Source organism: Amblyomma maculatum, chromosome 1 (assembly GCF_055883805.1).
Source record: "Amblyomma maculatum isolate TAMU_Amacu chromosome 1, ASM5588380v1, whole genome shotgun sequence".
NCBI lineage: Eukaryota > Metazoa > Arthropoda > Arachnida > Ixodida > Ixodidae > Amblyomma > Amblyomma maculatum.
Genome location: NC_139344.1, coordinates 32,049,603 through 32,121,691, shown reverse-complemented (window position 1 = coordinate 32,121,691; position 72,089 = coordinate 32,049,603). Strand labels below are relative to the sequence as shown.

The window sequence follows — 72,089 nt, the reverse complement described above, 5'->3', positions numbered from 1 at the left end:
GCGGTATTCCTTAGACAAAGTACATTGCGGTCTGGAGGTAGTCAAGCACTTTGACGGCTTCCACGTATTGGCTGGTGGACACCGAGTGCCCGCTGCTACCGGACGAGTCGCTGCTCGAGCTGGACACGTCCACCTTGCTCATCACGTGGTTCTTGGCGCGGTACGCGGCTAGGTGAGCTTAGTATACCGGCGCCGGGATGCTCACGCTTCGTGCGCAGCGGGCGTAGGTGTGACAAAGTAAATAGGTCAACTTCTGCACTTCATCCGCACTGAAGTTGGAATCGTCCCAGAGGATGTGGTAGTGCGACGGCTTGCTGGTGCCCTGCGCCCCCACAAAATGCCGCGGTCAGGCGATAGGAAAAGCACGATCAATCCGGATCATATGATGTCTTATGTCAGGTCATTTCGAGTCACAACGCCCACAATTCATGCAGTAGAGCAAAGGCCTAAGGTAGCTGCGTCTGAAGTTAATTTCAGACCATTGAGATCCTTTATAAACACATCGCATGCAGCGGGGCAGCTTTAATGGCTCTTGCGGCACGAAGTACCGAAAAAAAGCGCAACATGTTAAGACCTATGACGTCAGCAAAATACAGTGGAGCTGCTGCCACGAGGCTGGCCCTACTGGTGTTAAAAGGCTCAGATCCGATTGGAATACATAGAACCATATATTTTTAATGCAGTTTTCTCACTTCCTATTGCGCTAGTGATGTCACTCGTGGTAGAGTAACCAAGAATATTCAAGAACCGATTGTGAAAGTATTTATAAAAGCATAGCGTGTTTAGAAGACCCGGAAATGTATAGGGGTACGGGTCGGGAGTGCACCCCTTTAAAACACATGTAATGAGAAGAAAACAATGTTCCCCTTTCCGAGAGCACCAGCAAAGGCGGGGGCAATATAAAGTTAACGTAGGTTCTATGTGGGAAAAATGCGACACAGTAGAGCGAAAATGGATAGAGAATGGTCAATTAATGCAGAGGAAGAAGAGGTGTCTGGCCCCCTCATCCATGGTTTTTCCCACAACTTGATGAAGGTTGGTAAAAAAAACATGTCATTCAAATTATTCCTATTTCTTCCCACAAATCTAGATGTATGTGTGCGCGAGTGAAGGAGAGCGAGAATTTAAGATGTAAAACAGCCCACCAAAACAGATATTCAGAATGTATCCAGGGGATAGTATGTCAGGTTCCCCTGTTCTGTGAGAAGAAATACATAGGCCAGACTAGCAGCTAGATGTATCAACGACAGGATAAGAGAATAAGCCACTGCAATATTGGACAAGTCTGGTACTAGCCTAGCGTTGCTCTGCAAAGAATGTACTGTATGTAAAAAGTGCCCAGCAGACCTCAATAACGTAGCACTTTTTAGACAGAATAAGGATAAGTTGACGAGGAAGCTATTGGAAGCCTTGACGATATCTGTGGCTCGTGAGGAGTGTGTTAGAACGCCTTCCCTTCTCTTATTGAAAAAATAAAGAATGTTTAGATCACCGGGGAGACAGTGAAAGATGAAGTGAGGGGAAGAAGTGAACAAAGAATGTGAGCGGGTGTAAATAATAAGTTGTAAGTGCAGCAGCGTCCTTGTGTGTGTGTGTGTGTGTGTGTGTGTGTGTGTGTGTGTGCGTGTGTGTGTGTGTGTGCGTGTGTGTGTGCGTGTGTGCGTGTGTGTGTGCGTGTGTGCGTGTGTGTGTGTGTGTGTGGTTGGTTGGTTGGTTTGTGGGGTTTAACGTCCCAAAGCAACTCAGGCTATGAGAGACGCCGTAGTGGAGGACTCCGGAAATTTCGACCACCTGGGGTTCTTTAACGTGCACTGACATCGCACAGCACACGGGCGCCTTGCTTTTCGCCTCCATCGAAAAGCGGCCGCCGAGGCCGGGATTCGATCCCGCGTCCTTGGGAACAGTAGTCGAGCGCCGTAACCACTGCGCCACCCCGGCGGGGTATGTGTGTGTGTGTGTGTGTGTGTGTGTGTGTGTGTGTGTGTGTGTGTGTGTGTGTGTGTGTGTGTGTGTGTGTGTGTGTGTGTGTGTGTGTGTGTGTGTGTGTGTGTGTGTGTGTGTGTGTGTGTGTGTGTGTGTGTGTGTGTGTGTGTGTGTGTGTGTGTGTGTGTGTGTGTGTGTGTGTGTGTGTGTGTGTGTGTGTGTGTGTGTGTGTGTGTGTGTGTGTGTGTGTGTGTGTGTGTGTGTGTGTGTGTGTGTGTGTGTGTGTGTGTGTGTGTGTGTGTGTGTGTGTGTGTGTATTTTCTACTCAGCTGAATGTTTCGCTATGTCGGAAAACCAACTAGCTTACCGTTCTACTGTATTATTCATCCGATAATTTTAGTGAACCCTAACCAATCCTGGTAAGATTCATAAACTGAGTGATTCTCTCAGTCGCGTAAGCCAAGCAAGCTACCTTCTCTCTTGAATATCCTGCCGCTAAAATATTACTAACGTGTACGTTGACGGCCGTATTCATAAAACATGGGCAAATCAACCGCGCGCAGTTGTAGTAGACAACCCAAACCTGTCTGGAAAGAAAGGTCGCATTCACGGACGCCGTAGCCATCGGCCCTCGAATCGAGCAGCATTTTCTGCCCCGCGGTCTGCGGCCGCCGTACACTTGTTTCCTTGCCATAACTTTGCAGGTCCTTTTATTGCAGTTCTGACTTTGCTACGTAATTTGAACTGAAGTATTATTGAGGAAATTTAATGCACGCGGAAGCGTGTCAGGTACGAGAAACATGATCAATTCAGGGAAACACCCGGAGTAAATGGAGACATTTCGGGGTACATCTGGCTTCACAAACGTTTATACCAACGTTTTAAAAACAGGCTTCGGTATGACGTAGCACACTGTGTGAAACATTTCTGCAAATCACTCGCCAACTTTAAACAATCGGCTACCTCTACCGGTGCTTTGGGAAACGAGAAAGATGCGGGGAGTTCTGCTTAGACGTATTTCTCTACATGGGTCGCGCTCTCGACTCGTGCCCGTATACGGTGCGCTGTATTTGGAAATAGTGGCGTTGAATAAATGATCACAATCTCTCCAAGGATGTTTGTGGTTCTACGGCAAAGAACATCGCACGCGCCCTGTGAAAACAAAATCCTCCTCTGAAATCATTCGGTTTCGTGAATTCCTATGAGCGGTATTTTCATGACCACCCCAGTGTGTCGCAGCGTCTGCGAACGCCCCTTCGTTTTTAAACAGGGTATTTTAAATTGGCGTTCAAAGAAAAAAAAAAAGCACCCTGAGCTCCGTTTTTAGGCAGCCCGTGGCCAAGGCATAATTTCACGTGATGCAGCGTAGTGGCACGAGGCTTGTCGAGAGGAGAGGACAAGCACATCGCTGAATTGACAAAATAAGTTTGTCGGCCTCATGCCGTTATGCTGCATTACCTGACAATGCCACGAACGCACAGATTCTAAGCTATCCCGATTCGTTTTTCTACGTTAGAGCGTTCAAGCGACCCGGTTTTCCTCTCTGTACACAGCTACAAAAAATTATTGCGTTCCATTATCGCCACACCGCCTACCTTAGTGACGTAGTGACCACCGCTAATTCGCAATAAAATTACTTTCAGCGTTCCGATCAGCTTCTACACAGCTGCAAGCAAATACAGACTAGTGGCATTTTGAATGCCACGATACTGCCCACCTGAATGCCCAAATGGCTGCAGAGTTAGAAGTCAAATTCAAGCGGGTGCGTCACCACGGAGTCGACGACGGTGCCGGGTTGCACGTTGCGGCACTTGCCCACCCCGTCCCGGTCGCTGGCGGGCATGAAACGTGTATGGTGGTGCTTTTGGACCACGATGAACGTTAGCGCCGGTTCGTACGTCTCGTTCGGGGACAGCTCCTGGCACGCCAGTCGGATTGCGCTGACCTGGCGCAAGCAAGACTCAGGGAAGAGTTGTGGCATCCAAGTTAAGAACCATAAGATACCGCACTAGATATGTTCGATGAACAACCGAGCAAATAAGATGCCGGCTTAACTACCAGTGCGCCCAGGCCCCAGAAATATCGGGGCAATATTCGGTGGAATGATTTCGCTTTTCAGACTAACCTCGCGGTTGCGGACCTCCATGAACTGCCCCTCGCTCACACATCCCGGTAGAAGATGATGCGTTCTGGCTTGTGTCTTGTGGCTCTGTAGAATTCCTTCAAGAGGTATTTTATGATTTCCAGTTGAAGTTTCGTGCTGGAATACTCCATTTGCACGCGAATGGAGGCGTGAAACGTGGACGGTATGGAGTCGAGGCTGCCGACGTAGGCCGCAATCGAGGGCCTCAGCTTATCTCCGGGCGCCGGGTGAGTCACGTCCGCTTCGATGATGATCACCGGCTTCTTGAAGATGGCAGGCTTTTCCATGGCAATTAGGCTGTTGTTGATGCCGCCAAGCTTGGTGTTGATCTTCTGGGACAGGTTGGTGATGAGCGCCGTGTTGCACTTCCTGATCACGTTCGGCGTAGTTTGAGTTCTTGGTGAGAACGATTATGACCATCTCCAGGTTGGCAGTCTTGCTCTGTTCCTGGAGCAGAATGTTCCTGGGATGTTCCTGGAGCAACTGGATCAGCTGGCCAAGTTTGGCCTGAGCAGGCCGGCGCGGAAAGTGGGACGGCAGGGTGCGCTCGATTTCCTGGAGACAGCGCGGGAACAGATCGCAGTAATCAAGCAGTACTTTTCGGACTGTTGCATTGTTTGATTCCATGTTTGCGGGACTAAGTGCACAAGGACGAAGCATAACAATATGGGCACCAGGACGAAGCGTTTCGTCCTTGTTGGTCTGCGTGCGCCGAGTCCCACAAGCGCAGCAGTCCCTCAGAATCCAGTTCCTTCACTACATTACTGCTGCCGATTGCTCACAACGCTTTCTAAAGAATATCAGGAAACCGAGTTGGTGCAAATTCAAGAGAATGCGCTGACAATGTTCTACTCAGCGTAATGGCGTTCATGATTCCGCTGGCAATTCGATGCGAGGCATGCATATTTAGCCAAGGGGCTTATCGGCTAGCACGGAACTCATCTAAAAGCCCTCGAGAGCTCAATCGACCATATAACAGCTGCTGAGGAGCTCAGTAGCACAGGCGAGCAAACCGTATCGACAGGTCGGCTCCTCTGTTTTAATTTTTACTTTTGGATACCGTCCATTTTGAATGAAACTCGACCGAGACGTCGCTCTCTTAGGGAAAGCAACAGCTATAGACAGCCCGATGATGTTTGCCATGTCAATCGCAGCGAAGTCATCCCAGTCCAATAAGATATGCAAGCAGACTTCAGGAGCATCCACTTTATTTTTCGACACCGCCTGCCAGATTTCGCACTTTTTCGAAGCCATATGCGAGGCCTTGCGCCAGCTAGCACGTAAGCAAATAATGCTATCTCGTGTTTGTAGCAGTCTTAAGCGCGCATGACAACACTCGCAGCGCCGCTTGGGCAGTACACGTTTCTGGGGTAGTGCCTATGTCACCCTTTCCCGTCTCACTCTACTGAAACCTTATTACCACAACTGCTGCATTCCCCAAAGCGCCTATGCCCCGGCACATGCTATGTGACTTGCGCCTCAAATATTTACACCTTTCGGCAGCTATCTAGCTCGGCAGTTTTAGATACGACATATAACACCGATGGGAACCTTCATCCCATGCCGGTAGTGGCAGGACAAACCATTAGTCTAATATTGGAGTTTGTTGGCAGTCCTATGTAGGGCCGTACACACTTCCAGCACACTCCCAATATTGTTTCCGATGGTTATGCTACCGGGAGGTTGGGGGGAGGGTGATTCAGGTGCGCGCAGCAGCAACCGTCGTCGCTCACCTGGATTTTGAGGTCTTCCTTGTGTGAATATATGTTGCCAATGCCATTGCAGGCCCGCATGGGCGTGGCCATTGGCGACTGCGAGCGGGAGGGCGAGCCTTCCGTGGGAGCTACGGAGGGTGCCCCGTTGCCCAGGTTGACGCCTACGCCGCGGGGTATGGCAGAACACAATTGGGGAAGGGCCGCTGTGAGCACGAGCTGCTGCACGTCATGCGCGAATGAACTTTGCGAGGCGCCGTTAGAAGGGAGCGCCCAGGGGGAGACCTGTGTGCATACGATCGGTCCGCCTGGAAAAAGGGGAAAGCATCACTGACGTTCACAAGACGTACCAATGTGTAAGCTCTGTAGAAGGCTTTGCGACACATGACTGGACCAAAACCCTCACTTCACAAACGAGTGTTTCAGCATTCCGCCAGCTTGATTGAATCAAGCTAGGTACCCGCGATGTGGAAACCACTGGTGAACCTAACCATTTGATGATTAATACCCGCCGTAGAAAGACCAATGCACGTCATCATCAGAAAGGCGAACGCTCAGTAGTAGTGCAGAGGTAAAGATACCTGTTACTCATTGAACGCATCGCAGCAGGGCGTGATGAAACAGCGGTCGGGGCGCGAATTGCAACGAACAAGGGGCATGGCAATACTCGTCGTTTACGCAAAACAGACGATTGGTGCTTTTCGGCAAGCTGCAGTCCGGTGCTCTCCCATGGCAGGTCAGTTGCAAAGCCTGACATTAAGCCAAGCAGGCTCACGCAAGTGGTAACATTTTTTAGGACCACTGATCAAAACTCGTGGAAGCTAGGGCATCAGGGTTGGAAAAAGTACGACGAAATAATCTTTAGCCGAGATCAAGAGGCATCACGCTGAACACGGGGTGAAGTGCAGGATCCCCATATTTTTGCCACGCCTTCCAAACGGAGGGGAGCTGCGGCGGCCGTGTACACTCCTGTGTCATCCTCGACTACACGGTTACGGGATGGGCTGATGGCAAGGGATTCGCAGAAAAAATTGCGGACCGTAAAAAGTGCTCACCTTTCTCGCAGCCTCGCTATCGGTCTCCACTGGGGACAGGGAATGTTTGTGGGGGCCCAGATTTGCGACGACGAGGGGGACCCCTCAAGGCAGTTGGATGAGAGGACAAAGTGCATCAGCAGCGAAGTCACGCGACCGTCCGGCAGATGAACGAGCTGCTTCTGAAGCGAGCTAGGCGGAACGTGCCTCGCGCCTAGCCTCTGCCCCGTATTGGCAAGGCACCCGGGCTGGGCCAATGGGAGCGCTAGCCAGTGTTGAACTCGCGCTGTGACGCCAGATACGAAAGATGGGGTTGCGCACGCGCGGTAACACTCACCTACTCGTGGCATGTGCTACCTCGTTCTCTTCGCCTCAGAAGTATAATTGGGCAAAGTTATTTGTCGTAGTCGACACGGTCAAGTGTGGCGCCGCCTCTTCCTTCATGGCGTCACGTTGTAGGTGGTCGAGAGAAAAGATGAATAGAAACTCCGTGGTGATGGTTATTGGCGCAAGGGCATCTGGGACCAAAGAGTGCCAGAGACTGACACTGAATTGTTACTATGTGAAATGGCAAAAAGTCATGAGATGCTGTTAATGTAGAAAAATGAATTAGTCTACTGTAAATTGGTAAAAATATAATCGGAAAACTTATGACATAAATTGTGATCTCCCGGTAAAAAAAAGGGGTAATATATTTAATTGAAGGAAGAGTCAGGGCTTCAATTCCGCAATAAGGCGTAGGGATTCTCACCGTGCATGGCATATAGAGAATAGATGAAAGTGGACGCTTACACATCTTTTTTATGAGCCTTTATCTTTTCTCTATAAAGAACACGGTACGGGAGACAGTGCTTTCAAACCTGCAATGAATTTTTAGTGAACGTAAGGCGCGTTTCAATTCACAGTAAACACTTGAACCGTGTCTTAGGGAAAGTAGTGGAGTGACAGAAAAATGCCGCAGTCCCAGGGGCGCTTAAAAAACCAGGCTTAAAAATTACTGATCAAGCAACACACGTGTAATAAAAGTATATGAGTAAGAGCGAACGAAACGAGCTCAATACAAAAACTAAACTCTGCCTACAAAGGTTTTGTTCGATGAAGTAGAAACAAAAGCAGCAAATTCGCTAGAAGCCGAATCAAACACGCGAGAGTAGAATTTATATTAAGATCGCGAGTAGAAACAAGTAAGAGAGGATGAAAGGGAAGCGATTTCCCGATAGGTACCATTCCATATATCCTTGAAGAAACTGTTCCAATACACCAGAATAGCGATGTGGCAAATCGAACAATAAATCTGCGATTGCGATGAGAAACTACATGTCGACGAATAAACGCAAGTCGCCACCATAGCGTGAACCGAAGTAACGGAGCCCCTCTTGATACCGCGACACGATTAAACGTACGCGCGACGTGTATCGCTGTTGCTAATGTTAAAGTCCGCCTAGGTAACAGAAACCACCAAAAGTATATCCGTAGCTAGTTTAACAAACGCCTTTAAGTCACTACTCGTTACTAAACCTACTCGTCTCCTCGTTAAAGGAATAATTTTAAATCAAGAGAGAATCGAAAGAAAAAGCGTAAACCGCGAGAAGCTGTTCCTAGGGTGGAACATTATACTGCCACGTCAGAGGATTCTGAGGCCCGACTACTGTGTCGAAGAGCCCGGGTTCGATCCCGACCGCGGCTGCTGCATTTCGATGGAGGCGAATCTAAGAGGCGTCCTTGTGCTGTGCGATGTCAGCGCATTTTAAAGATCCCTAGGTGATCGAAATTAATCTGTAGCCCTCCACAGCGGCTCCTCTTTATCTTTCCCCTTTCACTCCCACCTTCCTCTCTTCCCTTACGGCGCGGTTAAGGTGTCCACATAAACAAGTGACAGATACTGCGCCTTTCCCTTAAGCAATTGAAAAATAAAAAAGATTCTGAGAGAGTGTTCTATCAAACGTAAGCGCGTTCGCACCACGAAAACTTCAAAAGAGCAATCCCACGGAAGTTTCCCTCATTTGCTCTCGTTAAGTTGAATAATTTCGAACAACCTGCCAAAGCCCGCAATCATATTGACTGACTCGCCACCGCGCTATGTCAAGACAATGCAAGAAAGTACGTAATTTTAGCCCTCACGACCGTACGGCTCCTAATTATGCGAAAGAAGGTACAGCGGGTGGCGCTGTTGTACTGCGAGCTCCGGCTTCGGAGGAGCCCCGAGGTGAACCACCAGGGAAAGCTCGGATGAAATAAAAATAAATTACTCACTGCGAGCTCGCACGACATCTGTCGACATCTTGCCTGCTTCGAGTCGAAGCCTGCGACTGCTGCGGCTCGCAGGTTTCATCGTCCCTGCTCCGAGGAGTGGTGGTGCCCTGCGTGAAATAAAAAAACGATGTCAGGAGAGCACAGTTGTTTGCCGCAGTTGTCGGAGCATACGCTATAAACAGGAGATTGTGTAGGCTGGGAACCAGACGATTACGTCGATATGGACGAGCACAGAACGAATTTGGTTGGCCGCCGACGAGAAGTAGAGTCAATTCGAATGACTCTAGGAAGCCTGAAGGTATTGCGCCGCCCTCAGCCGAGCGCGAGCCTAGTGACGCAAAAATAACCCTCGGTCTCGTCATCTTCTAATGGCGCGGCATATCGTAGTCTCGTGACCTACATATGTCGCCGCGCTACTGGCTCAATCCTCGCGACACGGCCGTTCTTTCCAGTTTTACTACTGTCAAGTAGTCAAGACGAAGCCGTGCACGCTTGTGCGTGCCCTTGGCGCCCTTGTTTGTATGCATGCACACTGTATGATGATGATTATGATGTGGCCGTCCCTTTGAAGTAGGTGGGAGTCAAGAAATGAAAAGAACCCTGGCCGATAAAAAAAGAAAATGTCGGATACCACACACACACACACACACACACACACACACACACACACACACACACACACACACACACACACACACACACACACACACACACACACACACACACACACACACACACACACACACACACACACACACACACACACACACACACACACACACACACACACACACACACACACACACACACACACACACACACACACACACACACACACACACACACACACACACACACACACACACACACACGCACACACACACACACACACACACACACACACACACACACACACACACACACACACACACACACACACACACACACACACACACACACACACACACACACACACACACACACACACACACACACACACACGCGCACACGCACACGCACACGCACACGCACACGCACACACACACACACACACACACACACACACACACACACACACACACACACACACACACACACACACACACACACACACACACACACACACACACACACACACACACACACACACACACACACACACACACACACACACACACACACACACACAACACACACACACCATACAGGGCGCGGGGGAAACAGAAAAGGAAAAAAGCCAGCGTCGCACTAGCGACCACCACTCCGCCAAACGGCTCCTCTCCACTGTCACCGCTTGTATTATAGTGAACTAGAATTCTGGTTCACTATAGCGCGCATGTTTGTTGCCCCGTCCTCGTCGGGTGGAGTTATGTGTTTTTATAGCGACGCCACCTGCGAACAAACGTTCTAACTATTCATACGACTCTCACTAGAGTTGCAAAAGTTTTTAGTTTACTATACTGCCACGGGAGACGGTATAACCTGCAAATTGTTGGTGGTTAAAGTGTACGAAGTGCAAAGCATGTTGAGAACTCAGACTTCAGGGTCACTCGGCGAGGAGGGCATCTACGGAGTAGCGCTTGAAGAGCCTCCTCACTCTTGGAGTCCAAGAGGAATGTGCGAGGAGAAAGGCACTCCTTCCTCTATGTCACTTGCTAAGTATCTCTTTCCCATATCCTTTCTGTCTATCCCTTTTGATTTCTCGACTGACGCGCCGCTCGTCGCCGCTATCTCGCGACTGTTACTGGAACGCCGTTGCGTTGTCTGAATGCTTGGCTTGATTCAAAAGTTGCGCCAGCCATATTGCCGATGTTGCCTTGGGCGCAAAAGACTGCAGCGCCACTGATTTTGCTGTGTTGCTGTTCACGTGCTCGTAATGTCATCACGTCAGTGCGGCCATGCGCAGCTAGGACAGTGTTTGGGTTAGTGCTCGTAGCCTTCGAAATCCGCCCTTCTCTCGAGACTCCTTACTCCCCGTATGGTTTTTCCTACAACCTGGCATACCACGGGGTCCGGTTGTGGCAGTGGCCATTCATCGTGGCATCACCAACCTCAAACTTAGGAGCAACTGGCCACCCAGATTGCACCACCCCCGACAGCCTCCAACGCTCCTCCTTCGCCAAATTTCTGCCCTATGCGATGATGATTTTACTGCATTCGGGCTCCACCGTTCCTTAGACCATCGCAAGAAGCATAGTGCCGCTGGTCTAGACGTTAATTATAAAATGCTCCGGAACCTCGACAAACCGTAGGAACACCAACTGCGCACTGCATTTAATGACGTCTGGTGCAGTGATGAAATCCCGCAAGCATGGCATGTGGCCATTGTCGTCCCCATCCTTAAGAAGGGTAAAGCCCGAATCAAGCTCACCTCGTACTGACCTTTGTCCCTCACTTCCGCTCCAGGAAAAGTGCTTGAGGATATGGCCCTTCATCGGCTCAACTGGGTAGCAAAGGCTACGAACGCGCTTACCACCACAACAGAGCAGATTCCGAAGCCTTCGCTCTACAGCGGACTCCATCGCCGATGTCGTTTCGATTTTGGAGCAAGCCCACCTCTCCCATCATGCTGGATTTATCATCCTGCTGGACGTGAAGAGTGCATTCGATTCCTTCCCGCACTGGGCTATTTTGTTCCCACTTACGGCCATGGGGATAAGTGGACACCTTCACGTCTATGTCCGTGGCTTCCTGAGTGGCCGAACTATGCGTGTGTGCGTTCACTCAGAGCTCAGATCTCCTCGCCCTTTGCCGTGTGGCGTCCCTCAGGGCAGTGCCTTGAGCCCCTTTCTTTATAACTTATTCCTCGCGGGTCCGGCAGACAGCATCGACTACTTAGTTCTTGATGTTCTCCGTGTTGTCGTCTACGCTGATGACGTAGCGCTCTTCACCTCCTCCCCAACAACAAGGTGTCACCGCACAGTTCGCCTCTTGCAGTGCGCTCTTGACAGTGTCGTGGGCTTCCTGGCGAACATCGGCTTAACTGTATCCAGTGAAAAGACCAATGCACCCTTGGTGCATCCCCTCGACAACAAAGCGCGCTGGGAAATGGCCAAATTTCGACTCGGCGGCCAACCTCTTCCGTGGAGCAAGCAGGTCCATTATTTGGGAGCACAAATCCACTGCTCTCTTAAGTGGTCACCCGCTGTCAACGCTCTCCGCTAAGAGACCAAGCGAGTCGCTGCTCAAGCGCGTCGTTTACTCGCCCGGGGCAAAGGCGCTGCACCTGCCCTATGCCAACGCCTCTACAATGTTATGGCTACCTCCAAGGTGCTATATGCCCTTCCTCTCGTCAACCTCGCGCCATGAAAGTGGTACGCCCTGGACGTAGATTATCGTACAGCACTCCAACTTTTCTACAGCCTTCCAAGCTTCTCATCAACCCCTGTCACATATCCGGAGACACGCTCTTCTCCTGTGTCCCTCAGAAGGCTCAAAAAGCTCCTCAATCACGTCGAGTGCATGCACCGAGCACCCGAGTGTGCGCCCTTGCTCTGCTATCTGCGCAGCAAGAGAGCTCCCGAGTCGTCCTCCTCCTCAAAGAGCTCCTGCGTTAAACTCCCAAATCACCTCACCTCTTCAGACATCTCCCTACACCCGGGAAGGAGGCAGGCAAGGGCAGAGTATTATGAAAAAAAACATTTGACCAACAAGACACGTCAAGGTGCACCGACGCAGCCTTATACGAAACCAGTGCAAAGAGGGCGATAGCCACGGTCACAGACTGCGAAGGCCCGGAGGTAGTTAGCGCCTCGATCCAAAACTGTACAGTTACGGAGGCAGAGGAAGTGGCTATCGCACTGGCCATTAGGTAAGGAAGAGAAACGGGAGAGAGTCTGACGATACTGTCGGACTCTCAATCCACGTGCAGAAATTTTCAACTATATATATATATATATATATATATATATATATCTATAATCCACGTGCAGAAATTTTCAATTATATATATATATATATATATATATATATATATATATATATATATATATATATATATATATATATATATATATATCTATATATATATATATATAGATATATGTATATATATATATATATATATATATATATATATATATATATATATATATATATATATATATATATATATATATATATATATATATATATATAGGTTCACCTGTTTTTCTAGTACCGGCATAAGACATTTTTTGCTTAGAGTAATGTTCTTTTCAGTTTCCACACTCAAGGCTGTTATGGCACAACAACGCACGGCTTGTCGACGAAAGTCGGAGTGTTCACTATCATCGCTTCATTCACGAAATTTCAGACACTGTGGCGGCATGTAGTGGGGAAACCTGAAAGCATGCCCCTCAGAGTACGAAAGGAGGAGTAGGTTTATTTAAGGACGCAATGTAGAGAGCGCAAAATATAATAAATTATGGCACGCACTCCTAGGAGAAAAAAAGAAAAGAATGCGCTTACGACAATCCGCGATATTTTTCTGGAACGCAATCACTCGTGGAATTACTGTGAAAATAATAGGGTTTCTCCGTTAGATAGCGCTTCAGTTATTTTTATGCGAATTTCAATGCCCAATTAATATGTCTTTTCATCTCCACCATAATCTCATGATATATTTTGGACAGTGTTCTGTCCCTTTAATATTTGTGAATATTTTGCGACCTTTAACCAGGACGTGGGATGGTCTCCTAGATTACTGTTTATTACTTTTAGCAGCCTTTTAGCTAATGCTTTCACAAATATTTTATAGTCAGCAATAGTGAGACTGATTTTGTGGTGGGCTCCTACTGAGAGCAGTTTCATAGCATCATCTCTTTTAGGTATGAGAACCAAATATGCACTATGGTATCTCATAACATTTAAATGATGCGGTTGCAATGCTATGTAAAACAAGAGCCATGTCTTCCTTAAATACTTTATAAAAGGCTGCAGCTAAACCATTCGGTACAGGCTATTTCCTTGAGGCTAAATCTTCAATGGCCACCTCTATTTCGCGTATCGGGGTTTCAAGGCGTGTTTTAACCTGTTTTTCCAATACCGGCATAAACCTTAGAAATTCGTCTTTAAAAGCTTCTTCAACTGCCCTTGCATTAGCAAACAGGTCTTGATAATATCAGCGAGCGCTCTCTTCATAACGCTGTTATCACTATATTCTTCGTCCCCATACCGGATCTGCTTAATCTCGTTGCGTCTTGCGTGGCTCTTTTCATAGCTTATAATTGCTACCCGATACTTTTCTGTGTCAATGAGTTCTCGCTGGCCCTTACCTTCTCTGATTTCCTTTTTATATTCTTTATTCGTCAATACGCGCAGCGCCACTAGGGCAATACAGCAAGGGGGGGGGGGGGGGGGGGGCAGAAAACATCACCAAACAAACGTGCAGTTTAGTGGCAAACATATTCTGGTAATGCATAACAGTCGTTTAGGGTACAATAAAAAAACTGATTGTTCACACAAACCAGTGCGGCATTGGTTTGGTCGAACCTTCAATTTATGGTCGTTTCGAGGCGAAACATAACGCGGGCGCTGTAAATAATTTCAAGCACTGATTCCCATGTGAGTACGAAAATCGCTGAAAACAATTTGAGTCGGATTGTTCCGGCGTTCACGTAAAGGGTGCCAGCACAGTTCCATTTCATAGTGATAACGTTGTGAAAGCAATCAAACTTCCCAGTAAGGAACCTTGCATCAAAAGAATTTACACGTTCAAATGCCCCAACATGACACGGTGGAACGGGTCCCACACAAGGCAGACAAACTCTTGAATCAGCCGCACATATGACTGATATGCCTGATATGCAGCCTGCTTTACTTGCATATATGTATAATTCCGGTGTGAAAAGATCACAGCTGTTCCCGCCGTACTATTTATAGTATTTATAGCGGATCCCACGTTCTATCTTTATAAAATGTTAAACCAAGGTATATAAACCGCCTTTCATTTTTTATTATGTAATTATCCCTGATAAAGGTTGTTGCGTTTGTTTGTGAAGCAAACTTGAAAACACCTCTTGCTGTTGAAAAACATAACTTTCCCGACATCACTATTCTATACGTAAGACATCATCCTTGTTCTGTGTGGAACACAAAACATTTTTACACCTTTTTCGTTCCGAAGAGGATGCTCTAGTGTCCCCCGGCTAGTACCCTATACAAAAAAAAAAAAATGAGAAGGGGTCAACGCTGCTGAACCAAATATGGAGCGAAAGCATTAGGTGCTGGTGACCGAGCGCTCTTCTTCTTCTTCGTCGTCTTCCTCTTTTTCGGCTTCGTGGTTCTCTTCGTCGTGTTCTTCGGGGGCCCTTGAGTCACGGACCACGCGACGAGCGGTTACACCTGGTGTAGTATTGCTTTCGCAATAAAACCCGCAAGGCAGGGGTAAAGCACGGCGTCAACAATCAGGGGCTTTCCGTTGGCTACCCTGCATTTTGTATCATGTAGAAGGGGCATATAAGAAAATGCGAAAGAGGCAAGTGCGGTCCTAAAGCGAGAAACACCTGCAGCAGTGTTATCAGCACTGTGAGGGCTGTCGCGCGCTGCGGCTTTAACAGAACACAACATCCGCTTTTCGACGCAGAACAAACGGCATCAACGCAACGAACGATGTTCCACGGAGAAGCTCTTTAAGGGTGTAAGAGGTTTAGAGTGAACCCGCCTCAATTGTGACAACAGAATATAATACAGAATTATCAGCATAAAATCGGTTATTAGAGATTACTTTTTTTGAGATATCATTAATGCTAACAAGAAAAAACTGGAGGGGACGGGGGTGTCAAGCATTGCTTGAACCGGGGGATGGACCGAAAGTTGTGAGTGTTGCAGGGTTAGCCTCTTTAACACCCGGTTTTCAATCCGCAATTTTTTTCATAATTTTCATTAAATTGGGCGTTGGGGAAAGGGAGGAGCATTATACTTTTGAGTGGACGCCACGGAATTGTGGACACTTACACCTAACCACGTCAAGGTCATGTTTTTATATTTTTTCTTGTATATTGTACATTGTTTCATAAGCAAGGAAAGGCGCAGTACGTGTCAGACTTGAGAGAACTAAAATGGGAGTGGAAGCGGCGAGAATGATGTCCCGTAGTGAAAAGCGACGAAGTAATTTGGCCACATCTGGGCCTTTAACGTGCGCGGACATCGCACAATCTAGGCCTGCCTCTCCGTTTAAGTTAGGTTTTGAGGAAAGGAGGGCGCATTATACATTTGGGTGAACACCTTGAAATTGTGGACACCCACACTTAATTACGTCAAGGCAACTTGAAGGCCAAATTTAGTGTCACACGTAGACCTATACTACACCTATCGAAATGAAGCTTTCGCTTTTATTGTAAATCGGTTTATAAGAAAGGGAAGGAGTAGTATCTCCCAAGGCCTCTTAATGGTGAAACCCTTAAGGTCCGTGATTGCCCGGGGTAGCGTAATGAAGCTTTCGCTTCAAAAGCAGTGCATCCAAAACAGACGCCTGGCGACGCCAGATGAAACAGGGACCAAACACGAGCTGGTGCCATTTGAAGGCGGAAGCCTTTAATGGCGCATGCTCGCGGCGACGATCATGTCTTTCCATCTGACAGTAACCCTTTCGTTACGTGGGAGACGGTAGGTGCGAGCACTAACTGGATGTAGGGCTTCCTGACATTACCTTTGGCAGGGGCTGCCAACTCAAGCCTCTCCTTTCATATGGGAGGGTGATATCAGAATCAGCCTGCCAACATCTTTGCATTCACGTTGTCTCTAGACCCCGCAGGCTCGTTCATACGGCTCAGTTAAAGCGGAGCTTTAGATTTTGGCTGGTAGCTTACGCTATCGCGTTATACCGATCCTGGCGCCCGTGCGGCGTATTCCCTTTGGTGCTTCCTAGGAAGCGGTGCCGTAGCGGAGGGCTCCGGACCACCGCGCGTACAGACTTTCGCCTCAACGCAGGTTAGTGATCCAAACGTAGTATTAAAAATTCTAGAGGGCACCTCTAAACTTTTTAATACTACCTTTTTAGCTATTTCTGTTTCCGCAAATTTAAATATTCTGCAGTCCAAATAGTGTCATCAATTTTAAGATTTTTTTAGTTTCTGTAATAGGAACGATTAGGAGACCGTATCGAAATCCTTCTAAAAATCTAAATGCAAACACTCCAACTGACCTTTGCCATCAATCACTAGAGGTAAATATCATGGTAAAATTCTATTCATTCAATAGTTTCTGGATGTCTTCTTCTCAAAAAGAATCTCTGAAAGAGTGGTGCCGTATTAATGCCGAATATAATACGTGTTAAAATATTTTACAGCATATCGGTTCAAAGGTGAGGTTCATTAACGAGCAAGAACAATACAATTTTGGTCGCGTGTACATTCCACTAGAACGGTGTGCAAGGCTTTGGAATACTCGGAGCAAACAGGTGAAAATCGCCTCAGTGTGCTAAATAATTTTTCATTGAATTTTGGCTGTCCTGATGTTAATTCCAACAGCAGAACAGTGGCTATGAGTAGAGGGGGATATTCGGCTAGTTTATGATGGTTGTGAGGCCAAAAACAGCGCCGCCTAAAAGAGAACGCACATGACAAATAGGGAGACACCAAACGTCCAAGTGTAATACGTCATACGCTGCGTATGGCGTGTAAGTGTGTTTAGGTTCCCGTGAGCAGTGTAACTAGCGGCAACATTGCCCCACAGGCTGTCTGCTGATATTACATCTCTTAAAATTGATTACCTTCAGCGTTGCAGTGAATTAAAACGATTAAAACGAATCAGCAGTGATTATATTGCAATTCCTGCCTGTCTCAGGTGACTTCAATACTTATTACACGTCACAGCCATCACTGGCGGTTAAAACCGAAACCGTATGAAACGGTAATACATGTTAAATTATTAAGCAGCATAAGGTGAATACCGTGCCGTGATACACGTATAATGATGTCTGCCGTATTATTTGCAAGTGAACATATGGAATACTCCTTTAACATGAGAGATAAGAATATGCAGTAGAGCCTTCCGAGTACACGTAGGTAATAGCATCCTATGTTAACTACACTTCACACAGCGAAAAAGAAAATAAAATCTACCATTGCAGAAAAAAATGGCTGGTACTCAATAATTAATGGGCAGGAGCCATTTATTGTTTCTGGAATGAACAAGTGCATATTTGAAACGGGAGTAATTTGTTAACTGAATTATTTCGAATATAAAACGATTCCCCTATAATAATCAATATATCTGCAGTTCATGCTACAGATAATCGTTTTTCATTTGCTTTCTACGACAGTCTTAACTAAGCGATTCGAATGAATGGACAAATGTTGCAACCAAGATTTTATTTCGTGTCGGAAAAATAAAAAACCTCGCTTAAATATATCCATAAGAGTATCTTACAATATTCAACCGTTGCTTTGCAAATAAAATCGATGGCGAAGAATACAGGACTCGTTGCATGGAGAAAAGATAACCCTTCAAAGGCGCATTAGTTGCAGAACCTTACGGTAATTTCCCGAAAGCGCTTCTAAATCAAAATTCGTCTTTATCATTAACACAAGACATTTATACTTGCTAAAGGCGCACTTTATGATGAATACAAGTGGCACCCATAGGGCGCCACGTTCTAATCACGGAAGACTCCCTCAAGCCGAAACGAAGCTCACAGAAGTCGCCATGTTAACGGCACCCTGAAGCTCCCCCCCCCCCCCCCCCCCCCTTTAAGCACTATTGACATCAGTCAGTTCATTATGAAAGCAAGCACACCACATTGCTCGTGATGCAAAACTATGTTTAGTACTGCTGAAATTATCGATAGGTGAGTCAGTGCCGAAGAAATTTCGAGGTGATTATACCGGGGAGCGATCTGTGACTGCGGTCTGGCTGGCTTCCTGTGCTAACCAGCAACCAATCTTTTTCCCAGATTGTCCTGCTGCACGCTTCGCATCTTGCGCATCAACTGAGTCTTTGGTTGCGGGAACGCGCAACACTGTGGCTCGTGCATTCGGACTACCAGCGTCAGCATACGCAAGTGTCACCGCTGCTGCTCAGCGCCACCCAAAGCTCTTCCTGACTGCTACTTAAGCTGGCTCCCATCGGCGTCTCAAGTCATTTAGCGGGGAGCGATCTGTGACTGCGGTCTGTCTGGCTTCCTGTGCTAACCAGCAAAGAATGTTTTGCCCAGGTAAAAGGCATATGTTTGTACCCCCTTTTCAGCACATACCAATTTTGGGCTGCTTGTCTCAGATCGGTCCTTGCGTTATGGCTCCAACTGTTGCTGTTGTCGCTAAGGAACTAGATGTACTTAAATTGTCTTTTGAAGCAAAACTTCAAACACTCACTGATGCTCTTGTTACTGTGAAATCTTCCGTGGCCTTATGTGGTGGTGATGTCATCAAGGAACTTCAAAATGAGGTCGTTGAGTTGTAAAAATCTCTAGAATTAATGTGCGATGAGTTTGAAACCATAAAGTATCGGAAAGCCGATATTGCTGCCGAGAAAAAGAGACTCTTGGAGAGCAATGAGGTCCTCGTGCGCAAGGTTGCACACCTGGAACAATATTCACGCCTGAACAACCTTGAAATCAGAGGTGTCCCGGTGACGCAGGGCGAGGATTTCACCAAGATCGTGGAGGCTCCCGGCAGTGAGATTGACTGTCCGGGAACTTAGAGGATGTATGTACAGTGCACAGAGTTCCCACCCCTAACAAGAATGAAAAAAAAAATATATATAATTGGTTGTTTCCTCTCGCGAAACAAGAAGACGGAATTCCTTGCCAAGGTTAGGAAAACTCCACCTACCATGACATGCCTGGGTTCTCCTGAAGCGTACGATGCTCCGGTTTATGTCAGTGAGTATCTTTCCCCGGACAACAAAGACCTTTTTTCAAAGGCGCATAAGCTCAAGAAGGAAAAAAAGTGGTCCTTCTTGTGGACATCAAACGGCGCTATTCTGGCTAGGAAGGAGCAGAACAGCACGATCTATGGCATAAGTAAGGACGATCTAACCATTTTCCGGGAATGAACAATCCTACCGCTGCTGACTTTCTATACTTTTTCAAACCATCATGGCTTCATTTTCGCCGAAAGACGCTTCCTCGATCCTGTCCGAATCAAGCGGTCTATCTGCCATCCACATCAATGCCCGTAGTTTACGGAAGAATTACGATAGCATAACTGCTTTGCTTACTTCCATTCAACATCAATTTTCCATAATATCATTTTTTGAAACACGGCTATCTTCCCTTGATAAAGACTTGTTAGAGTGTGATATTACTGATGATTTTCCGGTATTTCTTTACGCACTATCATCTCATGGTTTTACCCACAAGTCTACACAGAAATTAGTTTTCAATAGTGATAAATTGATTGAAACCATATCTAACACCGATCTTTCATTCATTTTGGGTATCTCGAATCGAGAAGTGGCTCTTCACGAGCTGTCGACTATAATCGTATTAGCAATTATTTGCTCGTCACCTCGTTCCTCCTCGCGAAAATATGACGCCCCTCTTTCCCCATGGATAACTACTGCTCTCTTAAACACACTGCGGACATGTATAAGAAAACGGAACGCAAGCCATTTAATCTTCGTCTTAAATCACGATACATCAGCTATTCTAGTATACTATCATCTCTTCTAAAGACAACTAAACGAAGCTATTATGAACACCAATTATCCAAGCAATCTAGTAGTTCTAAACGAAATGGCAGCTTTTCGATGAAGTTTTGAGCATTGGAAAATCCCCCAATGTAGTTAAATCGATTTTCCACGATGGGGTTCTTTTAACTAATCCTGAAGTAATTGCGAACACATTTTGTAATTATCTTTTAACTCACCTCATTATCCTTTCTCTTCGTCGTGCACACCTTTTCTTGACCGCTGCCCCCTTTCCTTTTTTCTTACCCCACTTGCCGAGAAGAAATTATATCCTAATTAATAACCTAAAGACGACCTGTCCCGGCATTGACAACATCCATGGAAAACACGTGAACATTATCCGATCTATGCTCGCACCTGCTCTCAGCCACATCTTCAATCTTGTTTTTCTAATTGGTTGTTATCCACGGCAGCTCAAGATAGCGAAAATAATACCGGTGTTCAAAGAAGAAAAATTATTTGAAATAAGGCTGTTAGGATATGTTGAAAAATATAACATATGCACTGATACTCAAGACGTTTTTCGAGGCGGACTATCTACAGATACTGCTATAGCTTGTCTCATAGATTATATCAGGCTTGCTATCGATAAAGGAAAGTTTTCAAGCGCAATTTTCATTGATTTCAGCAAAGCATTTGATTCCATCGATGACTCCATCTTGTTTCAGAAACTGGAGTCGTACGGCATTTCAGGACCTCCACTAATGCTTTTGAAGAGCTTTCTTCGGGACCGAGAGCACATAGTCTGTATGAATAACCATGCATACTATAAAGCTCTCACTAACATTGGGGTTCCACAGGGTTCTATTCTAGGCCCTGTATTGTTTCTACTCTATATTAACGATTTACCATCCTGTTTTAGGCATTGTAATAGTATATTACACGCAGATGACTCTACTATGATAACATCGGACCATGACATTTACCAGCTCATATCTAACCTTCAAAATGAAAATCTCTGGAGCATCGGTGCCATATTAACCGTCTAACAGTGATTGTTACTAAGACTTGCTTTCAGATTTTTCAGATTTTCCATCCCCCTCAGAAGCCATTGCCCGTCTCACCGCTGTTATACATCAGTTCCACTGCCATCGCATCGCAAGACCGAATTTCGTTTCTAGGTGTTGTTATTGGTCCTCACCTAAATTCCATTATCATATAGCTGAAACTTGCAAGAAAATTTCATTTGGGATATGTGCACTAACCCAAGCCCGATCCTTTTTCCCAATCCACACGTTACCATAACTTTACTACGCTTTCGCCTACAGCCACATAAACTACGGCATTTCATCCTGGGGTAACGCCTATCATGTTCATCTTTGGCCATTAATAAAACTGCAAAAGCAAGCCATACGCATCATAGCCCCCTTCCCTCGAATGTCACCGTCGCACATTTTGTTCATGAATTTAATTGTTCATGAATAACACCTCTCGGCTCTTTATCTTTATAATATCGATATTCTATTCTTTAAGATTCTTCACCATCAGTTCCCATTTAGCATTCTTCCTCCCGGCACGATCAAAAACAACAGCGTTACACGGTTCGCTCTACGTAATAATTTTCTACTACCTAAGGTCAGCGTTAACTACCGGAAAAAAGGCCTTCAATTTTCATCCATATCGTTTTTTAATTCTTTGAATTTCGATTTAAGAAAAGTAATACACTTTCTTTGTTCAAGTTGAAATTAAAAACATTTCTTCGTAATTTGTGATTTCTTTATTTATCTTTCATGCCGCGGAATTCGTAAGTGTTTTTGTACTTTCTTCTGTATTCTATTTTTGTACCTAAATCTGTCGGCAATGCACTCTTTACTATGTATTTCGTTATTTATTTTCAGTGTTGCTTCATAAATTTTCTTATAATATTATTCTGTATGGTGCCCATCGAAATCTGTTACCATGGGAGGTCCCACCTGCGGTCTTGTACCGGACCTCTCGCTGTATATTCTTGTGCGTTGTTTTTTTATTCGAAAATAAACTTTCAACTTCAACCATCAAAAGTATATACTACTAATAGTACCACTGGCAGGACAATGCCAGGTAATGTACTGCGTTAAAACACTTGAGCATATGTTTTGCAATGTTTACCTGCTTGTTCCAAGCAAGCGGTATACAGGTGGTGAAAATTATGATAGGGCACTCCCCTCTCCCGATCTCGGTGGCTTAGTTTAAATAGAACAGGCCAAGCAGAAGCAAATTTCTTCGGATAACTCAAACACGATTGCCAGGGCTATTGCGCTCGGTGCATGGAGCCCAGAGAAGGCTGGTGACAAATTGCTCGCGCTGTTGCAACCCCCATTTGGGGATGAACATTTACACTTCCTGAACAATACCGGTGTTGCCAGGTGGGGCATGTAAAAGACCTGTGCTCATGTCGTACCTACATTTCTTGGGCCGACAAGGTTCGAAAACGGCTTCCAATATGGCATCGAAATTAAATTCATAGAACTCCTGATGTGGGAGCTTTCGAGCACATGCACCTTGATAGAAGCGAAGACACCAGCAGAAAATCGTCACGATAACGCACAGCCTTCCATATTTTTTAAAATATAGCGTTAGCGTCGATCCCCAGGCGCGCGTCGCCGAAGCGAAGCAGAGCGGACATCGGGAGAGGGAATGAGCATACGCACCGGTCATGCTGTTGCTGAAGAGAGCGTTTTGTGCTTAGATGCACCGCATCACGCGAAGCAAACCTTCGGAGCAAGCATTATGGCCGATCGAGCTGTGGAGATGCTTCTTTTATCTGCTGCCTATTTTTGCTTTCGGATTGGTGCAATCACGTAAACGTTCCCATCAGTTGGCCTATAGCGTCTCCAGACCGCTTCTTTTAGTTAAATACCCCTCGTTGTAAACCTCGAATAATTCTTCATAAAATATTCACTTCATCCTTCTGAACTATATCCGCACCGCTAGCATAACGGCTATGGAGTAAGCATTTCAGTTACTATCCCTAACTTCCCATCGTAAGTCCGTTCCTGTGTTTAAAAAGTGCCATGACCCCAGGCTGCGAAGCGATCTTCTGCCCCCTCCAGCATATGACTCCTCACGAATTGATCCTCCCCATAAGGTCGGTGTTCTCTATTGTTGAAAAAAAAAAATTTCAGCAGATCACTACATTCAGTATACACATCAGCATTTGGCTCGGTCTAAATCTCAGCGGCCATGCAGGCATAGCGAGATCAGGGTGTAGATTAGCCATGTGTTCAAGCACTGGAATATATCTAAAGTGGCTGCACAGGAACCACAGTTTTGCATAAAGAAAGTGATAAAATTTCAATTAAGAAAGGTGTTAGGCAAGGAGACACAATCTCACCAGTGCTATTTACAGCTTACTTAGAGAGTGTATTCAAAGGCATTGGATGAGAGCGATTCGGTATCGGGGCGATGGAAAATGTCTCAGTAATCTGCGATTCGCTGATGGCATTGCGCTGTTAAGTAACTCAGGGGACCAACTGCAACTAATGATAAATGATCTAGACAGGAGAAGCAGAAAGGTAGGCCTAAAGATTAATATGCCCACGACTAAGGAAATACTGAACGACTGTCACGAAATCGGCGCACATTGTTATTAAGCCAGCGCGGCGCGAAGGAAGCACGCGCTGCGTCTGCGTCGAACGTTCCACCACATTCCAGAAACGCCTTTCTTCTTGCGAGGAGAGCGCGTGACCATGCACACATCGGCTTAACCCTCCTTCTCAGCACCCGGCAGCGACGTTGACTCAACTGGCCTAAAAATGCTCGTCTTCTCCAGAATTGTCGGTCTCGCTTGTTCACAATAGTGGGCCGCCAATGTCGCCGTTCGCTTAATATTACAGCAGAGGTACCCAAGCGTGCGGGGCTTAATATACGCTAAACTGCGTTGTTTTTATTCGTTTTATTATTTATTTTTTTTAGAGGTGGAAGACGCAAGGAAGACGAAGGGACACGTTTATTTCGCAGTCGAAACAGCTATCTGGGGACAGGAGCCACGATAGCTCAAAAGAAGCGCGCTATAGGGAACCTGCAATGGAGTTTGCTGTAACGATTGCCGCGCCATAACACATATATCCTAGCGAGAAGAGCAAGTACTTTATCAGCACTCCCATAGGGTGTTCTCGCGCCACCTGCATGCGTTTACAGGGATGAGATTGCACGCACTGCCGAACCCCTGCATGGCGTGCCGCAGACAACTGGGCTACATCCAGAGCGGCCTAGTAAGGATCGTGTTCTGCCATAAGTATATCTGTAAGGTGGGAGAATATGGTCGGTCTTTTATAGCGAACCAAGCGGCTAACAGCAGCATGTTTGAGGCGTGCTGTGTAACAATTACTGCGCCGCCTAGGCAACCAAGGTTGCCTATCGCATTTCATTGTTTACACGAAAACTGCATTCGACATAAAGGAGCAAGAAAAGTGTCGGGTCCAAATACTGCAGTCATGTCTTCGCAGTTATGGGCCGCTAATGTCGCTGTTCGCTTCATATTATGGCAGAGGTCCCCATGCATGTGTGGCTTAATATACACTACACTGCGCTCTTCGTTTTCTAGGCGCAAAGACTCAGGGAACTGACTATCTGGTGAAAAGAGACCACGCTGGCTCAAAACAAGCGCACTACCGAAGTTTTTTTAGTTTTTTTTTCTCAAGAAAACTGTATTGTCGAGCGCTTAAGCACTGCATTCCACATAAATTAGCCAGAGAAATCAGTTTCTCATCGAGCAAGGAGTCTTCGCCTTACTGTAAAGCTCTGCCACAACCAGCACAACGAAATACTGACTGTTTGACACAGATAACACCCTTTGGACGTAGCAAGCAACGTTTAACGTTCAACCAGGGCTGATGACATACTAACACCGCGGCTGAAGCTACCGGGAAAAACTTGCTAGTCTTCTGTCTCACGCCCGCGGAGGGTCGCCTCCCTAATGCATGCAGTGGTGACGCATTACGCAGTCGGGATGTAAAACCCCTTCATCCTTCTTAACAGTATGTGGTCGGCCGACGGGGGAAAATGCTGCACTCGTGTGTCTGCAGTAGTGGGCCGCCAATGTCGCCGTTGCTTCATACTACGGCAGAGGTACCCACGCGTGTGGAGCTTAATATATACTTCACTGAGCTCGTCGTTTTTTTTTTTTTGTTTTTTTTTAGAGGTGGAAGACGGTAGCAATACGAAGGAGCACGTTTATTTCACAGTCGAAATAGCTGCAGCTGTCTATCGGAGGACAGAAGTCCACGCCGGCTCAAAACAAGCGCGCTATCCCATTTCATTTTTTTTTTTCACGAGAGCTGCATGATCGCGCGCTCATAACCACTGCATTCGACATAAATGAGCAAGAATTGTGTCGGTTCGAAAGAATTCACTCGTGCGATTGCTGTAGTGGGCCGCCAATGTCGCCGTTCACTTAATATTACGGCGGAGGTACCCACGCGTGTGTGGTCTAATATACACTAACTACGCTGCGCTGTTCGTTTTCGTTTATTTAGAAGTGAAGACGTCAGGAAGACGAAGGAACACGCTTATTTCGCGGTGCAAATAGCTGGAGTTCTTTATTGGGGGACAACAGTGTTATGTCGTGGGTTTCGGTTTCGGTTTCGAAACCAAAGTGTACTCGCCTCAGGGTGCTCTGAGTTAGTGGTGCCGTACCTATTTAGACGCTGTGCACCGAATACACTGGTCTCTCAAACTCGCTCCGTGGCTGCGTGCTTGTCACTGTTCGAGAGCCGCCGTCCCGGCGTGCCACAACGTGCTCCGGCGTGCTGTTCATGGCGGCCACGCCAACACCACATTTTTTGCGCACAGCAGCTACATGGTTATCTTCTGCAAGGTTTCTACATATTAAACAACCGCGCACCTCCATCTTTATAACTGATTTCAACGATCTCCTGAAAACTTCTCTTGTAGTCCTCTGGTAAGAACTAGGGTGTTCCGTAGACAGCAGTACGTATACGTGAAACAATACGTGGATGTAAAGAGGGGAGCAAAGCCTCCATGAATGCAGATTGGGAGCAGAGGAAGTGTACGCATACCATTGAAACTTCCTAAGCACAGAGGTTCCTTCACAGTAATGTCCATGGTATCGCATAATGCATTCATGCTGAGTGACGGCAATATTTGGAATGCTTCCAAATCAGTTCTTTTCCCAGACGGCCACTGATGTACGACGGACTTCCGCCGGAGTTCCAACGTACGTACGCGCGCGGATGGTCGAATCTGTTCGCCCCCGTACATCCGCCACTGGATTCGCTTTTACACAGCTATGAAATGGTTTGTAGTCGTCGTGTTCGTCTGACCTGCGTATAAATGAGTAATGCCGTCGAACCTGCATTATATCATACCAGAGCGAATCGATGCGATAGAAAGCTTTTCATTACAAACCTTTTTTTTTTTTTTTTTACTTTCCACATGTTTCATTATTCAATTCTTTCCTCTAACGTTTTTGGCGAAAAGTCCAATGACCATAAAACATTTTCTAATCGTTATGCTTCGGTGAAACTATAGATGAAACTTTAATCGTATGCTGAGTAGACGCAGCAAGCAGCAAGCTAAAAAAAAACGAAACCGAACCTACCCAAAAAAAAATTTTAAATGAGCCAATGGGCATGGTTATGCATATGTTATAGCGCAGAACAACTGGACAAGAAGGAATTAAGAGAAAAAAAAAATCTGTGCTTGTCTTTTTTCTTGACCCGTCGTGCTGCGCTGTTCAGGCATGAATTTGACATACGGCCACCATGACACAGTTGGGCAGTGAGCTCTGGTGACTGCAACGCCTTGTACTTAAAACAAGCATACTGGCAGGATATGCAAGCCACAGGCTATAAAAAAAAAAGAGCTACGCAAAAGTAAGATGAAAATAAAAGTGTTATTTGCTGTATTCTTACAGATATCCAAAGGCTCCTCAGAACTTTACTGCATTATTGACAGCGAGATAATGCCAAAGCTACACAAGAGCCATGCAGTACCTTATAGTTCATGATACTGAGCTTATGTCTCGCACTAAAAGTTCTTATCATGCTCTTAGATTATCATATTGAAGAAGCTCTAAACCCATGCTTGTTAATACAGCGATAGCCATAAATTGAATCTATGGCATCATGTTCACATTGAAGACATCTGATAGCTGCTGGGCACATGATGTGGGCTACAGTAGAAACCTGTACCTGGTCATCTTACAAGCAGTTATGCATTGATACTTTTAGTGTGTTGTGAAAGTTTTTGTGTTCTGTTTCTGTATGGTAATTCTTCTCTTATTGAAGGCTAACATTTGGCTTGCTAGAGCAAAAACCTGTACCTAGTCACAGTGGCGTCGCTAGGGGCGCCCGCACCCGGTGCGGAGGCACGCGGTCTGGCACCCCTTGCGCATTTTAAGCACCGAAACAGTCCCCCGCTTGGGAAGGGAGCGGGGACTGCACATACACAAAAACAGACGATGCGGCGGCGTAGCGTTTAACACGCTCCCGCGCAGGGGTTTCCGATGTGCCGTACACAGGCCCGCTCCTAAGTCAAAATGGCGTGCAGTCTCTGGTATAAACTACGGCATGTGTTTTTCAAGCGCTCAGAACAGAACAATTCGTTCTTCGAGATCACACTTGCCAGTCAGTGTGTCAGGGGCACCAATGCGCGCCTTTTTGCGTCTTTACACAATCATTCATTTCACCCCCCCTTAACTTTCTCTCACTGCCCAGCTGCAAACCCTGAACCCTGCACGTGGTGCGGACCACACCCCCCGCACCCCCCTTACGACACCACTGCCTAGTCATCCTAAAAACAGCTCTTCAGTTGGCGCTTTTAGTGTGTTGTGAAAGTATTCGTGTTCTGCTTCTGTATGGCAATGCATTTCTCGTTGAAGAATAGCATGTGACTTCATTGAATTGTCTCAGATGCCATTTGATGCAGCCGATTTCGCAGGCCAACATGAAGCAGCACTTTGTGCATGTGGACAAAACTTCCTTTGGCTAAACTGTCATCCATGGGGAAACAACAGCAAAATCCATTTGCATTCTCATTTCTTTGGTATGGCTAAAAGTGAGTATTGTACGTATCATTATTTATATTATTAATATTGAATCATGATTGTCAATGTTGAAGTTGTTTGAGCATCATGATTTTAAACACACAAGACTTCCCTTGGACAGTAATGTCTCTAGCTGGTTTACATGAGGGGGGAGAACTGGCTTACGCAATCCTTATACAGCAAATTATTTTCACCTTGTCCACCATGTTACAATTTGGCATTATCCCTTGAAGTAAAAATCTAGTATTTTAAGTTTGTATGGTCGTCCACTTCTAACTTGATTGGGAATGTGTGGCACTGCATCCGTCACAGCCGTGCATCAAGGCTAAGTGGCTTGTGCGTAGAGAGATCAGCAGCTCCAGTTTCACGGTGTGCAGACGCGCATAGAGGCAAAGTGGCCTTTGTGCAGAGGAACCAGGAGCTTCTGTGTTACATCTGACTGCTTGTTACGGTTCCCATATGCGCATCGAGGCAAAATGGCTTATGTGTAGAGGGACCAGGAGCTGCTGCTTAACATCCTTTGCCTCTTTACTACGGTTGCACAGCCGTGCATTGAGGCTAAGTGGCTTGTGCATGGAGGGGCCAGGAGCTGCAGCTTCACGTTGTCTGCCTATTCGCTCAGGTACGCAGGAGCGTATTGGGGCAAAGTGGCTTATGCATACAGGGGCCAGGAGCTGCTGTGTGACGTCGTCTGTATATTTGCTATGGTGCGTACCCTCACATCGAAGCACAATGGCTCATTTGTTAAGGTACCATGAGCTGCTGCTTGATGTCGGCTGCCTCTTTACTACGGTGCTCAGGCAGCATCAAGGCAAAGTGGCTCATGCGTAGAAGGGACCAGGAGCTGTTGCTTCCCATCTGCTGTGATGCGCAGCTGCGTATCGAGGGTGGTAGGGGAAAATACTTATATCTGATACAAATACATGAGGTTACGCACTAGCTGACCTTGAGGGGACCTGTCTTGACAAACACTAGGGGTCCCTAGTTCGGGACCCCAGTGGCGGTAGAGGGACTAAAGGCTGCTACTTCACGCTGTCTGCCTCTTCACTAGATGAGCGGCTGCGATGGACGCAGTCTCGAAAAGCGCATGCCACGCACTCGTGAGCTCAGCCTAAGTAAGCGACTGTGTAATATGCTACAGCTCTGTTATTCATAGAATGAGGCTAGACCAAGTTGGATAAATCATAGGGTACCTCATATGTGGCCAGCAAAGAAAAAGCCACTCCAGAAAATCAGATGTATTCAATGTCATAAGATCCGTATTCATATACATGCTACTGAAAAGTCAGATTCTTCACCCTCAGAAATGCGAGACAAACAACCAAGGGTGCGTCTGTAATAGTCTAGCTTGCTCTTTCTCTGCAGACTTGAGTCAGGTGTGTGTTCCATTGCTGTGGGTGGGACAGGTGCGAATCTGATTTTAAACTTGCAGCAAGTATGGTAGTGTAGTTTACAGGCGAAATGGTACTAATAATCATAGCCCCCCGTAGTCCTTATCCCCTTTTAATATTGTTGTCAGACACTCAATCACTAGTTTACTAAGCATTGTTTCTGTTTAGTTGATGTGCAGAGATGTACACATATTTATATGAATTAGAGTTGTAGACTTTGCACTTAGAAACTTTGTAGCGTTATCTGATGTGTTGTTTTCACCCCTTTAATGATTTTTGTAAGGGATCGGTGGGTATACTAGGCACCATTAGGACCGTCTACTCTTTTTGGGTCACGCCCAGGTGCGGCCGTCTCCCACTTGTCCTCGGACAGGAGTCGGGAAGACGCGCGCAGATGGGCAGCTACAGCGGGGCCCGGCTTAAAAGAAGCGTATGCAGAGAGGGAAAGCAGTCCCTTCTTCTGAGGACTGCGGTCGCGCTCGAAGACGCAGGGACAGGCAGTTTGTTCGCGTCACTGCGTCATGCAGGCGGCTGTTTTTTTAGGGACCTTTACAAAGAATATACACCAACGCCCCCGTAGTACGCCGACTGGCCCATCGCACAGATGCTGCGCAGCTTGAAAACGAGCGCCTCATTTGGAAGGGCGGCATATCGTTCAAAATACAAACGCTGCCAGGCTGAAGGGTGTAAGGCCTCTTCCTTGATGGGGAGCTCATAAATGTGACAAATATTCGATGCAGGCGCACTGAGTGGGTCTCGGTGACGATTCCAACCTGGGTGCCAACAATGGTGGGAGACGGCGGCGTTGAACGGATGTCAGGGCACGTGTGTAACAGTGACGGTAAGATGCGGAGCGGGAGGATGCGGTTTGGCTTTTCTGATGTCGTCCGCTGTGGTGCTGACTCAGACACCGATGACTGTCCTGTAAAAGGAGCCGCGAAAGGTGCAAGCTTAGCGCAATGGTTGCGCACGCGCAACTCTGTTTTGATGCGTTTTAATTTGTTTTCTTTTTTTTTTCAGGAGAGAGAGAGAGTTCGTATAACACTGTGAAGGCATGGTGTGCGGCATGTGACTGAGTGAGCTAATCATTTCGAGGTCCATTCTCTAAATTCTGTTTGTTGTGAGACGAATCTGTTGTCCCTTTTGCATTGTATGTTTTAAGGAGACGGTGAGGAACCTTACGGAAATGAAAAAAAAAAAAAAAAAAAACATGCCAAAATGTTTGTAAACCAGTCATGTGTGAGTTCGTTGTTACTGGAAGATGAGAAATGTTGGCCTGGTCCCGAAGTTAATGAAACTGGCCCTGTGGCCAGGAGAACCAGTTCTCAGCTAGATTTTGATCTCTTGCCTCTTTGGCTATGCCATAAAATTTAGCCAGTTCCATGGTATCATGCTCGTTTTTTCACCTGTTGTATATATGTACATTCCTGTATAAAGTTTTAATTTCATTTTCCTCTCATAGTGCAAGTTGTTGTGTCCAGATGCAGTAAATTCACTATTTTCATTTCTATATAACATGCCTTTCTGAAGATGGTGAGCTCTTCTGTCCAATCCTGCAAGAAAGCAGCAAAGGGTTCCCAAATGTTCCACAAAACTGTACGCGATATCTTTAATGCTAACTGAGGCTTAATATCACAAAAAACATGTGCTATTAGTTGAGGTAGCTTTGTAATGTCCCCCCCCCCCCTTTTTTTTTTCTCGTTCAAATGAGGCCCAGCGGACACTAACTCTTGCATTTGTAATGCCCTAGGTCCTAAGGCAGTATTCTAACGTCAATACCATTTTTATAGATATGGCTGTTACACAGCGCTCATGTCTTTTATACACTTATTACCAATCTCTTACTTAAATGGTGGCTTATACTATGGGGCGAAAGTCTCTGGACTGTACGCCTGGAGATTTTGGAGTAGAATCGCGATGTAAACGAATTGTGATCTTATTTATCTAGCACACACAAAAGAACTACCGCTGCAAGCCCCTTTTGAGGGCTTTTATACACATGTCGCATAATGCCCGGACGGTACGGGACGTGTTTCAGTAGCAACTAGAGAAAACGGGGACTCGGTAGTTTGCTGCAGCACCCGACAAAGAATCGCGATGTAAACGAATTGTGATCTTATTTATCAAGCACACATAAAAGAACTACCGCTGCAAGCCCCTTTTGAGGGCTTTTATACAGATGTCGCATAATGCGCGGACGGTACGGGACGTGTTTCAGTAGCAACTAGAGAAAACGGGGACTCGGTAGTTTGCTGCAGCACCCGACAATCGACCGCAACGGAGGCGGAAGAGGTGCCATTGCGCTAGCACTAACCCAACAACAGGTCAAAATTATAATTACAACCCCGTACCCCTGGCGCGATGAAGGCGCCTACAGTTCGATGATGACCTTAATACCCACCAAGATATCCTTAAGCATTACAAAGTAGGCAGGTCAATATTTCGAAAAGCGTGTAAGCAACTCAACAAAAGCGAGGAAGTAAGCTACAAACTGGAGTATTCCCGAACCCCCAGCTTTACAGCAAGTGGCGCCCGGAAATTTTTAGCCCCGAGTGCAAACGTTGCGATGGCATAGCGGACATGATCCACATAATATGGAAGTGTCCTAGATTTGGGGAACCTGATAGAACAGATGAGTCCTGGTAGGCACTATTTCTCAAACAGGACGAGAAAGGGACGAGAAGTCATCCGTCTCGCCCTGACCGCTGCTCAGATCCAAGAGATCCAGGTCCACGGCTGAGGGGGAGGACATGGCTGGGACAGAGCGGAGTCTCGGTTCCTGGCCAACCTTTCGACGGGTGGCAATAAATGTTATTTCTCTCTCTCTCTCTCAACTTTCACATCGACAAGTATGGTCCGAGACTCATGGTCGATGCGAAAGTTATGCGCTCTGATTGCAGTTTATGTGGTTCACATACTTTTGTCCCCGTATTACACAGGGGAAAATTATAGGCTGTCCTTGGACAGGGACAGTTTATTCAGCCTCCAATACCCTCCCCCTAAATCAGGGGCAGTGTTTCTTGTGAACAGTTGGCAGCATCTATACAGACCATAATGTTTTTTGCTTTTTTTTTTGTAATTTGTGATGGGCGTAGTTGAGAAAACCATGACATACATGCACAGCTAGTTGTCAAAATTATGCTACCATGGTTCAGTAACTATTTAACATCCATGCTGTATACTTCCTGTAATACATCAGGAGCTTATGATTTAGAGCTTTCGTTTTGTGTTTAATGTAACTGTAAGCCTTGCTATTGTAATGTCACATATAGCACTGCGGGTAAGCATATAACGTTACTTTTAGCTCTTGTAGAAGACGAAAATTGCAGAATCACTGCGGCGGGCTATGCTTCCGCATTGGGCTTAGCCACATGTTAGATATCTTTATTCTGCTGCTGCAGCTTGCATAGTTACACTAACATAAGTTACTTCGTCACGGCTGCTCTAAGGAGGTTGATGTCGATATACCCGTGACACGCTCAGGGAGTGTCTTCGGGAAGGGTACATGGAAACCAGCGAAACATTGTGGAGTTTACAGAATAAAAAGCAACAATTTTAAATGATGGTATTATTGATCACTTCTTCTTAGAGCTGGAAAAATGACTTTAGAAATTTGCCGGTTAAGGCACTCAAAATACAGGTTTCTGCCACCAATGCGTACCTGTGTAATACTGCAATGCTGTGGCTGTGCTTTATGTTAATATACAGGATCATTATGCTTAGTTCCTCTGCATGTGCACTCCATGTCTTGGCCATTGCTGAGGGCGCATAGCAGCAAACATTTATAACATGCTATGCTTGGTCAGAGTGTCATTTTTAAAAAGACGTCATAAAAACATTAAAATGCTGAATACCAGGTTCTGGTTATGGTATTCTGCATGGGGTTGGCTGCAGTTATATGACCTATCTAAACGGGAGCCGTACGAAGTGCAATGCTACACCAAATATATAGCCTTATTTTCAGAAATTTCAAAACCACCGTCGAAACCCCTTACATACCGACGGTTGCATTATATTTCATGGCAAAAGATAGAATCGTCATTGGGCGCAACTAGTCAGTTCGCACCGTTCCTTCTGTCCCTTTGTTCAACCATCCTCGTGACGAAGCGTTGGCCTAATCACGCACTGTAATGATTGGTCCTACAGCTGATCTGCAAAGAAACCCATTGCTTCGACGACAGACAGCCGAGTACCTTGACCCAGGATGAAATCCTGGCTGCGCTAGACGTTAGACAGAACCCCCTTCTCACCTTTTCCCTAAATAGCTGAAAATTGATCCAGGGCCTGCACTACGATGCCTGATGTCCCATGCGTTAAAAATACAATCATGCCGCACAAAACCTTACAAGGTGGCATCAGGAATATTAGGTGAACAGTGAATTTTGCTCACCTGGCAGCGGTATTCCTTAGACAAAGTACATTGCGGTCTGGAGGTAGTCAAGCACTTTGACGGCTTCCACGTATTGGCTGGTGGACACCGAGTGCCCGCTGCTACCGGACGAGTCGCTGCTCGAGCTGGACACGTCCACCTTGCTCATCACGTGGTTCTTGGCGCGGTACGCGGCTAGGTGAGCGTAGTATACCGGCGCCGGGATGCTCACGCTTCGTGCGCAGCGGGCGTAGGTGTGACAAAGTAAATAGGTCAACTTCTGCACTTCATCCGCACTGAAGTTGGAATCGTCCCAGAGGATGTGGTAGTGCGACGGCTTGCTGGTGCCCTGCGCCCCCACAAAATGCCGCGGTCAGGCGATAGGAAAAGCACGATCAATCCGGATCATATGATGTCTTATGTCAGGTCATTTCGAGTCACAACGCCCACAATTCATGCAGTAGAGCAAAGGCCTAAGGTAGCTGCGTCTGAAGTTAATTCCAGACCATTGAGATCCTTTATAAACACATCGCATGCAGCAGGGCAGCTTTAATGGCTCTTGCGGCACGAAGTACCGAAAAAAAGCGCAACATGTTACGACCTATGACGTCAGCAAAATACAGTGGAGCTGCTGCCACGAGGCTGGCCCTACTGGTGTTAAAAGGCTCAGATCCGATTGGAATACATAGAACCATATATTTTTAATGCAGTTTTCTCACTTCCTACTGCGCTAGTGATGTCACTCGTGGTAGAGTAACCAAGAATATTCAAGAACCGATTGTGAAAGTATTTATAAAAGCATAGCGTGTTTAGAAGACCCGGAAATGTATAGGGGTACGGGTCGGGAGTGCACCCCTTTAAAACACATGTAATGAGAAGAAAACAATGTTCCCCTTTCCGAGAGCACCAGCAAAGGCGGGGGCAATATAAAGTTAACGTAGGTTCTATATGGGAAAAATGCGACACAGTATAGCGAAAATGGATAGAGAATGGTCAATTAATGCAGAGGAAGAAGAGGTGTCTGGCCCCCTCATCCATGGTTTTTCCCACAACTTGATGAAGGTTGGTAAAAAAAAAACACGTCATTCAAATTATTCCTATTTCTTCCCACAAATCTAGATGTATGTGTGCGCGAGTGAAGGAGAGCGAGAATTTAAGATGTAAAACAGCCCACCAAAACAGATATTCAGAATGTATCCAGGGGATAGTATGTCAGGTTCCCCTGTTCTGTGAGAAGAAATACATAGGCCAGACTAGCAGCTAGATGTATCAACGACAGGATAAGAGAATAAGCCACTGCAATATTGGACAAGTCTGGTACTAGCCTAGCGTTGCTCTGCAAAGAATGTACTGTATGTAAAAAGTGCCCAGCAGACCTCAATAACGTAGCACTTTTTAGACAGAATAAGGATAAGTTGACGAGGAAGCTATTGGAAGCCTTGACGATATCTGTGGCTCGTGAGGAGTGTGTTAGAACGCCTTCCCTTCTCTTATTGAAAAAATAAAGAATGTTTGGATCACTGGTAGGACAGTGAAAGATGAAGTGAGAAGAAGTGAACAAAGAATGTGAGCGGGTGTAAATAATAAGTTGTAAGTGCAGCAGCGTCCGTGTGTGTGTGTGTGTGTGTGTGTGTGTGTGTGTGTGTGTGTGTGTGTGTGTGTGTGTGTGTGTGTGTGTGTGTGTGTGTGTGTGTGTGTGTGTGTGTGTGTGTGTGTGTGTGTGTGTGTGTGTGTGTGTGTGTGTGTGTGTGTGTGTGTGTGTGTGTGTGTGTGTGTGTGTGTGTGTGTGTGTGTGTGTGTGTGTGTGTGTGTGTGTGTGTGTGTGTGTGTGTATTTTCTACTCAGCTGAATGTTTCGCTATGTCGGAAAACCAACTAGCTTACCGTTCTACTGTATTATTCATCCGATAATTTTAGTGAACCCTAACCAATCCTGGTAAGATTCATAAACTGAGTGATTCTCTCAGTCGCGTAAGCCAAGCAAGCTACCTTCTCTCTTGAATATCCTGCCGCTAAAATATTACTAACGTGTACGTTGACGGCCGTATTCATAAAACATGGGCAAATCAACCGCGCGCAGTTGTAGTAGACAACCCAAACCTGTCTGGAAAGAAAGGTCGCATTCACGGACGCCGTAGCCATCGGCCCTCGAATCGAGCAGCATTTTCTGCCCCGCGGTCTGCGGCCGCCGTACACTTGTTTCCTTGCCATAACTTTGCAGGTCCTTTTATTGCAGTTCTGACTTTGCTACGTAATTTGAACTGAAGTATTATTGAGGAAATTTAATGCACGCGGAAGCGTGTCAGGTACGAGAAACATGATCAATTCAGGGAAACACCCGGAGTAAATGGAGACATTTCGGGGTACATCTGGCTTCACAAACGTTTATACCAACGTTTTAAAAACAGGCTTCGGTATGACGTAGCACACTGTGTGAAACATTTCTGCAAATCACTCGCCAACCTTAAACAATCGGCTACCTCTACCGGTGCTTTGGGAAACGAGAAAGATGCGGGGAGTTCTGCTTAGACGTATTTCTCTACATGGGTCGCGCTCTCGACTCGTGCCCGTATACGGTGCGCTGTATTTGGAAATAGTGGCGTTGAATAAATGATCACAATCTCTCCAAGGATGTTTGTGGTTCTACGGCAAAGAACATCGCACGCGCCCTGTGAAAACAAAATCCTCCTCTGAAATCATTCGGTTTCGTGAATTCCTATGAGCGGTATTTTCATGACCACCCCAGTGTGTCGCAGCGTCTGCGAACGCCCCTTCGTTTTTAAACAGGGTATTTTAAATTGGCGTTCAAAGAAAAAAAAAAGCACCCTGAGCTCCGTTTTTAGGCAGCCCGTGGCCAAGGCATAATTTCACGTGATGCAGCGTAGTGGCACGAGGCTTGTCGAGAGGAGAGGACAAGCACATCGCTGAATTGACAAAATAAGTTTGTCGGCCTCATGCCGTTATGCTGCATTACCTGACAATGCCACGAACGCACAGATTCTAAGCTATCCCGATTCGTTTTTCTACGTTAGAGCGTTCAAGCGACCCGGTTTTCCTCTCTGTACACAGCTACAAAAAATTATTGCGTTCCATTATCGCCACACCGCCTACCTTAGTGACGTAGTGACCACCGCTAATTCGCAATAAAATTACTTTCAGCGTTCCGATCAGCTTCTACACAGCTGCAAGCAAATACAGACTAGTGGCATTTTGAATGCCACGATACAGCCCACCTGAATGCCCAAATGGCTGCAGAGTTAGAAGTCAAAGTCAAGCGGGTGCGTCACCACGGAGTCGACGACGGTGCCGGGTTGCACGTTGCGGCACTTGCCCACCCCGTCCCGGTCGCTGGCGGGCATGAAACGTGTATGGTGGTGCTTTTGGACCACGATGAACGTTAGCGCCGGTTCGTACGTCTCGTTCGGGGAAGGCTCCTGGCACGCCAGTCGGATTGCGCTGACCTGGCGCAAGCAAGAATCAGGGAAGAGTTGTGGCATCCAAGTTAAGAACCATAAGATACCGCACTAGATATGTTCGATGAACAACCGAGCAAATAAGATGCCGGCTTAACTACCAGTGCGCCCAGGCCCCAGAAATATCGGGGCAATATTCGGTGGAATGATTTCGCTTTTCAGACTAACCTCGCGGTTGCGGACCTCCATGAACTGCCCCTCGCTCACACATCCCGGTAGAAGATGATGCGTTCTGGCTTGTGTCTTGTGGCTCTGTAGAATTCCTTCAAGAGGTATTTTATGATTTCCAGTTGAAGTTTCGTGCTGGAATACTCCATTTGCACGCGAATGGAGGCGTGAAACGTGGACGGTATGGAGTCGAGGCTGCCGACGTAGGCCGCAATCGAGGGCCTCAGCTTATCTCCGGGCGCCTGGTGAGTCACGTCCGCTTCGATGATGATCACCGGCTTCTTGAAGATGGCAGGCTTTTCCATGGCAATTAGGCTGTTGTTGATGCCGCCAAGCTTGGTGTTGATCTTCTGGGACAGGTTGGTGATGAGCGCCGTGTTGCACTTCGTGATCACGTTGTTGTCCAGCACGCACTGGGTGCGCAGACCAATCTCGGTCTCGGTCACCTGTTTGATTTCGGCGTAGTTTGAGTTCTTGGTGAGAACGATTATGACCATCTCCAGATTGGCAGTCTTGCTCTGTTCCTGGAACAATGTTCCTGGGATGTTCCTGGAGCAACTGGATCAGCTGGCCAAGTTTGGCCTGAGCAGGCCGGCGCGGAAAGTGGGACGGCAGGGTGCGCTCGATTTCCTGGAGACAGCGCGGGAACAGATCGCAGTAATCAAGCAGTACTTTTTGGACTGTTGCATTGTTTGATTCCATGTTTGCGGGACTAAGTGCACAAGGACGAAGCATAACAATATGGGCACCAGGACGAAGCGTTTCGTCCTTGTTGGTCTGCGTGCGCCGAGTCCCACAAGCGCAGCAGTCCCTCAGAATCCAGTTCCTTCACTACATTACTGCTGCCGATTGCTCACAACGCTTTCTAAAGAATATCAGGAAACCGAGTTGGTGCAAATTCAAGAGAATGCGCTGACAATGTTCTACTCAGCGTAATGGCGTTCATGATTCCGCTGGCAATTCGATGCGAGGCATGCATATTTAGCCAAGGGGCTTATCGGCTAGCACGGAACTCATCTAAAAGCCCTCGAGAGCTCAATCGACCATATAACAGCTGCTGAGGAGCTCAGTAGCACAGGCGAGCAAACCGTATCGACAGGTCGGCTCCTCTGTTTTAATTTTTACTTTTGGATACCGTCCATTTTGAATGAAACTCGACCGAGACGTCGCTCTCTTAGGGAAAGCAACAGCTATAGACAGCCCGATGATGTTTGCCATGTCAATCGCAGCGAAGTCATCCCAGTCCAATAAGATATGCAAGCATACTTCAGGAGCATCCACTTTATTTTTCGACACCGCCTGCCAGATTTCGCACTTTTTCGAAGCCATATGCGAGGCCTTGCGCCAGCTAGCACGTAAGCAAATAATGCTATCTCGTGTTTGTAGCTGTCTTAAGCGCGCATGACAACACTCGCAGCGCCGCTTGGGCAGTACACGTTTCTGGGGTAGTGCCTATGTCACCCTTTCCCGTCTCACTCTACTGAAACCTTATTACCACAACTGCTGCATTCCCCAAAGCGCCTATGCCCCGGCACATGCTATGTGACTTGCGCCTCAAATATTTACACCTTTCGGCAGCTATCTAGCTCGGCAGTTTTAGATACGACATATAACACCGATGGGAACCTTCATCCCATGCCGGTAGTGGCAGGACAAACCATTAGTCTAATATTGGAGTTTGTTGGCAGTCCTATGTAGGGCCGTACACACTTCCAGCACACTCCCAATATTGTTTCCGATGGTTATGCTACCGGGAGGTTGGGGGGAGGGTGATTCAGGTGCGCGCAGCAGCAACCGTCGTCGCTCACCTGGATTTTGAGGTCTTCCTTGTGTGAATATATGTTGCCAATGCCATTGCAGGCCCGCATGGGCGTGGCCATTGGCGACTGCGAGCGGGAGGGCGAGCCTTCCGTGGGAGCCACGGAGGGTGCCCCGTTGCCCAGGTTGACGCCTACGCCGCGGGGTATGGCAGAACACAATTGGGGAAGGGCCGCTGTGAGCACGAGCTGCTGCACGTCATGCGCGAATGAACTTTGCGAGGCGCCGTTGGAAGGGAGCGCCCAGGGGGAGACCTGTGTGCATACGATCGGTCCGCCTGGAAAAAGGGGAAAGCATCACTGACGTTCACAAGACGTACCAAAGTGTAAGCTCTGTAGAAGGCTTTGCGACACATGACTGGACCAAAACCCTCACTTCACAAACGAGTGTTTCAGTATTCCGCCAGCTTGATTGAATCAAGCTAGGTACCCGCGATGTGGAAACCACTGGTGAACCTAACCATTTGATGATTAATACCCGCCGTAGAAAGACCAATGCACGTCATCATCAGAAAGGCGAACGCTCAGTAGTAGTGCAGAGGTAAAGATACCTGTTACTCATTAAACGCATCGCAGCTGGGCGTGATGAAACAGCGGTCGGGGCGCGAATTGCAACGAACAAGGGGCATGGCAATACTCGTCGTTTACGCAAAACAGAGACGATTGGTGCTTTTCGGCAAGCTGCAGTCCGGTGCTCTCCCATGGCAGGTCAGTTGCAAAGCCTAACATTAAGCCAAGCAGGCTCACGCAAGTGGTAACATTTTTTAGGACCACTGATCAAAACTCGTGGAAGCTAGGGCATCAGGGTTGGAAAAAGTACGACGAAATAATCTTTAGCCGAGATCAAGAGGCATCACGCTGAACACGGGGTGAAGTGCAGGATCCCCATATTTTTGCCGCGCCTTCCAAACGGAGGGGAGCTGCGGCGGCCGTGTACACTCCTGTGTCATCCTCGACTACACGGTTACGGGATGGGCTGATGGCAAGGGATTCGCAGAAAAAATTGCGGACCGTAAAAAGTGCTCACCTTTCTCGCAGCCTCGCTATCGGTCTCCACTGGGGACAGGGAATGTTTGTGGGGGCCCAGATTTGCGACGACGAGGGGGACCCCTCTAGGCAGTTGGATGAGAGGACAAAGTGCATCAGCAGCGAAGTCACGCGACCGTCCGGCAGATGAACGAGCTGCTTCTGAAGCGAGCTAGGCGGAACGTGCCTCGCGCCTAGCCTCTGCCCCGTATTGGCAAGGCACCCGGGCTGGGCCAATGGGAGCGCTAGCCAGTGTTGAACTCGCGCTGTGACGCCAGATACGAAAGATGGGGTTGCGCACGCGCGGTAACACTCACCTACTCGTGGCATGTGCTACCTCGTTCTCTTCGCCTCAGAAGTATAATTGGGCAAAGTTATTTGTCGTAGTCGACACGGTCAAGTGTGGCGCCGCCTCTTCCTTCATGGCGTCACGTTGTAGGTGGTCGAGAGAAAAGATGAATAGAAACTCCGTGGTGATGGTTATTGGCGCAAGGGCATCTGGGACCAAAGAGTGCCAGAGACTGACACTGAATTGTTACTATGTGAAATGGCAAAAAGTCATGAGATGCTGTTAATGTAGAAAAATGAATTAGTCTACTGTAAATTGGTAAAAATATAATCGGAAAACTTATGACATAAATTGTGATCTCCCGGTAAAAAAAAATGGGTAATATATTTATTGAAGGAAGAGTCAGGGCTTCAATTCCGCAATAAGGCGTAGGGATTCTCACCGTGCATGGCATATAGAAAATAGATGAAAGTGGACGCTTACACATCTTTTTTATGAGCCTTTATCTTTTCTCTATAAAGAACACGGTACGGGAGACAGTGCTTTCAAACCTGCAATGAATTTTTAGTGAACGTAAGGCGCGTTTCAATTCACAGTAAACACTTGAACCGTGTCTTAGGGAAAGTAGTGGAGTGACAGAAAAATGCCGCAGTCCCAGGGGCGCTTAAAAAACCAGGCTTAAAAATTACTGATCAAGCAACACACGTGTAATAAAAGTATATGAGTAAGAGCGAACGAAACGAGCTCAATACAAAAACTAAACTCTGCCTACAAAGGTTTTGTTCGATGAAGTAGAAACAAAAGCAGCAAATTGGCTAGAAGCCGAATCAAACACGCGAGAGTAGAATTTATATTAAGATCGCTAGTAGAAACAAGTAAGAGAGGATGAAAGGGAAGCGATTTCCCGATAGGTACCATTCCATATATCCTTGAAGAAACTGTTCCAATACACCAGAATAGCGATGTGGCAAATCGAACAATAAATCTGCGATTGCGATGAGAAACTACATGTCGACGAATAAACGCAAGTCGCCACCATAGCGTGAACCGAAGTAACGGAGCCCCTCTTGATACCGCGACACGATTAAACGTACGCGCGACGTGTATCGCTGTTGCTAATGTTAAAGTCCGCCTAGGTAACAGAAACCACCAAAAGTATATCCGTAGCTAGTTTAACAAACGCCTTTAAGTCACTACTCGTTACTAAACCTACTCGTCTCCTCGTTAAAGGAATAATTTTAAATCAAGAGAGAATCGAAAGAAAAAGCGTAAACCGCGAGAAGCTGTTCCTAGGGTGGAACATTATACTGCCACGTCAGAAGATTCTGAGGCCCGACTACTGTGTCGAAGAGCCCGGTTTCGATCCCGACCGCAGCTGCTGCATTTCGATGGAGGCGAATCTAAGAGGCGTCCTTGTGCTGTGCGATGTCAGCGCATTTTAAAGATCCCTAGGTGATCGAAATTAATCTGTAGCCCTCCACAGCGGCTCCTCTTTATCTTTCCCCTTTCACTCCCACCTTCCTCTCTTCCCTTACGGCGCGGTTAAGGTGTCCACAGAAACAAGTGACAGATACTGCGCCTTTCCCTTAAGCAATTGAAAAATAAAAAAGATTCTGAGAGAGTGTTCTATCAAACGTAAGCGCGTTCGCACCACGAAAACTTCAAAAGAGCAATCCCACGGAAGTTTCCCTCATTTGCTCTCGTTAAGTTGAATAATTTCGAACAACCCGCCAAAGCCCGCAATCATATTGACTGACTCGCCACCGCGCTATGTCAAGACAATGCAAGAAAGTACGTAATTTTAGCCCTCACGACCGTACGGCTCCTAATTATGCGAAAGAAGGTACAGCGGGTGGCGCTGTTGTACTGCGAGCTCCGGCTTCGGAGGAGCCCCGAGGTGAACCACCAGGGAAAGCTCGGATGAAATAAAAATAAATTACTCACTGCGAGCTCGCACGACATCTGTCGACATCTTGCCTGCTTCGAGTCGAAGCCTGCGACTGCTGCGGCTCGCAGGTTTCATCGTCCCTGCTCCGAGGAGTGGTGGTGCCCTGCGTGAAATAAAAAAACGATGTCAGGAGAGCACAGTTGTTTGCCGCAGTTGTCGGAGCATACGCTATAAACAGGAGATTGTGTAGGCTGGGAACCAGACGATTACGTCGATATGGACGAGCACAGAACGAATTTGGTTGGCCGCCGACGAGAAGTAGAGTCAATTCGAATGACTCTAGGAAGCCTGAAGGTATTGCGCCGCCCTCAGCCGAGCGCGAGCCTAGTGACGCAAAAATAACCCTCGGTCTCGTCATCTTCTAATGGCGCGGCATATCGTAGTCTCGTGACCTACATATGTCGCCGCGCTACTGGCTCAATCCTCGCGACACGGCCGTTCTTTCCAGTTTTACTACTGTCAAGTAGTCAAGACGAAGCCATGCACGCTTGTGCGTGCCCTTGGCGCCCTTGTTTGTATGCATGCACACTGTATGATGATGATTATGATGTGGCCGTCCCTTTGAAGTAGGTGGGAGTCAAGAAATGAAAAGAACCCTGGCCGATAAAAAAAGAAAATGTCGGATACCACACACACACACACACACACACACACACACACACACACACACACACACACACACACACACACACACACACACACACACACACACACACACACACACACACACACACACACACACACACACACACACACACACACACACACACACACACACACACACACACACACACACACACACACACACACACACACACACACACACACACACACACACACACACACACACACACACACACACACACACACACACACACACACACACACACACACACACACACACACACACACACACACACACACACACACACACACACACACACACACACACACACACACACACACACACACACACACACACACACACACACACACACACACACACACACACACACACACACACACACACACACACACACACACACACACACACACACACACACACACACACACACACACACACACACACACACACACACACACACACACACACACACACACACACACACACACACACACACACACACACACACACACACACACACACACACACACACACACACACACACACACACACACACACACACACACACACACACACACACACACACACACACACACACACACACACACACACACACACACACACACACACACACACACACACACACACACACACACACACACACACACACACACACACACACACACACACACACACACACACACACACACACACACACACACACACACACACACACACACACACACACACACACACACACACACACACACACACACACACACACACACACACACACACACACACACACACACACACACACACACACACACACACACACACACACACACACACACACACACACACACACACACACACACACACACACACACACACACACACACACACACACACACACACACACACACACACACACACACACACACACACACACACACACACACACACACACACACACACACACACACACACACACACACACACACATGCACACACGCACGCACGCACGCACGCACGCACGCACGCACGCACGCACACACACACACACACACACACACACACACACACACACACACACACACACACACACACACACACACACACACACACACACACACACACACACACACACACACACACCATACAGGGCGCGGGGGAAACAGAAAAGGAAAAAAGCCAGCGTCGCACTAGCGACCACCACTCCGTAAAACGGCTCCTCTCCACTGTCACCGCTTGTATTATAGTGAACTAGAATTCTGGTTCACTATAGCGCGCATGTTTGTTGCCCCGTCCTCGTCGGGTGGAGTTATGTGTTTTTATAGCGACGCCACCTGCGAACAAACGTTATAACTATTCATACGACTCTCACTAGAGTTGCAAAAATTTTTAGTTTACTACACTGCCACGGGAGACGGTATAACCTGCAAATTGTTGGTGGTTAAAGTGTACGAAGCGCAAAGCATGTTGAGTACTCAGACTTCAGGGTCACTCGGCGAGGAGGGCATCTACGGAGTAGCGCTTGAAGAGCCTCCTCACTCTTGGAGTCCAAGAGGAATGTGGGAGGAGAAAGACACTCCTTCCTCTATGTCACTTATTGCTAAGTATCTCTTTCCCATATCCTTTCTGTCTATCCCTTTTGATTTCTCGACTGACGCGCCGCTCGTCGCCGCTATCTCGCGACTGTTACTGGAACGCCGTTGCGTTGTCTGAATGCTTGGCTTGATTCGAAAGTTGCGCCAGCCATATTGCAGATGTTGCCTTGGGCGCAGCAGACTGCAGCGCCACTGACTTTGCTGTGTTGCTGTTCAAGTGCTCGTAATGTCATCACGTCAGTGCGACCATGCGCAGCTACGACAGTGTTTGGGTTAGTGCTCGTAGCCTTCGAAATCCGCCCTTCTCTCGAGACTCCTTACTCCCCGTATGGTTTTTCCTACAACCTGGCATACCACGGGGTCCGATTGTGGCAGTGGCCATTCATCGTGGCATCACCAACCTCAAACTTAGGAGCAACTGGCCACCCAGATTGCACCACCTCCGACAGCCTCCAACGCTCCTCCTTCGCCAAATTTCTGCCCTATGCGATGATGATTTTACTGCATTCGGGCTCCACCGTTCCTTAGACCATCGCAAGAAGCATAGTGCCGCTGGTCTAGACGTTAATTATAAAATGCTCCGGAACCTCGACAAACCGTAGCAACACCAATTGCGCACTGCATTTAATGACGTCTGGTGCAGTGATGAAATCCCGCAAGCATGGCATGTGGCCATTGTCGTCCCCATCCTTAAGAAGGGTAAAGCCCGAATCAAGCTCACCTCGTACTGACCTTTGTCCCTCACTTCCGCTCCAGGTAAAGTGCTTGAGGATATGGCCCTTCATCGGCTCAACTGGGTAGCAAAGGCTACGAACGCGCTTACCACCACAACAGAGCAGATTCCGAAGCCTTCGCTCTACAGCGGACTCCATCGCCGATGTCGTTTCGATTTTGGAGCAAGCCCACCTCTCCCATCATGCTGGATTTATCATCCTGCTGGACGTGAAGAGTGCATTCGATTCCTTCCCGCACTGGGCTATTTTGGACCCACTTACGGCCATGGGGATAAGTGGACACCTTCACGTCTATGTCCGTGGCTTCCTGAGTGGCCGAACTATGCGTGTGTGCGTTCACTCAGAGCTCAGATCTCGTCGCCCTTTGCCGTGTGGCGTCCCTCAGGGCAGTGCCTTGAGCCCCTTTCTTTATAACTTATTCCTCGCGGGTCCGGCAGACAGCATCGACTACTTAGTTCTTGATGTTCTCCGTGTTGTCGTCTACGCTGATGACGTAGCGCTCTTCACCTCCTCCTCAACAACAAGGTGTCACCGCACAGTTCGCCTCTTGCAGTGCGCTCTTGACAGTGTCGTGGGCTTCCTGGCGAACATCGGCTTAACTGTATCCAGTGAAAAGACCAATGCACCCTTGGTGCATCCCCTCGACAACAAAGCGCGCTGGGAAATGGCCAAATTTCGACTCGGCGGCCGACCTCTTCCGTGGAGCAAGCAGGTCCATTATTTGGGAACACAAATCCACTGCTCTCTTAAGTGGTCACCCGCTGTCAACGCTCTCCGCAAAGAGACCAAGCGAGTCGCTGCTCAAGCGCGTCGTTTACTCGCCCGGGGCAAAGGCGCTGCACCTGCCCTATGCCAACGCCTCTACAATGTTATGGCTACCTCCAAGGTGCTATATGCCCTTCCTCTCGTCAACCTCGCGCCATGCAAGTGGTACGCCCTGGACGTAGATTATCGTACAGCACTCCAACTTTTCTACAGCCTTCCAAGCTTCTCATCAACCCCTGTCACATATCCGGAGACACGCTCTTCTCCTGTGTCCCTCAGAATGTTCCAAAAGCTCCTCAATCACGTCGAGTGCATGCACCGAGCACCCGAGTGTGCGCCCTTGCTCTGCTATCTGCGCAGCAAGAGTCGCTCCCGAGTCGTCCTCCTCCTCAAACAGCTCCTGCGTTAAACTCCCAAATCACCTCACCTCTTCAGACATCTCCCTACACCCGGGAAGGAGGCAGGCAAGGGCAGAGTATTATGAAAAAAACATTTGACCAACAAGACACGCCAAGGTGCACCGACGCAGCCTTATACGAAACCAGTGCAAAGAGGGCGATAGCCACGGTCACAGACTGCGAAGGCCCGGAGGTAGTTAGCGCCTCGATCCAAAACTGTACAGTTACGGAGGCAGAGGAAGTGGCTATCGCACTGGCCATTAGGTAAGGAAGAGAAACGGGAGAGAGTCTGACAATACTGTCGGACTCTCAATCCACGTGCAGAAATTTTCAACGGGGTAAATTACCTACGGTAGCGCACCAGATCCTTACTTCCACAACCGAGCCAACGAAACAATACACTCAAACACTAGTGTGGATTCCGGGGCATGAAGGGGTCACGGGGAATTTGTATACAGACAGGGTAGCCCGAGGACATGCAACCTACCGTGCGCCCAACAGTCTCGCTGCAGAGGACCTGATTCCACTTGACCCTGACTACACCACAATACTACAACACTACAGAAGCTTGCGGAAAGTACAACCGGAGCCGCATAAAAAGCTCAGCAACGAGGAGGCCATAGATCTGAGGCGGCTACAGACGGGCACCTTCATTAATTTACACATATTACACATGATGCACCCCACGACATTCAGAGACGAGTGCCCGTGGTGCGGGAAGACCCCTACCCTGTACCACATAACATGGGAATGCAGCTCACATCAACTACAAAATATTGAAAACCCAAATGAAAGACAGTGGGAGGCTTTGCTGGCCAGCTCTGACCCGGAGGCTCAGCTCTACCTGGTCACAAGAGCTCGTAAACTGGGGAAAGCCAGTGGTGCCCTGGACTGGGGGCGCCAACTGCTCGTCAGCCTCGGTTGAAGAGGCGAAGAAAAAGATTCCCGTGCAGTTAATAAAGTTCACTCACTCAGTCACTCCCTAACTCACTCACTCACTCACTCACTCACTCACTCACTCACTCACTCACTCACTCACTCACTCACTCACTCACTCACTCACTCACTCACTCACTCACTCACTCACTCACTCACTCACTCACTCACTCACTCACTCACTCACTCACTCACTCACTCACTCACTCACTCCAGACCTGTCCATGTTTATGAATCGCCTCAAGATGCCACAAACCTCCCAGGCGTAACAACCGGACGTCACGCCCCACACTGTGCTCTGCAGCAAGAAGTAGCCGCTGTTCAGCGTGAACTTATATGCCAACTTCACGTTCATCTACACTGAAGGCTCTGTTACCAATAAAGGAAATACCGCAACAGCAGCTCGTGTTTCCCCTTCCTTGGGCTTGCAAAAGCCTGCTGCGGTCTCGTATTGAGACTAAATAAATAATACATCTGCTTACGACAAACATTTCGCTTAGCATGATTGAAGCTGAGAACCTACTATATATTTTCCTATTACGAAAAGCGGATAAACAAAACGGGTGTAGACGGAGTGCAAAAAGGAACTGTAAGATCGGGCAGCCCTGTGTTAAAGATTATCTTACAGGAAGGCTATCCGTAACGCTTTTGTATACAATCATACGTGTTGAACAACCAATCTAAACTTCTTTATTCTGTCAATAATTGCGGTATCAACGTTTTACAGATTCCGGAATGGTAAAAAGGATGTTATGTTTGACGGGATCAAATTTCTTTTCAAGATCTAGCTGCAACAGCGCAACTCGGCTCCATAAAGCGTCACAGCATCCTGCACACCACTTGCAATGTTAAAGGAACAGGACACTGGAATTTAGGTCTCAATATTTTTTTCTCGGCGCTATGGAAATATTCATGTGTGAAATGTTTGACTCCGGCTTTGGTAGAAACACTGTAGAAAATTTTGTACCGAGAAATTTTCGATCAGTGCATGCGCCCGTTTTTATGTTGTGCGATGCTGGAAATCATGAGCAGCGACGGTGATGACGACTGCCGGTCTACCCAAAAGACGTACCGAAAAAAAAATTATATATATATGCGTATATATATATATATATATATATATATATATATATATATATATATATATATATATATATATATATATATATATATATAGGTTCACCTGTTTTTCTAGTACCGGCATAAGACATTTTTTGCTTAGAGTAATGTCCTTTTCAGTTTCCACACTCAAGGCTGTAATGGCACAACAACGCACGGCTTGTCGACGAAAGTCGGAGTGTTCACTATCATCGCTTCATTCACGAAATTTCAGAGACTGTGGCGGCATGTAGTGGGGAAACCTGAAAGCATGCCCCTCAGAGTACGAAAGGAGGAGTAGGTTTATTTAAGGACGCAATGTAGAGAGCGCAAAATATAATAAATTATGGCACGCACTCCTAGGAGAAAAAAAGAAAAGAATGCGCTTACGAAAATCCGCGATATTTTTCTGGAACGCAATCACTCGTGGAATTACTGTGAAAATAATAGGGTTTCTCCGTTAGATAGCGCTTCAGTTATTTTTATGCGAATTTCAATGCCCAATTAATATGTCTTTTCATCTCCACCATAATCTCATGATATATTTTGGACAGTGTTCTGTCCCTTTAATATTTGTGAATATTTTGCGACCTTTAACCAGGACGTGGGATGGTCTCCTAGGTTACTGTTTATTATTTTTAGCAGCCTTTTAGCTAATGCTTTCACAAATATTTTATAGTCAGCAATAGTGAGACTGATTTTGTGGTGGGCTCCTACTGAGAGCAGTTTCATAGCATCATCTCTTTTAGGTATGAGAACCAAATATGCACTATGGTATCTCATAACATTTAAATGATGCGGTTGCAATGCTATGTAAAACAAGAGCCATGTCTTCCTTAAATACTTTATAAAAGGCTGCAGCTAAACCATTCGGTACAGGCTATTTCCTTGAGGCTAAATCTTCAATGGCCACCTCTATTTCGCGTATCGGGGTTTCAAGGCGTGTTTTAACCTGTTTTTCCAGTACCGGCATAAACCTTAGAAATTCGTCTTTAAAAGCTTCTTCAACTGCCCTTGCATTAGCAAACAGGTCTTGATAATATCAGCGAGCGCTCTCTTCATAACGCTGTTATCACTATATTCTTCGTCCCCATACCGGATCTGCTTAATCTCGTTGCGTCTTGCGTGGCTCTTTTCATAGCTTATAATTGCTACCCGATACTTTTCTGTGTCAATGAGTTCTCGCTGGCCCTTACCTTCTCTGATTTCCTTTTTATATTCTTTATTCGTCAATACGCGCAGCGCCACTAGGGCAATACAGCAAGGGGGGGGGGGGCAGAAAACATCACCAAACAAACGTGCAGTTTAGTGGCAAACATATTCTGGTAATGCATAACAGTCGTTTAGGGTACAATAAAAAAACTGATTGTTTACACAAACCAGTGCGGCATTGGTTTGGTCGAACCTTCAATTTATGGTCGTTTCGAGGCGAAACATAACGCGGGTGCTGTAAATATAATTTCAAGCACTGATTCCCATGTGAGTACGAAAATCGCTGAAAACAATTTGAGTCGGATTGTTCCGGCGTTCACGTAAAGGGTGCCAGCACAGTTCCATTTCATAGTGATAACGTTGTGAAAGCAATCAAACTTCCCAGTAATTAACCTTGCATCAACAGAATTTAGACGTTCAATTGCCTCAACATGACACGGTGGAACGGGTCCCACACAAGGCAGACATACTCTTGAATCAGCCGCACATATGACTGATATGCCTGATATGCAGCCTGCTTTACTTGCATATATGTATAATTCCGGTGTGAAAAGATCAGAGCTGTTCCCGCCGTACTATTTATAGTATTTATAGCGGATCCCACGTTCTATCTTTATAAAATGTTAAACCAAGGTATATAAACCGCCTTTCATTTTTTATTATGTAATTATCCCTGATAAAGGTTGTTGCGTTTGTTTGTGAAGCAAACTTGAAAACACCTCTTGCTGTTGAAAAACATAACTTTCCCGACATCACTATTCTATACGTAAGACATCATCCTTGTTCTGTGTGGAACACAAAACATTTTTACACCTTTTTCGTTGCGAAGAGGATGCTCTAGTGTCCCCCGGCTAGTACCCTATACAAAAAAAAAAAAAAAAATGAGAAGGGGTCAACGCTGCTGAACCAAATATGGAGCGAAAGCATTAGGTGCTGGTGACCGAGCGCTCTTCTTCTTCTTCGTCGTCTTCTTCTTTTTCGGCTTCGTGGTTCTCTTCGTCGTGTTCTTCGGGGGCCCACGAGTCACGGACCACGCGACGAGCGGTTACACCTGGTGTAGTATTGCTTTCGCAATAAAACCCGCAAGGCAGGGGTAAAGCACGGCGGTCAACAATCAGGGGCTTTCTGTTGGCTACGCTGCATTTTGTATCATGTAGAAGGGGCATATAAGAAAATGCGAAAGAGGCAAGTGCGGTCCTAAAGCCAGAAACACCTGCAGCAGTGTTCTGAGCACTGTGAGGGCTGTCGCGCGCTGCGGCCTTAACAGAACACAACATCCGCTTTTCGACGCCGAACAAACGGCATCAACGCAACGAACGATGTTCCACGGAGAAGCTCTTTAAGGGTGTAAGAGGTTTGGAGTGAACCCACCTCAATTGTGACAACAGAATATAATACAGAATTATCAGCATAAAATCGGTTATTAGAGATTACTTTTTTTGAGATATCATTAATGCTAACAAGAAAAAATTGGAGGGGGCGGGGGTGTCAGGCATTGCTTGAACCTAGGGATGGACCGAAAGTTGTGAGTGTTGCAGGGTTAGCCTCTTTAACACCCGGTTTTCAATCCGCAATTTTTTTCATAATTTTCATTAAATTGGGCGTTGGGGAAAGGGAGGAGCATTATACTTTTGAGTGGACGCCACGGAATTCTGGACACTTACACCTAACCACGTCAAGGTCATGTTTTCATATTTTTTCTTGTATATTGTTCACTGTTTCATAAGCAAGGAAAGGCGCAGGACGTGTCATGCTTGAGAGAACTAAAATGGGAGTGGAAGCGGCGAGAATGAAGTCCCGTAGTGAAAAGCGACGAAGTAATTTGGCCACCTCTGGGCCTTTAACGTGCGCGGACATCGCACAATCTAGGCCTGCCTCTCCGTTTAAGTTAGGTTTTGAGGAAAGGAGGGCGCATTATACATTTGGGTGAACACCTTGAAATTGTGGACACCCACACTTAATTACGTCAAGGCAACTTGAAGGCCAAATTTAGTGTCACACGTAGACCTATACTACACCTATCGAAATGAAGCTTTCGCTTTTATTGTAAATCGGTTTATAAGAAAGGGAAGGAGTAGTATCTCCCAAGGCCTCTTAATGGTGAAACCCTTAAGGTCCGTGATTGCCCGGGGTAGCGTAATGAAGCTTTCGCTTCAAAAGCAGTGCATCCAAAACAGACGCCTGGCGACGCCAGATGAAACAGGGACCAAACACGAGCTGGTGCCATTTGAAGGCGGAAGCCTTTAATGGCGCATGCTCGCGGCGACGATCATGTCTTTCCATCTGACAGTAACCCTTTCGTTACGTGGGAGACGGTAGGTGCGAGCACTAACTGGATGTAGGGCTTCCTGACATTACCTTTGGCAGGGGCTGCCAACTCAAGCCTCTCCTTTCATATGGGAGGGTGATATCAGAATCAGCCTGCCAACATCTTTGCATTCACGTTGTCTCTAGACCCCGCAGGCTCGTTCATACGGCTCAGTTAAAGCGGAGCTTTAGATTTTGGCTGGTAGCTTACGCTATCGCGTTATACCGATCCTGGCGCCCGTGCGGCGTATTCCCTTTGGTGCTTCCTAGGAAGCGGTGCCGTAGCGGAGGGCTCCGGACCACCGCGCGTACAGACTTTCGCCTCAACGCAGGTTAGTGATCCAAACGTAGTATTAAAAATTCTAGAGGGCACCTCTAAACTTTTTAATACTACCTTTTTAGCTATTTCTGTTTCCGCGAATTTAAATATTCTGCAGTTCAAATAGTGTCATCAATTTTAAGATTTTTTAGTTTCTGTAATAGGAACGAGTAGGAGACCGTATCGAAATCCTTCTAAAAATCTAAATGCAAACACTCCCACTGACCTTTGCCATCAATCACTAGAGGTAAATATCATGGTAAAATTCTATTCATTGAATAGTTCCTGGATGTCTTCTTCTCAAAAAGAATATCTGAAGGAGAGGTGCCGTATTATAGCCTAATATAATACGTGTTAAAATATTTTATAGCATATCGGTTCAAAGGTGAGATTTATTAACCAGCAAGGACAATACAATTTTGGTCGCGTGTGCATTCCACTAGAACGGTGTGCAAGGCTTTGAAATACTCGGATCAAACAGGTGAAAATCGCCTCAGTGTGCTAAATAATTTATCATTGAATTTTTGCTGCCCTGATGTTAATTCCAACAGCAGAACAGTGGCTATGAGTAGAGGGGGATATTCGGCTAGTTTATGATGGTTGTGAGGCCAAAAACAGCGCCGCCTAAAAGAGAACGCACATGACAAATAGGGAGACACCAAACGTCCAAGTGTAATACGTAATACGCTGCGTATGGCGTGTAAGTGTGTTTAGGTTCCCGTGAGCAGTGTAATTAGCGGCAACGTTGCCCCACAGGCTTTCTGCTGACATTACATCTCTTAAAATAGACTACCTTCAGCGTTGCAGTGAATTAAAACGAATCAGCAGTGATTATATTGCAATTCCTGCATGTCTCACGTGACTTTAATACTTATTACACGTCATAGCCATCACTGGCGGTTAAAACCGAAACCGCATGAAACGGTAATACATGTTAAATTATTAAGCAGGATAAGGTGAATAACGTGCCGTGATAAACGTATAATGATGTCTGCCGTATCATTTGCTAGTGAACATATGGAAGACTCTTTTAACATGAGAGATAAGAACATGCAGTAGAGCCTTCCGAGCACACGTAGGTAATAGCATCTTATGTTAGCTACACTACACAGAGCGAAAAGGAAATGGAATCTACCATTGCAGGAAAAAATGGCTGGTACTCAATAATTAATGGGCAGGAGCCATTTTTTTCTGGAATGAACAAGTGCATATTTGAAACGGGAGTAATTTGTTAACTGAATTATTTCGAATATAAAACGATTCCCCTATAATAATCAATATATCTGCAGTTCATGCTACAGATAATCGTTTTTCATTTGTTTTCTACGACAGTCTTAACTAAGCGATTCGAATGAATGGACAAATGTTGCAACCAAGATTTCATTTCGTGTCGGAAAAATAAAAAACCTCGCTTAAATATATCCATAAGAGTATCTTACAATATTCAACCGTTGCTCTGCAAATAAAATCGATGGCGAAGAATACAGGACTCGTTGCATGGAGAAAAGATAACCCTTCAAAGGCGCATTAGTTGCAGAACCTTACGGTAATTTCCCGAAAGCGCTTCTAAACCAAAATTCGTCTTTATCATTAACACAAGACATTTATACTTGCTAAAGGCGCTCTTTATGATGAATACAAGTGGAACCCATAGGGCGCCACGTTCTAATCACGGAAGACTCCCTCAAGCCGAAAGCGAAGCTCACAGAAGTCGCCATGCTAACGGCACCCTGAAGCTCCCCCCCCCCCCCCCCCCCCCTTTAAGCACTATTGACATCAGTCAGTTCATTATGAAAGCAAGCACACCAAATTGCTCGTGATGCAAAACTATGCTTAGTACTGCTGAAATTATCGATAGGTGAGTCAGTGCCGAAGAAATTTCGAGGTGATTATACCGGGGAGCGATCTGTGACTGCGGTCTGGCTGGCTTCCTGTGCTAACCAGCAACCAATCTTTTTCCCAGATTGTCCTGCTGCACGCTTCGCATCTTGCGCATCAACTGAGTCTTTGGTTGCGGGAACGCGCAACACTGTGGCTCGTGCATTCGGACTACCAGCGTCAGCATACGCAAGTGTCACCGCTGCTGCTCAGCGCCACCCAAAGCTCTTCCTGACTGCTACTTAAGCTGGCTCCCATCGGCGTCTCAAGTCATTTAGCGGGGAGCGATCTGTGACTGCGGTCTGTCTGGCTTCCTGTGCTAACCAGCAAAGAATGTTTTGCCCAGGTAAAAGGCATATGTTTGTACCCCCTTTTCAGCACATACCAATTTTGGGCTGCTTGTCTCAGATCGGTCCTTGCGTTATGGCTCCAACTGTTGCTGTTGTCGCTAAGGAACTAGATGTACTTAAATTGTCTTTTGAAGCAAAACTTCAAACACTCACTGATGCTCTTGTTACTGTGAAATCTTCCGTGGCCTTATGTGGTGGTGATGTCATCAAGGAACTTCAAAATGAGGTCGTTGAGTTGTAAAAATCTCTAGAATTAATGTGCGATGAGTTTGAAACCATAAAGTATCGGAAAGCCGATATTGCTGCCGAGAACAAGAGACTCTTGGAGAGTAATGAGGTCCTCGTGCGCAAGGTTGCACACCTGGAACAATATTCACGCCTAAACAACCTTGAAATCAGAGGTGTCCCGGTGACGCAGGGCGAGGATTTCACCAAGATCGTGGAGGCTCCCGGCAGTGAGATTGACTGTCCGTGAACTTAGAGGATGTATGTACAGTGCACAGAGTTCCCACCCCTAACAAGAATGAAAAAAATATATATATATAATAGGTTGTTTCCTCTCGCGAAACAAGAAGACGGAATTCCTTGCCAAGGTTAGGAAAACTCAACCTACCACGGCATGCCTGGGTTCTCCTGAAGCGTACGATGCTCCGGTTTATGTCAGTGAGTATCTTTCCCCCGACAACAAAGACCTTTTTTCAAAGGCGCATAAGCTCAAGAAGGAAAAAAAGTGGTCCTTCTTGTGGACATCAAACGGCGCTATTCTGGCTAGGAAGGAGCAGAACAGCACGATCTATGGCATAAGTAAGGACGATCTAACCATTTTCCGGGAATGAACAATCCTACCGCTGCTGACTTTCTATACTTTTTCAAACCATCATGGCTTCATTTTCGCCGAAAGACGCTTCCTCGATCCTGCCCGAATCAAGCGGTCTATCTGCCATCCACATCAATGCCCGTAGTTTACGGAAGAATTACGATAGCATAACTGCTTTGCTTACTTCCATTCAACATCAATTTTCCATAACATCATTTTTTGAAACACGGCTATCTTCCCTTGATAAAGACTTGTTAGAGTGTGATATTACTGATTATTTTCCGGTATTTCTTTACGCACTATCATCTCATGGTTTTACCCACAAGTCTACACAGAAATTAGTTTTCAATAGTGATAAATTGATTGAAACCATATCTAACACCGATCTTTCATTCATTTTGGGTATCTCGAATCGAGAAGTGGCTCTTCACGAGCTGTCGACTATAATCGTATTAGCAATTAATTGCTCGTCACCTCGTTCCTCCTCGCGAAAATATTACGCCCCTCTTTCCCCATGGATAACTACTGCTCTCTTAAACACACTGCGGACATGTATAAGAAAACGGAACGCAAGCCATTTAATCTTCGTCTTAAATCACGATACATCAGCTATTCTAGTATACTATCATCTCTTCTAAAGACAACTAAACGAAGCTATTATGAACACCAATTATCCAAGCAATCTAGTAGTTCTAAACGAAATGGCAGCTTTTCAATGAAGTTTTAAGCATTGGAAAGTCCCCCAATGTAGTTAAATCGATTTTCCACGATGGGGTTCTTTTAACTAATCCTGAAGTAATTGCGAACACATTTTGTAATTATCTTTTAACTCACCTCATTATCCTTCCTCTTCGTCGTGCACACCTTTTCTTGACCGCTGCCCCCTTTCCTTCTTTCTTACCCCACTTGCCGAGAAGAAATTATATCCTAATTAATAACCTAAAGACGACCTGTCCCGGCATTGACAACATCCATGGAAAACACGTGAGCATTATCCGATCTAGGCTCGCACCTTCTCTCAGCCACATCTTCAATCTTGTTTTTTTAATTGGTTGTTATCCACGGCAGCTCAAGATAGCGAAAATAATACCGGTGTTCAAAGAAGAAAAATTATTTGAAATAAAGCTGTTAGGATATGTTGAAAAATACAACATATGCACTGATACTCAAGACGTTTTTCGAGGCGGACTATCTACAGATACTGCAATAGCTTCTCTTATAGATTATATCAGGCTTGCTATCAATTAAGGAAAGTTTTCAGGCGCAGTTTTCATTGATTTCAGCAAAGCATTTGATTCCATCGATGACTCCATCTTGTTTCAGAAACTGGAGTCGTACGGCATTTCAGGACCTCCACTAATGCTTTTGAAGAGCTTTCTTCGGGACCGAGAGCACATAGTCTGTATGAATAACCATGCATACTATAAAGCTCTCACTAACATTGGGGTTCCACAGGGTTCTATTCTAGGCCCTGTATTGTTTCTACTCTATATTAACGATTTACCATCCTGTTTTAGGCATTGTAATAGTATATTACACGCAGATGACTCTACTATGATAACATCGGACCATGACATTTACCAGCTCATATCTAACCTTCAAAATGAAAATCTCTGGAGCATCGGTGCCATATTAACCGTCTAACAGTGATTGTTACTAAGACTTGCTTTCAGATTTTCCATCCCCCTTAGAAGCCATTGCCCGTCTCACCACTGCTATACTTCAGTTCCACTGCTATCGCATCGCAAGACCGAATTTCGTTTCTAGGTGTTGTTGTTGACCCTCACCTAAATTTCATTATCATATAGCGGAAACTTGCAAGAAAATTTCATTTCGGATACGCGCACTAACCCAAGCCCGATCCTTTTTCCCAATCCACACGTTACCATAACTTTACTACGCTTTCGCCTACAGCCACATAAACTACGGCATTTCATCCTGGGGTAACGCCTATCATGTTCATCTTTGGCCATTAATAAAACGGCAAAAGCAAGCCATACGCATCATAACCCCCTTCCCTCGAATGTCACCGTCGCACATTTTGTTCATGAATTTATATGTTTTACCCCTCTCGGCTCTTTATAATATCGGTATTCTATTCTTCAAGATTCTTCACCATCAGCTCCAGTTTAGCATTTTTCCTCCCGGCACGATCAAAAACAACAGCGTTACACGGTTCGCTCTACGTGATAATTTTCTACTACCTAAGGTCAGCGTTAACTACGGGAAAAAAGGCCTTCAATTTTCGTCCATATCATTTTTTAATTCTTTGAATTTCGATTTAAGAAAAGTAATACACTTTCTTTGTTCAAGTTGAAATTAAAAACATTTCTTCGTAATTTGTGATTTCTTTATTTATCTTTCATGCCGCGGAATTCGTAAGTGTTTTTGTGCTTTCTTCTGTATTCTATTTTTGTATCTAAATCTGTCGGCAATGCACTCTTTACTATGTATTTCGTTATTTATTTTCAGTGTTGCTTCATGAAATTTCTTACAATAATATTATTGCTTTATGTTGCCTATCGAAATCTATTACCATGGGAGGTCCCACCTGCGGTCTTGTACCGGACCTCTCGCAGTATATTCTTGTACGTTGTTTTTTTTATTCGAAAATAAACTTTCAGCTTCAACCATCAAGAGTATATACTACTAATAGTACCACTGGCAGGACAATGCCAGGTAATGTACTGCATTCAAACACTGGAGCATATGTTTTGCAATGCTTACCTGCTTGTTCCAAGCAAGCGGTATACAGGTGGTGAAAATTATGATAGGGCACTCCCCTCTCCCGATCTCAGTGGCTTAGTTTAAATTGAACAGGCCAAGCAGAAGCAAATTTCTTCGGATAACTCAAACACGATTGCCAGGGCTATTGCGCTCGGTGCATGGAGCCCAGAGAAGACTGGTGACAAATTGCTCGCGCTGTTGCAACCCCCATTTGGGGATGAACATTTACACTTCCTGAACAATACCGGTGTTGCCAGGTGGGGCATGTAAAAGACCTGTGCTCATGTCGTACCTACATTTCTTTGGCCGACAAGGTTCGAAAACGGCTTCCAATATGGCATCGACATTAAATTCATAGAACTCCTGATGTGGGAGCTTTCGAGCACATGCACCTTGATAGAAGCGAAGGCACCAGCAGAAAATCGTCACGATAACGCACAGCCTTCCATATTTTTAAAAATATAGCGTTAGCGTCGATCCCCAGGCGCGCGTCGCCGAAGCGAAGCAGAGCGGACATCGGGAGAGGGAATGAGCATACGCACCGGTCATGCTGTTGCTGAAGAGAGCGTTTTGTGCTTAGATGCACCGCATCACGCGAAGCAAACCTTCGGAGCAAGCATTATGGCCGATCGAGCTGTGGAGATGCTTCTTTTATCTGCTGCCTACTTTTGCTTTCGGATTGGTGCAATCACGTAAACGTTCCCATCAGTTGGCCTATAGCGTCTCCAGACCGCTTCTTTTAGTTAAATACCCCTACTTTTGCTTTCGGATTGGTGCAATCACGTAAACGTTCCCATCAGTTGGCCTATAGCGTCTCCAGACCGCTTCTTTTAGTTAAATACCCCTCGTTGTAAACCTCGAATAATTCTTCATAAAATATTCACTTCATCCTTCTGAACTATATCCGCACCGCTAGCATAACGGCTATGGAGTAAGCATTTCAGTTACTATCCCTAACTTCCCATTGTAAGTCCGTTCCTGTGTTCAAAAAGTGCCATGACCCCAGGCAGCGAAGCGATCTTCCGCCCCCTCCAGCATATGACTCCTCACGAATTGATCCTCCCCATAAGATCGGTGTTCTCTATTGTTGAAACAAAAAATTTCAGCAGATCACTACATTCAGTATGCACATCAGCATTTGGCTCGGTCTAAATCTCAGCGGCCATGCAGGCATAGCGAGATCAGGGTGTAGATTAGCCATGTGTTCAAGCACTGGAATATATCTAAAGTGGCTGCACAGCAACCATAGTTTTGCATAAAGAAAGTGATAAAATTTCAATTAAGAAAGGTGTTAGGCAAGGAGACACAATCTCACCAGTGCTATTTACAGCTTATTTAGAGAGTGTATTCAAAGGCATTGGATGAGAGCGATTCGGTATCGGGGCGATGGAAAATGTCTCAGTAATCTGCGATTCGCTGATGACATTGCGCTGTTAAGTAACTCAGGGGACCAACTGCAACTAATGATAAATGATCTAGACAGGAGAAGCAGAAAGGTAGGCCTAAAGATTAATATGCCCACGACTAAGGAAATACTGAATGGCTGTCACGAAATCGGCGCACATTGTTATTAAGCCAGCGCGGCGCGAAGGAAGCACGCGCGGCGTCTGCGTCGAACGTTCCACCACATTCCAGAAACGCCTTTCTGCTTGCGAGGAGAGCGCGTGACCATGCACACATCGGCGTAACCCTCCTTCTCAGCACCCGGCAGCGACGTTGACTCAACCGGCCTGAAAATGCTCGTCTTCTCCAGAATTTTCAGTCTCGCTTGTTCACAATAGTGGGCCGCCAATGTCGCCGTTCGCTTAATATTACAGCAGAGGTACCCAAGCGTGCGGGGCTTAATATACGCTAAACTGCGTTGTTTTTATTCGTTTTATTATTTATTTTTTTTTAGAGGTGGAAGACGCTGGGAAGACGAAGGGACACGTTTATTTCGCAGTCGAAAAAGCTATCTGGGGACAGGAGCCACGATGGCTCAAAAGAAGCGCGCTATAGGGAACCTGCAATGGTGTTTGCTGTAACGATTGCCGCGCCATAACACATATATCCTAGCGAGAAGAGCAAGTACTTTATCAGCACTCCCATAGGGTGTTCTCACGCCACCTGCATGCGTTTACAGGGATCAGATTGCACGCACTGCCGAACCCTTGCATGGCGTGCCTCAGACAACTGGGCTACATCCAGAGCGTCTGAGTAAGGATCGTGTTCTGCCATAAGTATATCTGTAAGGTGGGAGAATATGGTCGGTTTTTATAGCGAACCAAGCGGCTAACAGCAGCATGCTTGAGGCGTGCTGTGGAACAATTACTGCGCCGCCTAGGCAACGCAGGCTGCCTATCGCATTTCATTGTTTACACGAAAACTGCATTCAACATAAAGGAGCAAGAAAAGTGTCGGGTCCAAATACTGCAGTCGTGTCTTCGCAGTTATGGGCCGCTAATGTCGCTGTTCGCTTCATATTATGGCAGACGTCCCCATGCATGTGGGGCTTAATATACACTACACTGCGCTCTTCGTTTTCTAGGCGCAAAGACTCAGGGAACTGACTATCTGGTGAAAAGAGACCACGCTGGCTCAAAACAAGCGCACTACCGAAGTTTTTTTAGTTTTTTTTTTGTTCTCAAGAAAACTGTATTGTCGAGCGCTTAAGCACTGCATTCCACATAAATTAGCCAGAGAAATCAGTTTCTCATCGAGCAAGGAGTCTTCGCCTTACTGTAAAGCTCTGCCACAACCAGCAGAACGAAATACTGACTGTTTGACACAGATAACCCCCTTTGGACGTAGCAAGCAACGTTTAACGTTCAACCAGGGCTGATGACATACTAACACCGCGGCTGAAGCTACCGGGAAAAACTTGCTAGTCTTCTGTCTCACGCCCGCGGAGGGTCGCCTCCGTAATGCATGCAGTGGTGGCGCTGTACGCAGTAGGGATGTAAAACCCCTGCATCCTTCTTAACAGTATGTGGTCGGCCGATGGGGGAAAATGCTGCACTCGTGTGTCTGCAGTAGTGGGCCGCCAATGTCGCCGTTGCTTCATACTACGGCAGAGGTACCCACGCGTGTGGAGCTTAATATATACTTCATTGAGCTCGTCGTTTTTTTTTTGTTTTTTTTTTAAAGGTGGAAGACGGTAGCAATACGAAGGAGCACGTTTATTTCACAGTCGAAATAGCTGCAGCTGTCTATTGGAGGACAGAAGTCCACGCCGGCTCAAAACAAGCGTGCTATCGCAGTTTGTTTTTCTTTTCATGAAAACGGCATGGTCAAGCACATAAGCACTGGATTCGACATAAATGAGCATAAAAAGTGTCAGGTCGAAATACTGCACTCGTGTGTTTGATGTAGTGTGCCGGAAATGTCGCCGTTAGCTTAATATTACAGCTGAGAAACCCACGCGTGTGGGGACTTATTATACACTACACGGTGGTGTTCGTTGCGTATGCTTAGAGGTGCAAGACGCTAGTAAGACAAAGGAACACGTTTATTTTGCGGTCCAAATAGCTAAAGCTGTCTCGGGGTGAGGAGGCCACGCCGGCTCAAAACAAGCGCGCTATCGCATTTCACTGTTTTTTTCACGAGAGCTGCATGATCGCGCGCTCATAACCACTGCATTCGACATAAATGAGCAAGAATTGTGTCGGTTCGAAAGAATTCACTCATGTTTTTGCTGTAGTGGGCCGCCAATGTCGCCGTATGCTTCATATTACGGCAGAGGTACCCACGCGTGTGGGGCCTAATATATACTAACTACGCTGCGCTGTTCGTTTTCGTTTATTTAGAAGTGAAGACGTCAGGAATACGAAGGAACACGCTTATTTCGCGGTCCAAATAGCTGGAGTTATTTATTGGGGGACAAGAGTGTTATGTCGTGGGTTTCGGTTTCGGTTTCGAAACCAAAGTGTACTCGCCTCAGGGTGCTCTGAGTTAGTGGTGCCGTACCTATTTAGACGCTGTGCACCGAATACACTGGTCTCTCAAACTCGCTCCGTGCTGCGTGCTTGTCACTGTTCGAGAGCCGCCGTCCCGGCGTGCCACAACGTGCTCCGGCGTGGTGTTCATGGCGGCCGCGCCAACACCACATTTTTTGCGCACAGCAGCTACATGGTTATCTTCTGCAAGGTGTCTACATATTAAACCGCGCTCCTCCATCTTTATAAGTGATTTCAACGATCTCCTGAAAACTTCTCTTGTAGTCCTCTGGTAAGAACTAGGGTGTTCCGTAGACAGCAGTACGTATACGTGAAACAATACGTGGATGTAAAGAGGGGAGCTAAGCCTCCATGAATGCAGATTGGGAGCAGAGGAAGTGTACGCATACCATTGAAACTTCCTAAGCACAGAGGTTCCTTCACAGTAATGTCCATGGTATCGCATAATGCATTCATGCTGAGTGACGGCAATATTTGGAATGCTTCCAAATCAGTTCTTTTCCCAGACGGCCACTGATGTACGACGGACTTCCGCCGGAGTTCCAACGTACGTACGCGCGCGGATGGTCGAATCTGTTCGCCCCCGTACATCCGCCACTGGATTCGCTTTTACACAGCTATGAAATGGTTTGTAGTCGTCGTGTTCGTCTGACCTGCGTATAAATGAGTAATGCCGTCGAACCTGCATTATATCATACCAGAGCGAATCGATGCGATAGAAAGCTTTTCATTAAAAACCTTTTTTTTTTTTTACTTTCCACATGTTTCATTATTCAATTCTTTCCTCTAACGTTTTTGGCGAAAAGTCCAATGACCATAAAACTTTTTCTAATCGTTATGCTTCGGTGAAACTATAGATGAAACTTTAATCGTATGCTGAGTAGACGCAGCAAGCAGCAAGCTAAAAAAAAAACGAAACCGAACTTACCCCAAAAAAAATTTTAAATGAGCCAATGGGCATGGTTATGCATATGTTATAGCGCAGAACAACTGGACAAGAAGGAATTAAGAGAAAAAAAAAATCAGTGCTTGTCTTTTTTCTTGACCCGTCGTGCTGCGCTGTTCAGGCACGAATTTGACATACGGCCACCATGACACAGTTGGGCAGTGAGCTCTGGTGACTGCAACGCCTTGTACTTAAAACAAGCATACTGGCAGGATATGCAAGCCACAGGCTATAAAAAAAAAGAGCTACGCAAAAGTAAGATGAAAATAAAAGTGTTATTTGCTGTGTTCTCACAGATATCCAAATGCTCCTCAGAACTTTACAGCATTATTGACAGCGAGATAATGTCAAAGCTACACTAGAGCCATGCAGTACCTTATAGTTCATGATACTGAGCTTATGTCTCGCACTAAAAGTTCTTATCATGCTCTTAGATTATCATATTGAAGAAGCTTTAAACCCATGATTGTTAATACAGCGATAGCCATAAATTGAATCTATGGCATCATGTTCACATTGAAGACTTCTGATAGCTGCTGGGCACATGATGTGGGCTACAGTAGAAACCTGTACCTGGTCATCTTACGAGCAGTTATGCAATTGATACTTTTAGTGTGTTGTGAAAGTTTTTGTGTTCTGTTTCTCTATGGTAATTCTTCTCTTATTGAAGGCTAACATTTGGCTTGCTAGAGCAAAAACCTGTACCTAGTCACAGTGGCGTCGCTAGGGGTGCCCGCACCCGGTGCGGAGGCACGCGGTCTGGAACCCCTTGCGCATTTTAAGCACCAAAACAGTCCCCCGCTTGGGAAGGAAGCGGGGACTGCACATACACAAAAAGAGACGATGCGGCGGCGTAGCGTTTAACACTCTCCCGCGCAGGGGTTTCCGATGTGCCGTACACAGGCCCGCTCCTAAGTCAAAATGGCGTGCAGTCTCTGGTATAAACTACGGCATGTGTTTTCAAGCGCTCAGAACAGAACAATTCGTTCTACGAGATCACACTTGCCAGTCAGTGTGTCAGGGGCACCAATGCGCGCCTTTTTGCGTCTTTACACAATCATTCATTTCACCCCCCCTTAACTTTCTCTCACTGCCCAGCTGCAAACCCTGAACCCTGCACGTGGTGCGGACCACACCCCAAGCACCCCCCTTACGACGCCACTGCCTAGTCATCCTAAAAACAGCTCTTCAGTTGGCGCTTTTAGTGTGTTGTGAAAGTATTCGTGTTCTGCTTCTGTATGGCAATGCATTTCTCGTTGAAGAATAGCATGTGACTTCATTGAATTGTCTCAGATGCCATTTGATGCAGCCGATTTCGCAGGCCAACATGAAGCAGCACTTTGTGCATGTGGACAAAACTTCCTTTGGCTAAACTGTCATCCATGGGGAAACAACAGCAAAATCCATTTGCATTCTCATTTCTTTGGTATGGCTAAAAGTGAGTATTGCACGTATCATTATTTATATTATTAATATTGAATCATGATTGTCAATGTTGAAGTTGTTTGAGCATCATGATTTTAAACACACAAGACTTCCCTTGGACAGTAATGTCTCTAGCTGGTTTACATGAGGGTGGAGAACTGGCTTACGCAATCCTTATACAGCAAATTATTTTCACCTTGTCCACCATGTTACAATTTGGCATTATCCCTTGAAGTAAAAATCTAGTATTTTAAGTTTGTATGGTCGTCCACTTCTAACTTGATTGGGAATGTGTGGCACTGCATCCGTCACAGCCGTGCATCAAGGCTAAGTGGCTTGTGCGTAGAGAGATCAGCAGCTCCACTTTCACGGTGTGCAGACGCGCATAGAGGCAAAGTGGCCTTTGTGCAGAGGAACCAGGAGCTTCTGTGTTACATCTGACTGCTTGTTACGGTTCCCATATGCGCATCGAGGCAAAATGGCTTATGTGTAGAGGGACCAGGAGCTGCTGCTTAACATCCTTTGCCTCTTTACTACGGTTGCACAGCCGTGCATTGAGGCTAAGTGGCTTGTGCATGGAGGGACCAGGAGCTGCAGCTTCACGTTGTCTGCCTCTTCGCTCAGGTACGCAGGAGCGTATTGAGGCAAAGTGGCTTATGCATACACGGGCCAGGAGCTGCTGTGTGACGTCGTCTGTATATTTGCTATGGTGCGTACCCTCACATCGAAGCACGATGGCTCATTTGTTAAGGTACCATGAGCTGCTGCTTGATGTCGGCTGCCTCTTTACTACGGTGCTCAGGCAGCATGGCAAAGTGGCTCATGCCTAGAAGGGACCAGGAGCTGCTGCTTCACATCTGCTGTGATGCGCAGCTGCGTATCGAGGGTGGTAGGGGAAAATACTTATATCTGATACAAATACATGAGGTTACGCACTAGCTGACCTTGAGGGGACCTGCCTTGACAAACACTAGGGGTCCCTAGTTCGGGTCCCCAGTGGTGGTAGAGGGACTAAAGGCTGCTACTTCACGCTGTCTGCCTGTTCACTAGATGAGCGGCTGCGATGGACGCAGTCTCGAAAAGCGCATGCCACGCACTCGTGACCTCAGCCTAAGTAAGCGACTGTGTAATATGCTACAGCTCTGTTATTCATAGAATGAGGCTAGACCAAGTTGGATAAATCATAGCGTACCTCATATGTGGCCAGCAAAGAAAAAGCCACTCCAGAAAATCAGATGCATTCAGTGTCATAAGATCCGTATTCATATACATGCTACTGAAAAGTCAGATTCTTCACCCTCAGAAATGCGAGACAAACAACCAAGGGTGCGTCTGTAATAGTCTAGCTTGCTCTTTCTCTGCAGATATGAGTCAGGTGTGTGTTCCATTGCTGTGGGTGGGACAGGTGTGAATCTTTGATTTTAAACTTGCAACAAGTATGATAGTGTAGTTTAAAGGCGAAATGGTACTAATAGTCGTAGCCCCCCGTAGTCCTTATCCCCTTTTAATAGTGTTGTCAGACACTCAATCACTAGTTTACTAAGCATTGTTTCTGTTTAGTTGATGTGCAGAGATGTACACATATTTATATGAATTAGAGTTTTAGACTTTGCACTTAGAAACATTGTAGCGTTATCTGATGTGTTGTTTTCACTCCTTTAATGATTTTTGTAAGGGATCGGTGGGTATACTAGGCACCATTAGGACCGTCTACTCTTTTTGGGTCACGCCCAGGTGCGGCCGTTTCGCACTTGTCCTCGGACAGGAGTCGGGAAGACGCGCGCAGATGGGCAGCTACAGCGGGGCCAGGCTTAAAAGAAGCGTAAGCAGAGAGGGAAAGCAGTCCCTTCTTCCGAGGTCTGCGGTCGCGCTCGAAGACGCAGGGACAGGCAGTTTGTTCGCGTCACTGCGTCATGCAGGCGGCTGTTTTTTTAGGGACCTTTACAAAGAATATACACCAACGCCCCCGTAGTACGCCGACTGGGCCCATCGCACAGATGCTGCGCAGCTTGAAAACGAGCGCCTCATTTGGAAGGGCGGCATATCGTTCAAAATACAAACGCTGCCAGGCTGAAGGGTGTAAGGCCTCTTCCTTGATGGGGAGCTCATAAATGTGACAAATATTCGATGCAGGCGCACTGAGTGGGTCTCGGTGACGATTCCAATCTGGGTGCCAACAATGGTGGGAGACGGCGGCGTTGAACGGATGTCAGGGCACGTGTGTAACAATGACGGTAAGATGCGGAGCGGGAGGATGCGGTTTGGCTTTTCTGATGTGGTCCGCTGTGGTGCTGACTCAGACCCCGATGACTGTCCTGTAAAAGGAGCCGCGAAAGGTGCAAGCTTAGCACAATGGTTGCGCACGCGCAACTCTGTTTTGATGCGTTTTAATTTGTTTTCTTTTTTTTTTCAGGAGAGAGAGAGAGTTCGTATAACACTGTGAAGGCATGGTGTGGGGCATGTGACTGAGTGAGCTAATCATTTAGAGGTCCATTCTCTAAATTCTGTTTGTTGTGAGACGAATCTGTTGTCCCTTTTGCATTGTATGTTTTAAGGAGACGGTGAGGAACCTTACGGAAATGAAAAAAACAAAAAAACATGCCAAAATGTTTGTAAACCAGTCATGTGCGAGTTCGTTGTTACTGGAAGATGAGAAATGTTGGCCTGGTCCCGAAGTTAATGAAACTGGCCCTGTGGCCAGGAGAACCAGTTCTCAGCTAGATTTTGATCTCTTGCCTCTTTGGCTATGCCATAAAAATTAGCCAGTTCCATGGTATCATGCTCGTTTTTTCACATGTTGTATATATGTACATTCCTGTATAAAGTTTTAATTTCATTTTCCTCTCATAGTGCAAGTTGTTGTGTCCAGATGCAGTAAATTCACTATTTTCATTTCTATATAACATGCCTTTCTGAAGATGGCGAGCTCTTCTGTCCAATCCTGCAAGAAAGCAGCAAAGGGTTCCCAAATGTTCCACAAAACTGTACGCGATATCTTTAATGCTAACTTAGGCTTAATATCACAAAAAACATGTGCTATTAGTTGAGGTAGCTTTCTAATGCCCCCCCCCCCCCCCCCCCCCTTCTTTTTTCTCGTTCAAATGAGGCCCAGCGGACACTAACTCTTGCATTTGTAATGCCCTAGGTCCTAAGGCAGTATTCTAACGTCAATACCATTTTTATAGATATGGCTGTTACACAGCGCTCATGTCTTTTATACACTTATTACCAATCTCTTACTTAAATGGTGGCTTATACTATGGGGCGAAAGTCTCTGGACTGTACGCCTGGAGATTTTGGATCGATGTAAACGAATTGTGATCTTATTTATCTAGCACACATAAAAGAACTACCGCTGCAAGCCCCTTTTGAGGGCTTTTATACACATGTCGCATAATGCCCGGACGGTACGGGACGTGTTTCAGTAGCAACTAGAGGAAACGGGGACTCGGTAGTTTGCTGCAGCACCCGACAAAGAATCGCGATGTAAACGAATTGTGATCTTATTTATCAAGCACACATAAAAGAACTACCGCTGCAAGCCCCTTTTGAGGGCTTTTATACAGATGTCGCATAATGCGCGGACGGTACGGGACGTGTTTCAGTAGCAACTAGAGAAAACGGGGACTCGGTAGTTTGCTGCAGTTTGCTACCCGACAATCGACCGCAACGGAGGCGGAAGAGGTGCCATTGCGCTAACACTAACCCAACAACAGGTCAAAATTATAATTACAACCCCGTACCCCTGGCGCGATGAAGGCGCCTACAGTTCGATGATGACCTTAATACCCACCAAGATATCCTTAAGCATTACAAAGTAGGCAGGTCAATATTTCGAAAAGCGTGTAAGCAACGCAACAAAAGCGAGGAAGTTATGTGGCGTAAGCTACAACCAGGAGTATTCCCGAACCCCCAGCTTTACAGCAAGTGGCGCCCGGAAATTTTTAGCCCCGAGTGCAAACGTTGCGATGGCATAGCGGACATGATCCACATAATATGGAAGTGTCCTAGATTTGGAGAACCTGATAGAACAGATGAGTCCTGGGAGGCACTATTTCTCAAACAGGACGAGAAAGGGACGAGAAGTCATCTGTCTCGCCCTGACCGCTGCTCAGATCCAAGAGATCCAGGTCCACGGCTGAGGGGGAGGACATGGCTGGGACAGAGCGGAGCTTCGGATCCTGGCCAACCTTTTGACGGGTGGCAATAAATGTTATTTCTCTCTCTCTCTCTCAGCTTTCACATCGACAAGTATGGTCCGAGACTCATGGTCGATGCGAAAGTTATGCGCTCTGATTGCAGTTTATGTGGTTCACATACTTTTGTCTCCGTATTACACAGGGGAAAATTATAGGCTGTCCTTGGACAGGGACAGTTTATTCGGCCTCCAATACCCTCCCCCTTAAATCAGGGCAGTGTTTCTTGTGAACAGTTGGCAGCATCTATACAGACCATAATGTTTTTTGCTTTTTTTTTTGTAATTTCTGATGGGCGTAGTTGAGAAAACCATGACATACATGCACAGCTAGTTGTCAAAATTATGCAACCATAGTTCAGTAACTATTTAACATCCATGCTGTATACTTCCTGTAATACATCAGGAGCTTATGATTTAGAGCTTTCGTTTTGTGTTTAATGTAACTGTAAGCCTTGCTATTGTAATGTCACATATAGCACTGCGGGTAAACAAATAACGTTACTTTTAGCTCTTGTAGAAGACGAAAATTGCAGAATCACTGCGGCGGGATATGCTTCCACATTGGGCTTAGCCACATGTTAGATATCTTTATTCTGCTGCTGCAGCTTGCATAGTTACACTAACATAAGTTACTTCGTCACTGCTGCTCTAAGGAGGTTGATGTCGATATACCCGTGACACACTCAGGGAGTGTCTTCGGGAAGGGTACATGGAAACCAGCGAAACATTGTGGAGTTTACAGAATAAAAAGCAACAATTTTAAATGGTGGTATTATTGATCACTTCTTCTTAGAGCTGGAAAAATGACTTTAGAAATTTGCCGGTTAAGGCACTCAAAATACAGGTTTCTGCCACCAATGTGTACCTGTGTAATACTGCAATGCTGTGGCTGTGCTTTATGTTAATATACAGGATCATTATGCTTTGTTCCTCTGCATGTGCACTCCATGTCTTGGCCATTGCTGAGGGCGCATAGCAGCAAACATTGATAACATGCTATGCTTGGTCAGAGTGTCATTTTCAAAAAGACGTCATAAAAACATTAAAATGCTGAATACCAGGTTCTGGTTATGGTATTCTGCATGGGGTTGGCTGCAGTTATATGACCTATCTAAACGGGAGCCGTACGAAGTGCAATGCTGCACCAAATATATAGCCTTATTTTCAGAAATTTCAAAACCACCGTCGAAACCCCTTACATACCGACGGTTGCATTATATTTCATGGCAAAAGATAGAATCGTCATTGGGCGCAACTAGTCAGTTCGCACCGTTCCTTCTGTCCCTTTGTTCAACCATCCTCGTGACGAAGCGTTGGCCTAATCACGCACTGTAATGATTGGTCCTACAGCTGATCTGCAAAGAAACCCACTGCTTCGATGACAGACAGCCGAGTACCTTGACCCAGGATGGAATCCTGGCTGGGCTAGACGTTAGACAGAACCCCCTTCTCACCTTTTTCCTAAATAGTTGAAAATTAAACCAGGGGCCTGCACTACGATGCCTGATGTCCCATGCGTTAAAAAGACAATCATGCCGCACCAATCCTTACAAGGTGGCGTTAGGAATGCTAGGTGAACAGTGAATTTTGCTCACCCGGCAGCGCTACTCCTTAGACGAAGTACATGGCGGTCTGGAGGTAGTCAAGCACTTTGACGGCTTCCACGTATTGGCTGGTGGACACCGAGTCCCCGCTGCTACCGGATGAGTCGCTGCTCGAGCTGGACACGTCCATCTTGCTCATCAAGTGGTTCTTGGCGGGGTACGCGGCTAGGCGAGCGTAGTATACCGGGCCGGGATGCTCACGCTGCGCGCGCAGCGGGCGTAGGTGTGACAAAGGAAATAGGATAACCTCTCCACTTCATCCGCACTGAAGTTGGAATCGTCCCAGAGGATGTAGTAGTGCGGCGGCTTGCTGGTGCCCTGCGCCCCCACAAACAGCCGTGGTCAGGCGATAGGAAAAGCACGATCAATCCGCGTCATATGATGTCTCATGTCAGATCATTTCGAGTCACCACGCCCGAAATCATGCAGTAGGACAAAGGCCTAACGTGCTGCCTCTGAAGTTAATTTCAGACAATTGAGATCCTTTATAAACACATCGCATGCAGCGGGGCAGCTTTAATGGCTCTTGCGGCACGAAGTACCGAAAAAAAGCGCAACATGTTACGACCTATGACGTCAGCAAAATACAGTGGAGCTGCTGCCACGAGGCTGGCCCTACTGGTGTTAAAAGGCTCAGATCCGATTGGAATACATAGAACCATATATTTTTAATGCAGTTTTCTCACTTCCTATTGCGCTAGTGATGTCACTCGTGGTAGAGTAACCAAGAATATTCAAGAACCGATTGTGAAAGTATTTATAAAAGCATAGCGTGTTTAGAAGACCCGGAAATGTATAGGGGTACGGGTCGGGAGTGCACCCCTTTAAAACACATGTAATGAGAAGAAAACAATGTTCCCGTTTCCGAGAGCACCAGCAAAGGCGGGGGCAATATAAAGTTAACGTAGGTTCTATATGGAAAATTCGACACAGTATAGCGAAAATGGATAGCGAATGGTCAATTAATGCAGAGGAAGAAGAGGTGTCTGGCCCCCTCATCCATGGTTTTTCCCACAACTTGATGAAGATTGGTAAAAAAAAC

General features: G+C 46.4%; 2 pseudogenes; both read right to left on the bottom strand.

Annotated features, from left to right (window-relative positions):
- Positions 1–10: 10 nt before the first annotated feature.
- On the bottom strand, positions 11–9,144 carry LOC146202085 (protein argonaute-2-like; annotated as a pseudogene).
- A 25,315-nt stretch (positions 9,145–34,459) lies between these two features.
- LOC146202084 (protein argonaute-2-like) lies at positions 34,460–71,177 on the bottom strand (annotated as a pseudogene).
- Between the last annotated feature and the right edge of the window lie 912 nt (positions 71,178–72,089).